The sequence below is a fragment of the Mytilus galloprovincialis genome, chromosome 2 (genome assembly GCF_965363235.1).
Source record: "Mytilus galloprovincialis chromosome 2, xbMytGall1.hap1.1, whole genome shotgun sequence".
NCBI lineage: Eukaryota > Metazoa > Mollusca > Bivalvia > Mytilida > Mytilidae > Mytilus > Mytilus galloprovincialis.
Genome location: NC_134839.1, coordinates 12,808,974 through 12,874,066, shown reverse-complemented (window position 1 = coordinate 12,874,066; position 65,093 = coordinate 12,808,974). Strand labels below are relative to the sequence as shown.

At 33.2% G+C, this 65,093-nt stretch overlaps 2 protein-coding genes across 14 annotated transcripts; both read left to right on the top strand.

The window, feature by feature from the left end:
* The first annotated feature begins 5,215 nt into the window (after positions 1-5,215).
* On the top strand, positions 5,216-33,156 carry LOC143062927 (ceramide synthase 2-like). Of its 9 annotated transcripts, XM_076234761.1 has the most exons (13): positions 5,366-5,501; positions 12,544-12,680; positions 13,458-13,555; positions 16,226-16,418; positions 17,372-17,501; positions 21,120-21,226; positions 21,876-21,933; positions 23,309-23,359; positions 24,067-24,159; positions 25,220-25,348; positions 26,766-26,872; positions 30,316-30,502; positions 31,025-33,156. In XM_076234761.1, the coding sequence occupies exons 4-13, from the start codon at positions 16,249-16,251 to the stop codon at positions 31,190-31,192; spliced, it is 1,200 nt and encodes a 399-aa protein (XP_076090876.1). In that variant the 5' UTR covers positions 5,366-5,501; positions 12,544-12,680; positions 13,458-13,555; positions 16,226-16,248; the 3' UTR covers positions 31,193-33,156. The 9 variants fall into 9 exon arrangements, with proteins under 9 accessions (XP_076090879.1, XP_076090875.1, XP_076090876.1 ...); XM_076234757.1 differs by lacking the exon at positions 13,458-13,555; XM_076234758.1 differs by lacking the exons at positions 5,366-5,501; positions 13,458-13,555 and adding an exon at positions 9,088-9,227.
* A 10,036-nt stretch (positions 33,157-43,192) lies between these two features.
* Positions 43,193-61,199, top strand: LOC143062926 (ceramide synthase 4-like). Of its 5 annotated transcripts, none has more exons than XM_076234751.1 (11): positions 43,193-43,305; positions 48,066-48,252; positions 48,605-48,734; positions 49,092-49,198; positions 49,825-49,882; positions 51,412-51,462; positions 52,475-52,567; positions 57,432-57,560; positions 58,020-58,126; positions 59,403-59,586; positions 60,869-61,199. In XM_076234751.1, exons 2-11 carry the CDS (start codon positions 48,074-48,076, stop codon positions 60,992-60,994), a joined length of 1,164 nt encoding a protein of 387 aa, XP_076090866.1. In that variant the 5' UTR covers positions 43,193-43,305; positions 48,066-48,073; the 3' UTR covers positions 60,995-61,199. The 5 variants fall into 5 exon arrangements, with proteins under 5 accessions (XP_076090866.1, XP_076090871.1, XP_076090869.1 ...); XM_076234756.1 differs by lacking the exon at positions 43,193-43,305 and adding an exon at positions 45,018-45,071; XM_076234754.1 differs by lacking the exon at positions 43,193-43,305 and adding an exon at positions 45,045-45,067.
* The last annotated feature ends 3,894 nt before the right edge of the window (positions 61,200-65,093 follow it).

Genomic DNA, 65,093 nt, shown 5'->3' with positions numbered 1-65,093 from the left:
AAAATTAGCCTTGACATAACATACGTATTCCATAATTTGACGGCAACCTGGGGATTTGTACCATTATAACCACGTCCCTAGTAACGCATATAGGAAGTTCTTGCCATTTGTACAGTCTTTCAACTATAAGATTTGAATTTTCACAATTTCTCTTTAAACATACCAAATTGGATGTGTGTCTTGAAGTTCTACTTCGTCGAGTTGACTATCATGCAGCTTTTAGTTTATCCACTGACCATTGCTTGTAATATACCATCCGAACAGGTTGGTCATCCTACGTGAATTGAACCAAAGTTTGCATCAATAGGTATATGTCTTTATACAATTAAGGTGACAAAATATTCTCTTGTCGAGCACCTTGGCACTTCATTAAAACGGTTTAAAAAAAGGTTGCTATGCTCTTTATAACTATTGAAGTAAGTTCTTTGTACTGATCATAAAAGTATTATCCAATCATTTATTTTATTCCTGGACCGTGTAATTTCTGTAGAAGCGAAGCATGCCATTCTACATCGAATGCTTTTGATGCATCACTAAAGACTGCATGAAATCGATATTTTTTATCGCTGGCTTCTGCTAACACTTGTTCGTTCGAGGCATATGTTTTGAGAACTTCATTATCGTCTATTATTGAATATCTATTTCAGATATGACGAGGAGCTCGATGTTGAAGGCCAGCCATGAAATCTTCAAATGTTTATGATCGTGCTAAGTTCAGTGTTGACAAAAATGACAGTGTATTAGGCATTGACACGAAACCCATACACTATGCAGGTATCTTTTAAAAATCCAGCTGGTTCAGATACCGAAACGTCTGTTGAAACAATTTGTCGCAAACTTTATGGCAGAGGCAAATTCAAAAGCAAACATGTCATGAGTGAGGTCTAAGTTGTCTAAAGTTGCTTACTTATTGGAACTAACTCCATATCTGGCATCGTTAACCAAGTATGTTTGATGATTGCTTATATGCAGACAATGCTGCGAATAAAACGAACACATTTGTTATGCACAACGTTGTGTTGTTCTCAGGGCAATAACGATTGAACTCCTCAAGTTGTGATAGAAGAATGCTAAGATTGGGATTTTGATTAGTACACATTAGTAAAATTCTCAATATTTCATAATTTCCCTGCCAGTGTTACCTCGACTTGACACTGTTAGGTTGGAGCTCTCTCTAAAATAAACCACCAAACAACTGCCAGTAGTCTCTGAACTTGACATGGTTGGTGTGTTTTCAAACCAACTCTTGGGTTTTATTTTGAATAGTGTACCTGTATTTCATACCATTGTATTAACACCTGTATAGTTTTATCTCAGCTTCTTTTTCATTTCAAATTGACGTGCACATTGATGGCCAAATAACTCATCAGATTCCAGATGTTACAGAAATGAGAACATATTCGATATTTTATCGATTTTTCGTGTGAAATATTTATTGCCAGCTCTATGAATGATCTTATATTGTATGTAAATACCACATTACCGATCTTTCCAATCGGTCCAAGTCTCGTGGCGTTTAAAAAACGGGGGGATACAATTTTTAATATTCAATTTCTTTTGATTTACATTAAATCTTCATACACAGTTTTGTATAGGATGTTCAGTTTACTCATGAAGTTTTGATTAAATACCCAATAATGAGCTTCGTCATTTTCAATATATTTTTGTCTAAGGTGTTACTATTACTGCTATTACTATGCCCGTTCCTCTTTATTCAAAAACTATTCTGAAAATGGCTATATATGTTGAATTGCCGAGTATTTTGGCATATCTTTATCTACGATTTAAACAACTACCGTGAATGAACAGACTTTACTCTAAGGAATTATATCTAATTTCAAAACAGACCAAAATCAGTCATGTGGAATGTCGTTCCATGCTATGTCAATGTCATTTACGCTACCTTTTATTTGTCACCATGCACTAGCTTCTATCTCTGTCTTCTATGTTGCCATATATCTTTATTGCTAACAAAACATCTTATGTCAGTTGACCTTCAGACTATTTAACTGACATGCTGAATCTCACAAGGGCACGTATTCAGCTTATAAATCGGGAAAGTTTGCAGTCAAACGGAATCCCAGGTATTCAATGACATATAGAGTGATATGGCAACAGCGAAGACTATCTGTAAATAATCATAGATTCGAAGAGAAGTGGTTGACTGTGCTATAATCTTCTCTTCTTCGATGGACATTTACTGCGTACATTTTTGAAAGGTATGCTTCTAAGATGAAGAAAATGTCGAGCATTGCTTAAGTATCCAATATGGATCACGAAGTAAATATACCAAAGGCGATGAAAAGCGATAAGCAGCAAGTGAATGATGCAAAATAATATGACAGATCGATTCGACATTGAAGCATGCACCAAATCAGTCACGTATTTACATTGTCACTGGTTTGCATACCAGTAAATTAGTCGAATATTCCCCCACTGAATTTTGTGGAACTAGAATCGTTAAAATCTTTGTGAATAGTTTTTTCAAAGAGAATGGAACTCGCGATTTTATTTCTTCAATTTTTAAATCTCCATTGAAGTTGTTGAAGATATGACAATGTCGTACAATCTAAAATTTCGATCTGCTTATATTGTAAAACCCATATAAATTCTGAGTTTGTCTTTCGCAGGGATTTAACCCTTGCAAATATACGAGTTGTGTAACCTTTGGAAAGGTTTTGGCGTACCCTTTGGTCGAATAAAAATCCATTTTCCATGACGATGGTTTGACGAGGAGCAGATTTAATTCAGTTATTGAAAAAAAGCCGTCTTTACCTCTTTCACTTTCCTCCATATGAAAAGAATCATCCAATCCCGACCAGAAAGCTCTCTGTATTGTATAAAGCCTTCATGTAACAAGGTACAACAGTTTTGGAGATTTGAACTAATCTATAACCATATATCTTGTTTTGAACATTTCAGTTGTGTCTTGGACGTGTTTCATCAATATGATATGGGACAGTTTTTTATTAATCAACAGATAGAATTAGGGTTATTTCAATGGTTGTAAGATTTTTTGTATGATTGAAGGTAGATGATCAATTCCAGATTGGGAGAAATTTCTATGTGCACCCGAAAACAAACAGACCTTTGTCAGAGTTTTAGGGGACTATGCACTCACACACTTCAACGAACCTAATTTGCAAGACCATGAAAAAATATTCATAGCTTGATCTATTCAAAATCGAATTTTGTGCCGTAACTGTAAATGACTGTTATCGGATTTTCAGTACACATAAACTGTAAGTGTTCTGCAGTCTCTGCTATAATGAAGTGAACAGACTAAAAAGTCATTCCAGTGGTTGCATTGTAATAAAATCATCAGACACTGCTGGTTTACTTATTTGTGTAAGGTGTTTTCCACAAATAACAAAAATTGGTGAACTGTAGTTACAGACTGGATTGATTTTCTCAACAGACGTACTAAGACAGTTTAGACCTGTTCACGACACATGATATGTTAGTGGATCCGCGATGATATCTGAAACATTACCAGCTGATCACACTCTTCAAGGATTCGACACGACGTCCTCTTTCGTCGGAATTGACAAAAAAAACCCCAGTTTATATGACGTTGAAACAAAACTCGTACCAATTTTTTTCAAACCTAGCTGGTTCTGATAATGACATATCTGTGTTTTGCAGTGGGAAGACATTTCGTCGCTAATCTGTATGACCCCAGAGACAATGCTCAATAAGCACATGTTGATTTCAATAAAATCAGAGTTAAGTAAGTGATATCTCAAGATGCTTCCTCAGTAAGGCTACCTCCCCCTTCAGAGGCATCATGTAGACAATACATTCTTCGAGTTTTGCTGCATGTGTACGTCTGAATGATTTCTCATATCGCCAAATCACCGCCCAGATCACCTTTTGAATATAGATGGGAAAAGGGGAATAACTCCATTGTTCCAGTATACTTTGAAACTTCAGTGTCGTCCGACTTTTTACATAATTTGCACATCCAAAAGCAACTACTTTTGTAGTAAATCTTACGTATGCAACGAATATAATACATGTATGTCGTGCTCAAGCATTTAATTGTTATTTTCAGCTGGGCAGTGATGATTGTAGAAACTAGGTTACTCATCGGATGGTTTCAGAACATTGTTAAGATGAGGATGATGGTTGATCTAACATAAAACCTACCAATGGCCGAAACGTCTTAAATAATGGTTTATTACTATAACAAAGATGCAAGATATTTTATTAGCCAATAATTGGGCCCATGCCATTATAAGTAATCATTTATGAAAAAATATATACATCAAATAAATTAAAAAAAATTAGCTTGATTTGTTTGAATGAATAGCTTCAATATTTGATATAGCTAACTGTTTTTGTTGATACATTTCTAACTCCCGTATATATAGATAATTTGTATATTTCAAATGTTTGAAGCGGGGTTATACGTCGCTAATCTCTCCGGAAATCAAGCGTAAATATGACAGGCTGAGTTTGTGCAACATTTCCAGAGCTTGATCCCATAGAAGATTTTCGCCGATATCATGGGAATCATAATTATCCCCGAAAAATTGCCTAAATGTACAAACAATGTGATATTTTTAAGTCTAGCCTTTTGACCTGTGACAACACTTTCAAAAATCTACATAACTTTGGCAATCTGCGACATGCCTTGACCAAAAGTTATATATAGGTTTCTTTAAAAAAAAAAAGAGACTAAAATTTACACGAAGTAGTTAGGTCCATTAGATAAATTGTCACCCTACTTTAACTCCTGTTGCCCATAATAAATATTCACACTGATGAATCTTATAATGGTGTATTTCCCATTTGGTAATTAATAGTGGTAAAAATTTAAATTGAAGTTTGAAACTTAATATCATAAATATTTGACTGAGACATATAGAGGAATCGAATTTACGTACACGAAGAGTAACTCTTTGGTCGATTGGTTATTTTTTAATAGTGAAACAACTTAATTAGATAATGCGTACAGCATCCCCCTTTATAAAATTTAACACAATGCTATGAAACACACTCAATGGAATTTCGGTTGAAGAGTTTTTCTGCTAGCAGGGGTAAATCTGTTAATATGTGATTTCTAGATCAGGTTAATATAAATTAATTGAATGGTTATGCTTTATGTCATTTTCAATCAAAGGCAGTTTCGCTTGAATCCTAGTTCGCAGGGGCGGATCCGCACAACTGACTGGAAGCTTAATTAAATGTACCGAGTCGGTACTTTCATTGATATATACACAAGTATAAAGTGGAGAAGATGTATACAGAAAGTGTTAATGTACATCTTCATTTGAAGTGAAAACAACAGACGTTTTTATCGTATGATGACACACTATTGATTGATAACGAGGTCTATGTATAAAGTTCATCAATTGAGCCTTATTTACGTTTTATCATATTATGGATTATAGCGAACATTATGTCTTTATATCTGTAAACTTAAACTTTGATCTTCAGAACAGAATCGTTTGAATATGTAATGATATGTAATGAAAACAAAGCTACCACGTGTTCAGGTCTGTAGATTTATGAATTATTTTACTTTTAAATATAGTTAATTATTTTAAAATTTCTTGAAAACTAACCTCATAACATTTCTTATATAGCGTATGTAGCTATATATATACTCGCTTTGTATACCATTAATCTGAGTATCAATTTCAAGTCACAAGTAGAAACGGAAATTTTATATTAATTAGTCTCGCGTTGTCTTTGTCTTTGTCACATTTAAGTGGTGTTAGGAACGTTTTAGCATTTATTTAGATCGTAATTTGGTTTGAAAATAAGTTCATAACACTTTATATTAGCGAAGTAGGCTCATGCATATTGATTGCTCTGTTTTAATGCTCTTTTGGATTTGATGAAGATATTTTGTTTAGGTTCCAAAGCGTTTACCCTCGACATTTGACGCCTCGACCATATGATTATTTTTTTTTATAAAAGATAGACCTACTAAAATTGACGTTTATTTGACGTTCCTGGTGATCATTTTATGTCACCAGTGTTTGGTTCAAGACGCCGCCGCTAAATTGTACTATTCAGGTTTGATAGCTGAAAAACTGACTATAGTCCGTCCATCTTACGATACTATGTGTAGTTTGTAACATACTATACATAGATAATGTGTAAAAGTATTTACCTTGGAGCTGTTATCGGGTGAATTATCATGTACACAGAGTGTATTAGATCAAATACATGTAAATGAATATTCTCATTAGTTCAAAATGTCAAAATTATAAGTCAGAATTCTATTCATGTATGGTAACATTTTTTTCTAAGGTTTCAATTAAATTTTATGATATTTGGTATTTATGATAAACTATTAGTGCTCATATAATACATCCCTAGAGACGTTATATGATGCTTGACTAGAATTTCGTTTTAGTTTAAACAATATTTTATTCAAATAAATTGAATTGGATTGGGCAACAGGCATAGCCTATGTAAGCCCTCTCCACAAAACAAGGTACAATATATTACATTCAAACAAAGCAACACATACACAAACATAATGACAAAACAGAATTATTTTTTCAAAAATACCTCTTAGCTGACTGGAATGATGTTTCAAATAGTTAACTCAGATCAACAGTATGACTATTTTTTAAATGCTTCAAATGTTAACTCACAAAAATAAGAAAAATAAATTATGAAAAAAGTTTAATATTCTAGGTGATAAGCTCCAGCATTGATTTAGAGGTCTCACATTAAATTAAATGGTCTCCAGTCAGCTATTTAAAATAATAAATTTAATAACTCATTTTTAAAACAACATGTTTGATATCATGTACTTATTTTTACTAAATTATTGCACCTGAAGAAAAACGACAGCGAGTAGTAACCATATTGATACATTAAAGAATTATAATAATATAAAAAGAATTTAGAATGTTAATAATAAGAACAGAGAGATAAAAAATAGATTTAAGAAATTAAAGATATACAAATTGAATATATGAATGATATAGAAATAAAGGTGCATTTATTAGCTTTTTAGCTTTAATAATATTAATTTCAATGTACTGTCATTTCATTATTAACTTTTGTTTCAGTTTTAATTATTTTTCAGCTGGTTCGGGTCTAGGAGCTTAAATATAATATAAAATACAGACATATAAAGTAAAAGTTAATTTGGTTTTGGACTATAAAATACATTTCATTTAAATACAAATCTCTCTGAATTTTTTTATATATTCACGAACAGCCTTAACTATCTGCACATTGTATTCAATACTCATAGATTGATCACCAAATAGTATCAACTTTAAATCAATATCAACTCCATAAGCAGACAGTTTATTAAGGAGTGTGATCTTGTAAAATGTGTATGGTGGACAATCAAAAAAATGATGTTGATTGTCTTCACATTTATATAAACATTTAGGACAGAAAGGTTCTTCTGTCAAAAATCATGAAACAAGAATTTCGTTTTCAATTGTATGCCTCAATGCTTCTCAAAATTGTAGTTTTATACTATTTTAAATTTGTTTTTTTTTTTAAAACAGTTTTTGATTCGAGCGAACTGAGTGACGTACAAAATTTTAAGCCTGGTATCTAAAATGAGGTTACATTATATACTATTTTACCCACCATCGTTTTATTTGTCTTGTGTCGTTTATTAATTGACGAAATACGTGCTGTTGGTGGCATAATTATCTTTCATATATTTTGTCTATTGCGTAGACTGTAATGTTGAATGTGAAAGGATAGTGTGACAGTCTTTTTTAAAAAATTATACTTCACGTTAAAATGCCAGGTTAAACAGTGGCAGATCCAGAAATTTTCATAAGTGGGGGCCCACTGACTGACCTAAGAGGGGGCCCGCTCCAGTCACGCTTCAGTGATTCCCTATATAAGCAACCAAATTTTTTCCCAAAAAGGGGGAGCCCGGGCCCCCTGCCCCCCCCCCCCCTAAATCCGCCTCTGGGTTTTAATCGACTAATACGAGGGAGATAATTCACTCTGTCCCATGGATCAGCGGGAGACACTTTTTGAATGTCACCCTCTCGTGCTGACCGAAACAAATCGATAATTTAAATCAATAGTTTTAAAAGGCAATGCTACAGTTCTAGGTTTTGACATCAGAACTGTTTCATAGACTATCAATATAAAATTACATCTTGCTTCACTTTTGCTGCTTTTATAATAACTGTAATGACGACATAGTTAAGTACTTTCAATTTAAAATTTAAAAGACAATAATAATTGAACATTCAGTATTATAATAAATTAAATATAACATAACTAAGAGGGTAATAGAGCAAAATTGACAACATTTCTCGGGGAAACAATCTGCTATTCGCTATTTATATATTTTTTCTATTGCTTAGGCTGTAATGTTGAATGGCAATTAACAAGGGACCGTGTGACAGTTTTTTGGTTTTAATTAGCTACCGGTAATATGAGGGAGATAATTCACTCTATCCCATGGATCAGCGGTAGACAATTTTTGAATGTCACCCTCTCGTGCTGATCAATACAAATCGATAATTCAAATCAATAGTTTTAAAGGCAATATGCTACAGTTCTACGTTTTGGCCTCATAATTTTTTTCATAGACTGTCAATATAAAAATATATCTTGCTTTAGTTTTCTCGGGGTAACAATCTGCTATATTACCCTCTCAGCTTTGTGTTATTTATATAGTGTGAATCTATTTTAATGCGCTTGATAGTAGCAAAGAGATATCATCAATAGATGTATATTTCGTCTGTCTCCTATCACCGGGATCAAATCTGGATAATCTTTATAATCAAATAAAATTGTAACTTTTCATGTAAAAACACACATAAGACTGACTTTTAAGCATATAAAATGGGAAATAACTATACATTCACATTAGTTCAGTAACAAGTAGTAGAATTATACTAATTAATATCATTGATCAGATCGTGGATCAGATAGTTAACAATCCCCATACTTGATATTACTGTGCGAGGCAGGACTTAACGAAATTGTTCTGCTCCTGTTTTTCTTTTGTCCTGAACTACATTTTACAGGTCCCTAGCTGCACTGATAGTGTACATCAAGCAATCAATACGTACACATTATCACTCTTGTTTATTTCACATGCTACACCACACACACAAGGTTTCTTTCTATGTCACACATTCCCAGGTATCCACAAATATCGCTGTCCATCTCCTTAGGGATCACATGATTTCATACGAAGTGTAACTTTAGAACAAAAATAATATCTGTTGGACCGTAAACTGTGATGGATGTATTCATCATTTCTTCTTGTAAGTGAATATTTTGCTTTATCTGTTATCCTGTTTATATGTAGCCATTGATTTTCAAGCATTTTTACAGGATTTTTTACATAATATAAATAAGTAACATGTGTCATACGTTAAGTGTTGTATAAAATAGTTATTTATATATAGATGACAAATATAGGCGTGTTGTGCAGATACTATACCGTAAAAAGTAAATGTTTGGTAGATTTTGGTGAGGATTTTGGCTACATTAAGCTTAAGTTCTTTTATTGGGGATGAAAACCTTGTACAATAAAAAATAATGGGGGTACAGACACGTGAGTACAGCATATAACAGTCGAACACAACATGTGTACAGTTATACTATGTATTGACTTGTAGGGATGAGGCGCTAGAGCACTTTTTCAAGCTTCATGTTAAATGTTACTGATGATGTGCTAAAATATAGAAATGTAAAGATATTATTTTGATATATGACACTGTTACTGATTAAAACATAAATATCTGAAATATAGTCAACCGTTGATTTTTTTCTTAGAACATGTAGAGAAGTTGAAAATCCAAACAATAGGATTGATGATGAAGAAAATCCGGCATTTAAATTACAAAACGACAGACAGAAAACTATACAAATATGTTGCGTTTAAAAAAAGTTAATATTTATAACAATACTCATTGTGCTAACATTCCTCCACTATAAAGTTATCATTTAAAAAATCTTGATATTTATTTATTTATTTTATTACATAAGTCATGAATCATACACAGCTAACATATATTGACATGCATCAGATGCTAGTTAAAAAAAAATTATTATTTAAATCTGAATTTGTTGAAATAGCGTGAGTTTGAAAGCATTCAGTTGATTTTTAGACAAAAAATATAGGATATGTATTTGTGTTTTCAAAATATATGAAAGGTTGTGGTATTAAAATTTTCAGCTAGCCTGCTAACACCGACTTCAAAAAGGTTGAAGTGCCCTTGGGATCGAAAAGGATAGAAGTGTCCCCTTTCCCATTAGGCAGCAACCATTTGATTTTCTGGGGGGGGGGGGGGTAGGGGCGCTATGGTTTTTTTTTCTGGACAATTTTTTTTTTCGCCTGCGGCGAAATACAATCTATTTTTTTCGCGACAAGTTGAAAACAATTTTTTTCTTTCAATTTTAGCATTACATATAGTGGCAGCTGAGGGTGAAACAAACAATTTTTTTTTTCAGAATCAAAAACAAATTATTTTTTTCTCCAAAAAATGGAAACAAACTTTTTTTTCCAAAAAAACCCATAGCCCCCGTACGTAGTCGAATACCTAAGTGTTAGAATTTAAAAGTACTTTTTTTATTTATTCAAGAAACCCTTAAATAGAATTCATTTGAGGAAATCAATATATATCTGCATTCTATGATTTTGTAAATCGATCTCTAACGCATGCAATAATTATTAATTCTCGCAACAGTCATGACAGTATAGGACCAGTAGTTTTGATAGTTTCAGCATTTATAGGAAATTGATGATACCAATATTATAAGATCTTATAATTGTACTTTTAAAAGAATAAAGCTGTTCAAATCAATTAAGATATAAACATTATAAACGTTCCACATCATTGTATACAGTAACACTAGTATTGTTTGGATCTTCAGGAATAGTTTTTTTAAGAAGTTTATAAACAGAATCATTGAGAATTGCAACAGCCAATACCCTTAATTCTTTTATGTCACACATCATTGTATTAAAATTTTGTGAAGTGATGATTCAGTTTGACAAGACCGAAAACATAAACTATAAGTATTTACAGACTTCAATATTTTTGGTCGTATAAAACTATTCATATACTGCTTTTGAGTCAATGTCAACATAATTATAATATGCTGTTTTTAATTTGTTGTATGTCGTGTGTTCCTTTTTGCCTTTTTTTCATTACAAATACTACATGTCTATTGTCTAATTTGCATTTATATGCATGTGCTGTTTTATAATATAATGATATTGTTTACACATGTTATATATGCTCTATGCCATCCTGGGGACCATATTTAGTGAATAAAGATAGTTTTCTATTCTATTTATAAACACATTGAAGGAAGCTGACAGTATTTAAGGTAACTAACTGGTACGAAATCATGTTTAATTTCTGCTGTTGGATTCATACTTTCACATTTAATCTCTATATTTGAAATTCAAATTTAGTTTATGTTAATATCCTAAAGTGATTAAATTCGATTTCCCGGACACAAAGCGTTTGATCTATCCATCAAATTCCAATTATCATGAGTATCAATTCCGGGTGTCACCCTTCAAAGAATTTTGACATGTAGATTCGTTCATTAAATGTTTTATTTTTGCATTCAAAATTTATCGACTATAAGTGAATATAACTTCTACATGTTTAAACCTTACTAATATTATATTTTATTGTTTGTTTTTCTTCTTCTTCAGAATTAATAAAATCTATTTAACTTACTAGTAGGCCATTTGATCTCCTTCTTCCTAACGCAAACGACGAAGTCACAAAAGTGGTATTTTATTGTTTCTTTAAATTTTTTTTTATCTTTTCCACTTCTGTCAATGATCTCCTTCTGACTACTCAATGGGTGACTGGGATATAGAAATATGGTCACGATGGTCTTCTATCGACAACCATTAAGACCCTTGTAGAGAGTGGGTGTGTCCATTTTGTAAAAAAAATCGCAGACACTACAGATCAGAATTGGGACGTTTAATCAGATGCCTATTGTTAAGGGATTAGAAGGCTCTTTGCACATAAAAAGTCATAACTACATTAACTCTGTGAATGGTCTATAGAATGACCCGTTGCAAGGCAAAATATCCGTCCCAACCCAACATGCCCTCATTTCCCAAAAACATTCCAGGTTTCACGCCTTTCGTCTTATTGTCGACTCCACTTATTGTATTTTGTTCTTGTCCTGAACATGCATGTAATATTTGCCACTGGAGTAGAGAAACAACCACCAGCAAATCAATCAATTTCTTCTGGAACTTTGAGCGTAAGACAAACTACGTCTAGCTTCTTGCCAAAAAAACTTCCCAGGTTAATTGGTTGTCTGTTTCGCAGAGAGTGCTGCGTTTCCTGAAACTTATTTAAAATTTATGTAGTTATTATTTTAAACTAGAGGTTTATATGCACTTTACGACAAGATAATATATGGGTAGTGTGATAGTACTAATACACATAGAATATTTATAACACAATCTAACAGATGATAGTATTTATAATTCGTATATATAGTCTATTCGTGTACTAAAGTATATCTTTTATCAGTTTTTTTTTAAAGATCTTTTAAGTGTTTCCTGATCTTTTAAAGTGTTTCCTGTTTTGATAGAAAGTCCGTGTAGAACTTATTATTTCCTGTGTGGTTGTGGATAGTAATTTATACATGTTAGTGTGGTTGATGAATTAGTCGTGACTAATAGGTTCAAGGCTGACCATTACATGTTACAGAAATCACACATAAATGATGTAAGTTTATGCCGACATTGCTTTGTTATAAACTTTTATTCGTATAACACATTATCTTACAGGACACTGCATGCATTCATTTTATGCATTTCACAGGACATTGCATTCATATTATGCAAGTAAACTACAGGTTTGCTAAGACATCGGTCATCTCTGGTTGCGTTGTTCTTTACATGATAAACTTTTCTATAAGAAACATTACAATTGACAAAAAATGGCGTTTAAGTCCCCGCTGTGTTGGACTGAATAACAATCTTATGGGTTAATTCAACGCGCTTGGTGTTCTTTATTAACGTTTAAAGTATTTTATTTTTTGTCGGCATTAGTAAGTGAAATGTATAATTAAGCTTTAACCTCGCGTTTCGGAAAAAAATGTTAAATTACTGTTCAGCTAAGTAGAAAAAAAATGTCTGTAAATGAAATCGAAAATGAAAAGAAATTCAGAGGACAAATTAAAATGAGTAGTAACGCATATATACATAGAATGGTTTTACCACGGTGGGTTTTACACTAGTCATTTTGGGGCCCTTCTTAGCTTGCTGTTCGGTGTGAGCCAAGGCTCAGTGTTGAAGAACCTACCGTGACTTGGATGGAGAGTTGTCTCATTGGCACTCATACCACATCTTCTTAAATCTATTTATAATACCAATACTGTATTAATGAGGAGTGGGATGGGGATATAATAATTATCCGTTTACGTTGACTAATGCTGATTTTGTTTTTACGAAAGTGTGACAAGATAACGTTCTTTATATCGAAATGTTATTCTAATTTTAGCCATTAGCTTGCAGTTTAAATAAAGGCAATCCAGATCGTTACCCTGAAATTCAATAAAAAAGAGAGACGAATCTGTTCTAAAAATTTACCACTTTCTTGTAAGTCCTTATAAAACTGATTAGGAAACGTATTATGATTGACAATGAGACAACTATCTAGTTCAAATGACGTGGATGTTATCCATTGTAGGTCGCCGTACGGCCTTCAACAATGAGAAAAACCCATACCATATAGTTGGCTATAAAAGCCCCCCCCCCCCCCCCCCCCCGACACGTAAAATGTGAATCCCGACCGTGCAAGGGCTGTATAGCCCGTCAAGGTAATTAAAAACTCCCATCGTTGTAATGTGAAACAAATGAAACGATAATGCTAATGTCCTATTATTGAATAAAAACAAACAAACATGAGAGACACGTTCAATGAAAACCAATGCATAAAAGGCTCATGGTTGAGGACAGGCGCAAAAAAATGACGAGACGATAGACGTTCAACCCTATCCTTAACTTGGGACAGTGGTGTAACCGCTCAACATGAACAAAATGTAACAATCAGTGGCAAATGTCTAAAAGTTGAGTAGTCTCTCAAATTTTTCGCAGTCAAATTGTAAAATTCTTAATAATTTAAACCCAAAACTGCAATATATCAAGCTCTTAATTGTCGATATAAAAAGATGAAAATAATTCAAGCAGAAACATTTAAAGATAACACAAAATTCCTGAATGACAAAGTTCGACGTTTTAAGATTTAGTGGTACTAGTATTTTTATATGTAGTAGATAATTTGAGCTATCAACGAAGACACAATGACAAAGGACAGATGATATATGCGAAATATTACCGATTTTTAATGTATTAATATAATGTTACGTAACAGGGCATTGATATTGAATAATATGCATTAAATACAATATTTTTTTGAAGTTTTTATGCCCCACCTACGATAGTAGAGGGGCATTATGTTTTCTGGTCTGTGCGTCCGTTCGTCCGCCCGTCCGTTCGTCCGTCCGTCCGTCCGTCCGTTCGTTCGTCCGTCCGTCCGTCCGTTCGTCCGTCCGTCCATCCGTTCGTCCGTTCGTTCGTCCGTCTGTCCCGCTTCAGGTTAAAGTTTTTGGTCAAGGTAGTTTTTGATGAAGTTGAAATCGACTTCAAACTTAGTATACATGTTCCCTATGATATGATTTTTTTAATTTTAATGCCAAATTAGAGGGTTTACCCCAATTTCACGGTCCACTGAACATAGAAAATGATAGTGCGAGTGGGGCATTCGTGTACTGGGGACACATTCTTGTTACTAAATGAATTACAACAAGTATTATGGTGTCATGATATGTTACTAAACACGTAAAGTTTGACATTTATGCTCAGCGGCCAACATTCAGCTCAAACTTGTACGACAAAGACACCCTTTTATACCAACATATATATAGTTCACATAGTATTTTTATTAATGAATTAAAACACTATTGTACGATTTCTGTTTCAAAATAGTCATGATGCATATTCATAAGCCAAGGGCGATGGCCGAGTGGTCTAAGTAGTTCATCCACTGTATCACTAGTCTGTCAACACTGAGGTTATGAGTTCGAACCCTGCATGTGGCTGGTGCGTACGGCTCGAAAATTGATTGACTAATACTGCCAGTTTTCTTGTTGAAAGTTGGCAGTTCTTTCCGCGCATTCCGGCTTTCTTAAATTAAGACTTGCTCAAAAGTGCTCAAAATGGCGTTATAAACATCTAATAATCAATGAATCTATCAATCATAATGAATTTCTTAATATAGTTAATTCGCGCGAAGGTCCGGTCTGAATGCGGACGTTAAATCCGATGCATCGTGTAAAAAAGAGAGTGTCATGCTCTTTGCACGTTAAGAAGCCTTGCAACAACTCTTTGATGGGTTCGTAGGTGGCCTGTTGCAAGGACAAATTTCTGTCCCTATCCAATATACCCTCATTTTCCAGTTACAGTCCAAATTTCCCCGACCATCAACCCGGATGGCTTCTATTTTTATCATATACTAGAACACACCCGCGAAATCGCGGGCATATACAGCTTGTCTCTATATATTAAAGTAGTTTCATCGTAGTTTACATGTAGATAAACGCGAAAAATAAACGTCCTCTATAAGGAGGTATAATAGTTGTGGTTCTTGCGATCTAAACACCATGATATGGAGAACGCTCTGATTGGCTTATTTATTCTTCATTTTTGTCATCTATCATACGATTGGTTGTATTTGTGCATCTTTAAAACCGGAAGTCTTATCTATGACTAAAAGTCAGTCCGATGACGGAATCATATCCGAACTCCTTTTTTGTCGTTTTTCTCCCAAAATAACTCAATCTGAATAATCATAAGAATGGATGACAAATGCGACTATGCATGTTACCTATAAGACACAGAGGCATGATGATTGATTTATTGTGGAAGGAAGAGAAGCGACACCCAAAATGAGGTCTTCTCGTTTAATAGTATAGATATCTCTTATAATATTGTCGAGTTTTCATTATGTTTGATCATGTTTGTTTTGTCAATGTATTTGCCATAACCAAAATTGGTTTTTGTCTGTTTTGCAAATAAAGTATTGAGTATTATTACAAGACCAGCCTATTGTATTTATTGTTAACTTGTTCTCGTCCTGAACATGCTTGAAATATTTGCCACTGGACGTTAAGCAACCAACAATCAATCAATTAATTTATTCATTATGTTAACCTTGAAATGTAATTTTCTGGCGATTGACTAAATGAAGAATTCATTTTCGTATTGCAGATCAGTGAAAACAAGGAAAAAAAATGTTTGAAACATTCAACAAACAGATAAACCGGTTGCAGCCCAGTATACTGAGACCAGAGGATGAAGCAGAACTGGCCCCTGGTAGCTATGTTCCGATTCTCTCTGATATAATACTTCCGTCCTTTGCAATGGCGATTTCTATGTTTGTACTACGAAAATTTTTTGACAGGTAAATATATAATTATATTAATAAATACATGTACTTGATTTTAATAATATATATAAAAAAAAAATAAAAGGTCGCAATATCAAAATGTTCGATAAAGGAGATTAAGCCCCTTATTTGGCCCAAAAATTACTGCAAATTTAAAAATTATTGCACATATCCTTAAATTACTGAAAACTTGACTAAGGTAGGCTACAAGGTATTCAGAAAAACAAAACAAATTTGTCATTGAACAAGATACCATGGCAACAAATCATGACTTAATTTGCATATTTTCTAAAATTTTGTAATTTTCCTCGTTTTTTATCAAATTTTAAGTATATTTTAGATTGAAAAAGTATGTGCGCACCCAAGAAACAACTTTATATTTGGTGAGATTATGTCAATAGTTATAATAAAGCTTCTGTTAAATCATTTTGTTGTTTCAAGGCTTGGCTGTATGCACTCGATGTTTCCATAATAGAAATAAAGATAGAAAACTGCATAAATTCTGTATTTTTCATGGTTTTTGTGAAAACAGTACATATTTTGACGTAATTGTGACGTCAAAAGATAAAAATCTTTATGTTTTTCATTCATATTTCTTGACCCTATGCATTTCTAAACATTATGTGCCAATTTGAAATAGTTATCAAACATTTTATTTTCTTGGGCGAAAACAAGGCCTTAATTAGTTCTTTATTGATTATAACAGCACAGAAAAATTCATTTGCGGATCTGAGATTTGGTGCAAGGAATTTGGATGGGTGTGTGTGGTGGAAGGGGGAGGGGGTTCTTTAGAATAAGAAGTTAGAGGATAATATTTCAATAAATTTTTTTTTAGCTGTGATTGTCACTATAGATTACTTTTTAAGGGGTGGGCGCCGGGTGCAACCCGGCTGAATAAGCGACTGACATTTTGATTTTGATTATATTGATCTGTTTTTGATAATTAAAATAATAATTATCATTAACAGGTTTATCGTGGTACCGTTTGGAGCTTATTTTGATATTAAAGAAACAGTCGCAAAGCAGCATTATATTCGTCAACCAGTGTTAGAGTCAGAATATATTAAAAACAAGTCTCCTAAAGATGACGTCATTTTGGTAAGTTAATTTAACAGAGAGAATTTTTTTAAAGATTCCTTTGAAAGAAATTGGTTTTTGATTTTACCAGACGGAGACGGTGGTTTAAACTTTTATTTTCTGAACGGACTATTAAAATATTCATCAGATCAAAGAAAAAGTGCATGAAGTTACTCGTCTCTTGTCGACTTTGTGGACTAAAAAGGAAATGGGGTACTGTAAACCAACTATTTTTGCGGGCGATTTATTTTCGCTAGTAGAAAATTAACGCTAATAAATAAAATTACAAAAAATAAATTTGGAAATTGCGAAATTTAATCGCCGCGAAGTAAAGCCCCAGTCCCACTAGACCACGATCGCACCACGCTCACCGCGATCTAACTTAAATTCAGATCGTGGTGAGATCGTGGTATGAGCGGTATGAAAATGTAAATTTTCGTTGCTTTCACGATGCTACTACGTCCTCATTACGCTTCTACAACGATCCCGCTACGATTATAACACGTTCTCACCGCGCTTATTCTGCGACCTTACTACGCTTATCAAGATCTTTCTACGCTCATCACGTTCTCACAACGACCATACCACGAGTTATCCGATTGCAACACGACCTTACCACGCTTCTGCTGCGATTATAGCACGTTCTTACCACGATTACACTACGTTCAAACGACGATCTTACTACGCTCTCAGCAATAACGTCAACATCGGGTTCCATATCAATACAGTATCATTCCTTCAGTTCTATTTCTAATTAATACGTAGATTTCTCGAAAAAAAACAAAAAACAATCAAGCCACCAAAATCTACTAGAACACGTGGGCGTGGTGTTAGGGTTGATGTAGAGGCAGATGGAGCTCTGATAGTAACGAATCTTGATCAAGTAGAGATGTCGGACCGACCAATCCGACCTAAATTACAACGTATTGCTGGTCCATAAAGCTGAAATGACGATATTTTAGTGAACGATAGCAGATATGAAACAGATGTGTCAATAGATATATATAGGAAGATGTGGCATGACGGTGCCAATTATGAGACAACTCTCAATCCAAGTAATAATCGGCCTTCAACACGGAGCCTTGGCTTACACCGAACAGCAAGATAAAAAAGGCCCCAAAAATTACTAGTGTAAAACCATTCAAACGGGAAAACCAACGGTCTAATCTATATGAAAACAAGAAGCATGGTTGAGCCGTTAGAGAAAATGGACAAGAAGTCCCAATTACATACAGACAAAAAAAACCTGTAGAGAATTAATATATTTTATGGGAAAATGACAATGAGAATAATGGTCGCAGTATGAACGTAGTCAGGTCGTGAGAAGAGCGTGATGAGGACGGCAAGGGCGTGCTAGAATCGTTCTATGGTCGTGAACAGCGTGGTATAGTCGTAGTGGAAGCGTAGTTTGGTCGCGGAGAGAACGTGATGATCGTAGTGAGGTCGTAATAACGTCGCAATGAGATCGTAGCGCAGTTTCTCCGAATAGAATCACGCTTTCGCTACGCTCTCACTACGATGGTACAGCGACCTTTGCGATCTTACTACGATCTTAATGCGCTCTCACTACGCTTCTACTACGATCTGATTTGGCCACGACCGCACCACGATTGTTTTGAACATGTTCAAAGTTGGCCACGCTCATCACGATCTTGAAGACCTCACCACGACCGTGATACGACCTTACTGCGATCTACACGATCATCAAAATTTGCATTTTTATCACAGATCGTAGTGCGATCGTGGCCTAGTGGGACTGGGGTATAAGCAAATAAAGGGCAAAACTTATTGTCTTCCACATTTAAATATGTATACGATATTTCTATAACGACAGAAAGAACAAAAATATGTTTCTATGAAGAAGTGACAAAGACGACTTATATTTAACGGTAAATTTGAGGTAGGGACAATTTGTCGGCAATTTGTTTCATTCGATAAGATAGGTAAATAATGTTTTAAATAGCCCGATAGATGCTATTTATAGTACATAAAAATACGTCACATCATTTATTTTCATACCTTGAACAGGTATTCCTACAAAAACAAGGCCATGACTATTGATTTTTTAATATTGATTTTATTTTATTATTAACATCCTTTATGCAAGGTGCCATACCATGTAACTTCTCAAGGAGCCAAATGATATCGAACTAATTCAAATCGTGATTTTCTCATTCTGAATATGTATATCTGTTACACAGTATTTGTCCTGGTCTTTTAAGGTTTTATCGTCTATAAGATTAGACAAGGAAATACATGTGCATGTATATATTTTAACCGCAGAACATTTTACATCAGTTGGTCATAGATCACCCTGTGTTACTACTTCATGTTGTATTGCCTTTTCTGTAATTTTAACAAATCGGCCCTTCGTTGTGATACAGATGCAACAGCTTCTTGATGTTTTACCTACAATCACGATATGTAGTGTAATTGATTTGTTCTGTTATGTTGTTTTATTTTTCTGATGAGTTATGTACCCGTGTATAGACGGTGGTAAAAATTTCAGTACTAGTATCTTTACAGTTTGTGATTTGGCGACAAAATTGTTGTTGACTGCATTTGTTACATATAATACCATGTTCAAAAAAGGTTTCGACGAAATGTGTTTTGTTGTTATGAAAATTGTATACAATGGCCTTCTTTTAAGTTATGTGTATATTACACCCGCAACATGTAGGCTTAATTTCTATAGAATTAATTCTCGTGTTATTGGTTATGTACAGGCACCTACATCAGTTTGACGGCAGTTGTCCCTTGGATATATGTAATAACGTAAACACATGAATAGAAAGTAATTCAAGAGTATGGACAGTCATAGGATTGCACACAATAAGCGATACATTGTTTTTTCTTTGATACACGTAAAATTATTTACTAGTACACTAACTGAATAGTCAAAATGAACCAAAATGACTCTATGAATCAAGCAAACAACCGAAAAAATATGATAGAAACTTTAAAATTTAATATAACAACACAAAAAAATGCAAAAGTTCTGAGCGAGGTTCGAACCCTTTCTTCAAAACCGTCATTTATTAGTAGTTCTGTGCTCTGCTGGTGGAGCTACGGCGATTCTTATCATTATGACTCTTATTTAGAAACTATATTGGTACAATTTATCGATGTTACAATTTTTTCTTTAAAAAGTTGTTTTTTTATGTAATAAGGACACACTAAACCAATTTCATTTTTGAAGTAAAAAGTAGTATGAATAACAACAGTCATAAAAAGCATAACTTGTCTTTGGTTTGAAATGTCCTTCTTTGGGGATTCCCTGTTTTTTCCACATAAAAACACCCGAAAATCCGGATATTGGACTTTCATCCTTTTTTAGGGTTAAATTAACTATTGATCACACATATCATACTATATGTAAATCGAGATATTGATCAAAAAGCATTTTTATTTTTGGTTTTTATAGGAAATTTTACTCTGTTGGCACTTTTTGAAATTGGCCCTTCTGTGAAAAAAATCCTCGGCATATTGGCCCTACCTCTTTGATTGGCCAAGTCAAATTTAGCATATGCAGGATAAATTTGATTAATTTCAAACATTTTTATTTTAAATTGACACTGTTTATGCTTTTTTAAATATTCCCAAATGTTGATTGAAGTAAAGTTTTTTTTACATCAACAGATGTTATGTAAAAAAACGGGTATGACAGAAAGACAAGTACAGGTTTGGTTCAGAAAAAGACGTAAAGATAGCCAGGCCTCAGATTTAAAAAGACTAAGTGATGCTGGGTATATAAAGGTTTATTACTTAAAAGTTAAAAATATATATGTTAAATTATGCTCTGTTGTACTTGTAAAGTGAAGAGTTTTTTTGCGTAAAAAATACGAGTAAGAGACAGTGAAAGACACTAAATGATTCAAATAAAAATAATAACTTGCATGTCACACCTCCAGCCGACTCCTGGAACTTTGATTTAATTCTATAACTTGCTTATCGTCCCCTTTGAATAAAAAGTAAGGGGATATAATTGTAAATGAGACGAGTAACCAATAGAAAACAAATGGCGTGGATTTTTTTAACAAACTGTAGATTAACATAAAATACAGCCTTCAACAATGAACAACTCCCTGAATTACTGGACCCTGGCTTTAGGTTTGCTCAAATATCGAATGTAGGGTAAAATACAGCCTTCAACAAGGAACAACACCCTGAATTACTGGACCCTGGCTTACGGTTTGCTCATTTATCGAATGTGCACGTCGAGATCTATTAATACGGTTAAACGGCTGATGTAAAATTGAGCAACAGTAACCAGCGAAAGAGTACAAATACATGTGAAATAAGGCCAATAGTATCTACCCCTCTAAATGCTTAAAAGTGTATTCGTTGCCACAAATTATGATAATCAACTATAGGTATGACATTTTTTTTTTTCAGATGGTCATTTATTTTTTATTCTTTGTTATCATGGTATGGACTTTATGTCTTGTGGGATGTAAGTATTTTTTACTAGGATTATATTAACATTTTATTTTATTCATTCATTTGACTTCAAGTCTGAGTATCGAGAAAAAAGACAAGATGATACAAGAATATTTGTAGATAATGTGTTTTTTTTTTAATTATCATAAACGATCACAAACGATCTAGTACCAGCTGATAGACCAGCTGATACAAATATATTTGTAGATAATGTTGTTTTTTTTTTTAATTTTCATAAACGATCTAGTACCAGAAGCTGATCATGTACTAGATATCTTAAAGATGATAATGTTTTTTTTTTAAATTTTCATAAACGATCTAGTATCAGCTTGTCTTTATGATGTAATGAAATGACAAGATAAAATAAGCCAATATCTAATTTAAAATTGGCTTTCAACTAGTCTTATTTGACCGTTCTCAATGAAGATAAATCTGGAACCATTAATGAACATTACAGCATTGGTTCGATACCACTGCTGGTGGACTACAAAATGTATCAGTCTCCGATGGTATCATCCGCTCAGTAGTCAGTACTGACATGATTTATAACAAACCTTTCTTAAATTTTCGTTTTAACTTAACACTTCTTTTCTTAAAAATTTCATTTCAAAATCATATACATTATCACTTAAATGTATATCAGCAATGAAAAATGCATCTTCTTTTCGTTGAAAATGTCATATCATGCGTATTATATTTGAGCAGTATAAAAGTACATGTTTCCTGTAATAAATGATATAATATCTACTTTACAATATCACGTGATATTTTTGTCTCATTTTTACATTTTTTATACTAGCCATTATTACAGATTCTTTTAATATATTTTAAAGGTGGCAAATATTTGATGAAAATTACTCAGTCAACTACGAAGTTGACTAGTATGTTTACAACTTGATTGCCCATGCTTCAACTGATTTGTCTTTTAATCTATCCACCGCTACTCGCTTACTCATCGAAGCATACATATAAAATCATTGTGTAATCACTGATCTAATTTAAATTGATTCTGTGACTTTTATATAATTAAAGCTAATGTCCCAATGCTTGTAGAGTAAAACTTTGATTGGCTTGCTTGCTTCTTTTGTACAAGCTTTGTAAGATTGACATCTTCTAACAATATATGACATGGACAAAGTTAAACAAGTATATATTAAATTTGAATTTAATTGGACGTTATTACAATTATAAGAGTACAATATACAAATAAAGCAACCAAGCTTTCCAAAGTCTTGCTCCACATGCATTAGAAAATTAACTCTAAAGGAGATTAGGGTTTATAATCATGACAACAACCAACCGACATAAAACCAAATTGCACCTATTCACCCTATATTTGTTTTTTTTTTTCTTTTGCTTAATGTCAAGATTATTATTTTTCATAACAGAAACCATGGTTGACAAATTCAATGGATTGTTGGATAGGTTGGCCTGCACAGGTATATACTTTTATATTTGATATGAGATAAATGATTCTGTTTAAGAGGGTCTGGATGCGGTTTAAAGAAAAGAGAAAAAAAATACAGTGTAAAGGACTAAAAATAAAGATTTGAGAAAAATAGAAAATACATAAGTATAAGGCTTAATATTTTGCTAAAACACAAAGAATAGAAAATAATAGGCAAAATAAGTAAAAAAAACAGAAAAATAGCTAAAAATAAAGATTACAGAATTGAAAAAAAAAAATTCAAGACCCTCCTCAAAGAGTATGTATTTTTTCCTATTTATATATCTATGATAATAGTATAATTTTTAAAGGATCCCTCTGCATGATTTATGATTATTTAATGCACTTCAAGTTTAAAAAAAGTATGATATTGAATAGGGATGTATTCCACGAAATCACAAACCCCAAAATAGTTTTAACTTTAAAATGAGGATTTGTGGTATTATTGCCAATGAGACAACTATTCACATAAGTTCAAATAAAGGGTATGTTAGCTTTAAAAGCAATTGTGTGGCCTTCTATAATGTGAAAACCCCTTACCGTATAGTCGGGCAGCTATAAAAAGCTTCAACACGAAAAATAGAAAACAAAAACGGGCGTTTTAAAATCAAATAGCTTTAATCTTGATGTCACACACACGATACAAATTTTAACTGTTTTTAATAATAAATATTACCAATCCATTCATCTTATTTTCAGGCAGTAACTAATGATGTATATTGGTATTACTTGGTAGAGCTTGGATTTTATATGTCATACCTATACATGATATTTACTGACCACAAAAGAAAGGTATTATCTGATGGAGCTTGAATTTTATATGTAGAATATAGACATGATATTTACTGACTATAAAAGATGATGTATTTCCTCTCCATTTCATAGAAAATATCTTTGTTTTTTAAAAGAGATGAATTTTTAAATTTATCTACATCACTGACATCAAACACCGGAAAGCAAGATTTTATAATAAGATCATGTATAGATTTCCTAGAAAAGTAAAAAAGGACTTAAATTGCTTCTAAACCACTTTACTTGCAGTGAAACAAAATAACAACATGAATGCACACACAATTCATTTTTATCCGTTATGGCCTTTTTTGCACATGTCTATCATCGTTCTTTAAAAAAAAGCTATGAAAATTACCTATGGCATCCAGTTTACTTTTAAATTTTTTAATTTATGCGGCGGTTCCGTTTGAGATCTTATAGCGCTACGACATGAACAGTGAAAAGTCAATGGTCAGGAATTTTCCATCATTGCAATACCTTGCTTTCGCAACAGAGTCCTCCGGATCGTGAAAGTTCCGGAAAGTTCGACAAAGTTCTTCTTACAGTTAGGTGCGACCCGTAACTTTTAAGAAACTCGGCCGGTTTTGTAGTGTCGGACTATGTTTTGACATATTTAGTCATATCGATCAAAATTGTAAAAATGTCATAAACTTGGATCCCGGTCCAATCTCAGAGTTGAGCCAGGATCGACGAGCTAAGCAATGTCATGTGTTGTCTGAACGGTTTCCTGTAGAACGGACATGATCCGAAAAAGATTTTCTTTGTCGATTTTTTTTGGATTGAAAACTAAATAAACAAAAACAAAATCGACTGGAAACGGCCGAATCGAGGAGCTTACTGATTAGGTAAATGATTCTAGAATCAATATGAATTTCTAGCCAAGAATCACAGGATATTGATCAGATTTTTGACAAATTTTAACCATTAGTATTCTTTTCAAGAACGGCGGCAAAAGTTCTGAATGTGTTTCTGAGGAATTATTTGATTAATTTTAAATTATTAATTCATGCATCTCTGTTCTTATTTTCTCAGTATTTCTACTTTTTTTTTCTTTTTTTAGGATTTTATGGAATTTTTAGTTCATCACAGTGTAACAGTAGCATTAATGATTTTATCATGGTCTATAAATTGTGTACGCATCGGAACATTAGTATTAGTAATTCACGACCAAGTGGATTATTTGTTAGCTGTAAGTAGTGTATTTTGAGGATTGGGTCCGCTCAAAATGAACATAATAATAAAAAAAAAGTTTGTATACGTCCGATAAACATGAATTGCTTAGAAATGCACAGAAGGCCGTTTTCTAGAACATATTGTTTTTCTAGTTTGGTTAAATACGACTGTTGTATATGTTAAAAGGAAAAAAAGAGGACTTAACTGCTTTTTAAATCACCCTCTGTATGATTCTTACAAAGCCAGGTACTTAACATTAACGGTCCAATAATATTAATTTAATTCTATTTTTTGGTATTGCACAATGTCATGCTTTTCTTAGACTTCCAAAAACGTTTTTACACAAAATCAGTTGGACGTGTACTTAAATACATGAGTTATGTAAATAAATCAGAATGGTTCTCTTGATGACTGTCGTTCATTGAATTATCTGCCTTATATCACACGCATTTGAACTAACTATATTGATCAATATGATGTGCATAGGAAATATGTTGAAATTTGACTTTGAATCGCTTTCAGTATGTCTTATACCCGTAGATCGGTAATTTGTATCTTTTGTCTTTTTGTTAGTTGTAATATTGCTTAGTACTTAGTGATGAGTCGAACTCTTTCCGATTGCTATTCATTTAAAAATGGTCACTTACCTCAAACGTTGTCTAGTTCGCCTTCAATAGTAAGAATGCAACGACTTATGGTTTATACGTCAATGCAAATAGCATCAAAAACAGAGGAAGACATCTAGGGGTCAGTAGACGATCTCCTAGACATCTAGGGGCCAGTAGACGATCTCCTACAACAATCAAGTATTTATAGAATATGTGTATATCAAACTGTCAATCGCACAATAACAAACTAGGAAAGTCGTGAATAAATTTCACAAATTATAAAAGACAAACCATCAACACTATTCAGTTGGGTTAAAGTTATTGTTGATCAAAATTAAAAAAGAAAAAAATATATAATTATAGTTAGACTGAATTTTCAAAGGTTCTTGAGAATAGATTATTGATTGGTGTTTAACGCCGCTGCTAGCACACTTGCGTTATTTCGTGGCCATCAGTTTGTATTGGTGGAGGAAGCTGTAGTAACTTTAAAGCCACCGATCTTCGATAAGAAACTGACAATCCTAGTTAATTCAGATTGGAATCGAAAACATCTGTCACGTGTCGGATATGAACTCACAACCTCAGTGTTGACAGGCTAGTGATATATAAGTACGACTCATTGGACCACTCGGCCTCCGAGGCGCCTTGGTTCTTTATGAATCTTGAACTGGGGGTTATACATTTTTAACAGCGACGTCATTTGTTCCCATTAAAACCACTCGCTTGTCGATAAAATCTCATTATCGAAAATCGGCAAATATAGTAAAACAATTAATGACGTGGAATATGTTTTTGAATGTATGATAAAATTTGCATATTTTTCAGTTGGCAAAAATAGCTGTTTATATTAAAATGCAAAAAATGGCGGACATCGTTTTTGCATTATTTCTTCCTATGTGGATAATAACAAGACTTATGGTTTATCCATATGTGTAAGTAGTTTACTTAGTGTTATTTATTTATTAATGTGGTATGGCGAATAGTGCACCAAATTTATAAACTTATGTATTAATACTTTAGCTATTTAAAAAAAAGGTGTTTACCTACAAATACCAGAAATCGCACTGTCACACTTCACTCTTATTGAAGAGTGACATAATAAATATATTTTCCGCAAATTTCAAAGACGAAACAAAACATTTAAGATGAATTTATCTTCATTTTGAAAATCAGTATCACAAAATCTACTACTCTGATCTGTCATGTGCTGAAGAGAAAATCAAAAGAAATCTAGCGAGACAGCATTTCATTCATAAATATTTTCACAATGCCTTTTACTCCAAATACTCAGATCAAATACAAATTTTGGTAGCTTCACATTAACAGTTCTTGAGTTGCGACCCTTTGTAACATTAAATGCTAGTAGGGGCATTATTTGTGTCCCATGAAGACATTCCTTATTTATTGATCGAAGCCTTTAATATAAAATCACTTGCATAACAGTTGCACTTATTCAAGTTAACTGTCTTATTTAAAAAAAAAAGATGTTGTATTTTTTTGCAAATGAACCAATGCTATCCAAAAGAGTTCAAAGGAGTAATATATATTAACAACTATAGGCCACCATGCATACGGTCGTCAACAATGGGAAAACTCATACCATTAGCTATAAAAAGGTCCTGATATGGAATATGTGGAACAATTCAAACAAGAAAACTAATGGGTTAATCAGTAACAGAACAATTTACTAAAAACAAATATGAAGGACCTAAATCAAATATTTTTTTTTACTAAAATCACAGGCCCTTTACATGGCATGGGTATAGAAAGAAATTAACAGCGCTTTCTGTGTATTTGATTTTTTAGATCTACAGTTTAAGGTAGCTATAGAAAATATCAAAATTTTATATGACAAACAAACGAAAAAAAAGTGATTTTTGAAAATTGCTGAAGAGACAATGGTTTAGTTAGACATCAAAGCTGTGATACTTGAAGTTTACACGTCCATAACCTATTTGAAATAATACACATCTTTAGTTGCAAACATCCCTGAGGTGCTATCCAGCACTTTGATTTTTATACGACCGCAAATTTTGAAAAAATTTTCGTCGTATATTGCTATCACGTTGGCGTCTGCGTCGTCGTCGTCGTCGTCGTCGTCGTCGTCGTCGTCGTCGTCGTCGTCCGGCGTCCGAATACTTTTAGTTTTCGCACTCTAACTTTAGTAAAAGTGAATAGAAATCTATGAAATTTTAACACAAGGTTTATGACCATAAAAGGAAGGTTGGTATTGATTTTGGGAGTTTTGGTCCCAACATTTTAGGAATAAGGGGCCAAAAAGGGCCCAAATAAGCATTTTCTTGGTTTTCGCACCATAACTTTAGTTTAAGTTAATAGAAATCTATGAAATTTTGACACAAGGTTTATGACCACAAAAGAAAGATTGGGATTGATTTTGGGAGTTTTGGTTTCAATAGTTTAGGAATAAGGGGCCAATAAAGGGCCCAAATAAGCATTTTTCTTGGTTTTTGCACAATAACCTTAGGTTAAGTAAATGGAAATCTATGAAATTTAAACACAATGTTTATGACCACAAAAGGAAGGTTGGTATTTATTTTGGGAGTTTAGGACCCAACAGATTAGGAATTAGGGGCCAAAAAGGGACCCAAATAAGCATTTTTCTTGGTTTTCGCACTATAATGTTAGTATAAGTAAATACAAATCTATGAAATTTAAACACAAGGCTTATGACCATAAAAGGAAGGTTGGTATTGATTTTGGGAGTTTTGGTCCCAACAGTTTAGGAAAAAGGGGCCCAAAGGGTCCAAAATTAAACTTTGTTTGATTTCATCAAAATTGAATAATTGGGGTTCTTTGATATGCCGAATCTAACTGTATATGTAGATTCTCAACTTTTGGTCCCGTTTTCAAATTGGTCTACATTAAGGTCCAAAGGGTCCAAAATTAAACTTAGTTTGATTTTGACAAAAAATGAATCGGTTGGGTTCTTTGATATGTTGAATCTAAAAATGTACTTAGATTCTTGATTATTGAAGTTTTTTTGGTCCAGTTTTCAAATTGGTCTACATTAAGGTCCAAAGGGTCCAAAATTAAACTTTGTTTGATTTCATCAAAAATTGAATCCTTGGGGTTCTTTGATATGCCAAATCTAACTGTGTATGTAGATTCTTCATTTTTGGTCCTGTTTTCAAATTTCAAATTCTACATTAAAGTCCAAAGGGTCCAAAATTAAACTAAGTTTGATTTTAACAAAAATTGAAATCTTGGGGCCTCTTTGATATGCTGAATCTAAACATGTACTTAGATTTTTGATTATGGGCCCAGTTTTCAAGTTGGTCCAAATCAGGATCTAAAATTATTATATTAAGTATTGTGCAATAGCAAGTCTTTTCAATTGCACAGTATTGTGCAATGGCAAGAAATATCTAATTGCACAATATTGTGAAATAGCAAATTTTTTTTTAATTAGAGTTATCTTTCTTTGTCCAGAATAGTAAGCAAGAAATATCCTATTTGTGCAATAGCAAGAATTTTTTTTAATTGGAGTTATCTTTCTTTGTCCAGAATCAACTTAAATCTTTGTTATATACAATATACAATGTATATACACTTTTTACTACCAACTGATAAATTTAAATAATCTTTACCATTCAGTGATAACAAGCAGTTTTTTTACATCTTAATATTTTATGATGTATTTAAATGAGTAGTTATTGTTGCAAACTCCATTAGAAATTTGAATTGATATCAGTTTTGAAAAAGGGAAACGGGGATGTGAAAAAAAAGGGGGGGGGGTTAAATTTTTCTCATTTCAGATTTCATAAATAAAAAGAAAATTTCTTCAAACATTTTTTTGAGAGGATTAATATTCAACAGCATAGTGATTTGCTCAAAGGCAAAAAAAACCTTTTAAGTTCATTAGACCACATTCATTCTGTGTCAGAAACCTATGCTGTGTCAACTATTTAATTTTAGATTTAAAAAGTTTGAAGAAGAAATCTTTAATTGATTTGTAAAATCTTGGCATTTGTTTTGTGTAAAAAAAACCCATGTAATGTCAAAAATTTGATCACAATCCAAATTCAGAGCTGTATCATGCTTGAATGTTTTGTCCATACTTGCCCCAACTGTTCAGGGTTCGACCTCTGCGGTCGTATAAAGCTGCGCCCTGCGGAGCACCTGGTTTAAAGTTCCTATTGGGTGAACCGGCTTACAAGGACACTTTTATAACTTACCTTTGTCCATTGTCGAAGGCCCTAAGTTGACCTGTTGTTAGATATATACTGTCAAGGATCAATGACAGGCAAGTGAACAAAACAAACAAAGTACACGTCTCTTTATATTATTATCTGTACATTGTGGTCTGTTGTTGAATCAAGTTGAACTAACAATGTGTCGTACTTCTCGTTTGCAGAATATTATATTCTATATATATAGACCTTCCAGCTTATGCTAATGAAAATCGGCCATATATACAAATGCATGATAGAAGTACCATTGGACAAGTTTTAAAATCTTTATTGGTAGTTTTACAAATACTCCATGTCATGTGGACGATAATTATTTTGAAGTCTGCAGCAACAAAATTCACAAAAGGAAAGGTAAGAAAATTAACAGAACACATTTTACTGCACCAGTTGGTAATTTAAAGTCTCTTCAGTGATGCTCGAAGCTAAACTGTTTGAAACATAACTTATTTGAAAAAGCATCAAGATCAGCAGGACAGTTGGAATATCGTGTAAAAAATTGAAAACAACATGTTTAATAATTTCTTGAGTCCGAAGCGATTTTCTGGATTTACCTTTATGAGGAACGCTCAAAGCCAAACATTTGAAATTCAAAGATGTATGAGTACCGAAACCGTGATATCTATTCATGCATGTTTTTTCTCTTTTTATTTTGAATCGTATTGAAGTGTGATTTTATAGTAATTAAAAAGTTGATATAAGTTGCAATCAAATAGAACATTCTAAGACATGCAGCTGTTGTTTTAAAAAAAAAAGACATGTATTATGCAATTACATCTGAGTAGCACGTGATTAAGACAATTGATTTGATTGGGAAACCCCATGATTACAAACCCTCAGTATATCATTCAATATATTTCCTTTATTTTCGTCTAGCTTCAAGACACGCGTAGTGATACGGAAGAGGAGGATGGAAACGAGGCTAACACTGAAACAATAGACAATAAAAGTAATTATAAAATATCAAACGGAAATTCTGTTATTGGTAAAGATGGTAATGTCATGGAACCAAATGGAAATAGGTATAGCAATGGGAGGACTTAAAATTAACTATAATTCTCCAAAGTAGAATAATCTGACATTGCAGTTCATTATTTATACAATTAACTGTAATTTTATGCCATGCAAATTTAGTATGATGTCAATGTCATATATAAACTACACAAAATACTTGTCTTTATCATGTTTGTTATAGAAATATTATTTTTTAGACTAAATGTAAATTTTTACTATTATTTTTTTTATTATCATTAAGCTTTTATGATTAAATCACACACATTCTTTAATTATTCCCATCAATAACTAATTGTTCAGTTGTTTAATATCTTTTCAAGTGGCATTAGATCCGAATACGATAAGCAAGAATATGATTCTTTTATTCAAACATTCATAAATGGGTGCTATTGAATATTATCATATACTTAGACTAAATAACATATGATTTTTACCGTATGATAATAGCATTAAATTAAAGTATTTTCCATAATCTTCGAATTTGTGCTTAGCGGGCTGATATGAAAAGTTTATCACATGCTTCGATTGTTATCACATGCCTTTCCGTAACGTTATCACATGGCATTCCGGTGGTACTCGGCAATTTCCGGAAAATACACCTCAATGCTACGTTTTCAGTGAAAAACATTACATAGTAGTGTACAAAATAATTATTTGAATACTGGAAAGTATATTGTGTAAAATAATTAAATTAAATTAAAAAAAATTTTTTTTTAATTATTAAATCAATGCATTTTTTAAAGTTTTTCTGAAACATGACTTAAAAAGTTACTTTAAAAAAGTTGACTTTTCCAAACAATGTTCATTATGTATATTGTTGAATTATTTTTCTGTCGATTGGCCCTTATAAAAAATAAATGTTTTTTTTTTCTCTATTGAGGCATATGATAGAAAGATTTCATATTGAATGTATCAAATTTTGGGTCCGACGTCCGTGAACTTTTTACTCTTTCAACTTCTTTTCGGGAACCACCTAGAAGGATCAATATATGAATCTGTTGTTTTTCTTTACTGTTGAAGCATATGATAAAAAGATCATAACATGTCATTTTTCATATCGCATGTATTATCAGCCCTTGGTCAATATCAGCCCTCGAGCCATGCGGCTCTTGGGCTGATATTGAACCTTAGGCTGATAATACATGCGATATGAAAAATGCCATGTAATAATCTGATAATATTTCGTTATTAGCAGTCAAAATTGTTGACATGTATTATTGGCTTATAAGTCAATAATTAAACCTCATATAGATCAGTATCCATGCAAAACTTTAATTTAACATTTAGTGGATCTTGGTTGTTTGACTCATCTGGCCCACAAAAAATCATTTTGATACAGATAATACGATGATAAACATGAATTTTTGATCTATAACATGAATTCAAACAGACCTCGTTATTTAACTGATTGTCTATTCATATTTTTTATTTATTCATACATCGGGATATGTGACCGTCGGCTATCTACAGAGGTCATATCGGTTTCTAGACTAATTTGAATATGCATGAAATACTAATGCATTCAAAATGGTTCTATCATCTATGCATTGTTATTTTTAACTGTTATTTTTAATTTTAATATACGTTTAAGTATGTTAACTTATACATATAATATTAGATTTTGAGTCAAATCGGTGATCACGAATTTACAGCTAATGCCCCTTTAACAATTTCATGCAAAAATCGTTTGAAACACATACGTTTTGGATTTTAAATAATGATATATAGTGATGTTTTACTTATTCTCTCAAAATTAGTATTATCGACTGGAATACAACTTCCACTAGGGAGTACCTTTAACACATGTTATTATGAGAATATGCGTGACTGCGGGAGCTAACATTAGATTCCAGTGTGACTGCAATGTATAAAAGAATTGTTTTATGATTTATATATATATGATTTTATTAATGGGTATTTGTAATTTGTTACTTTTTATGATGCATAACTTCCAATTGGCAGTTGGTTGGAAAATATAAAATACTGAAGAAATATTCTGTGTTCGGTTATCATTAATTTTTAATAGTCAGCAGCCTGCGAACATTTCCCCACAATGTAAGCACAGACCAACAACAAGATTGCATTGTGTCTTCATTACCATTTTGTGACGTTATGTTATACATTGTATTTTTAAAAGCGGGATACATTTATTTCCAGTGATTTAAACTTTCTTTTGAAGTCTTTGATTACCTGCATTTAGTAGGTCTGGTATCAATATAAAATTTCAATCCTGGTATCTACATGTATGATGAGTTTATTTACAACCACTGGGTCGATGCCACTGCTGGTGGAGATTTATTTCGCCGAGGGTATCACCAGCCCAGTAGTCAACACTTCTGTGTTGACTTGAGTTATAATTGATATATATTCATAATTATAATAAATTAACTGTTAACAAAACTTTGAAATACTAAGGTTTTTCTACCTCAGGAATAGATTACCTGGGCTGTATTTGGCAAAATTTTTAGAAATTTTTGGTCCTCAATTCTCTTCAACTTCGTACTTTATTTGGCCTTTTAAACATTTTTTGATTCGAGCGTCACTGGTGAGTCTTTTGTAGACGAAACGCGCGTCTGGCGTCAATATAGAATTTTAATCCTGGTATCTATAATGAGTTTATTTAGTCAGGTTTTCTCTGATGCCAGTCACGATTTGTTTCTGTTTTCTACAAGACATTATTGCATATATCTACATCTTTGATATGTACATTTACCAATTCTTGTATATATTTAAACAATATATTCTTTTTAGTAATCCATTAAATAATTTCCTCTGCAAAAACATTCAAATTTTGAAGTTACTCGAACTAACATTAAGAAGTAAAATCATACAAATGACTGAACTAGAAATTTCAAAAAGGAAAGTCCCTAAGAGTGCATGATCTTTGTCCTTTCCTGGAACTAAAAAGAGCGGAACTCTTGACACTTATATTGATGCCAAAATCATAAACTCCTCATAGATATCAGGATAAAATATTGTATTTACGTCAGATGCGCGTTTCATCTACAAAAGACTCATAAGTGACGCTCGAATTCAAAAAAGTTAAAAAGGCCAAATAAAGTATAAAGTTAAATAGCCATGAGGACCAAAATTCCAAACAGTTTTGCCAAATGCAGAGGGATTTTAAGGGCAAGAGTTCTAAATGATTATCTTACATCGTCATAACTATTTTCAATCCACCATTTTCTACACAAGAAAATACCTGTACCAAATCAGGAATATGACCGTTGTTATCCATTCATTTGATGTGTTTCAGCTTTTGATTTTGCCATTTGATTAAGGCTTTCCGTTTTGAATTTTTCTCTCGGAGTTCAGTATTTTTATAATTTTACTTTCTACTATACTTGAGTGAATATTTATGTGAATGAATGCCCTTTCTACTCATGCCTGTTTTGAGATGTTTGAAACATATAAGAATTTCAATATTCATAACCAAACTCTCATGGGGGAAATCCCCCATAAATCTTTAAAGTTGACAGGTCTGCAAATTATAAAACAAACGGAACGTTCTATCCTTCCCAATTGTCATGGTACTGTCCTATTGGTTTATCTAATGAAGTGTGATAAGACATCTTCACAAGGAACACGTAACTAATTGAACAATTTTGAATATAACCTATCAGAGTGCCATTATATCACAACAGTTCAATAAGATTTGATGCAAACTTGAACATGGTTCACTATCTGTGATTTCATTGAAGTCACACGCTTTCTAAATTTTTAGGATTCGCAAATTTGCTTTAAACGGACCATATGAAGTCAGAATATACTGTTGCTTTCCTACATTTTTTAAGAGTTTATCAAGATAATCATGCATTTTAAGCACACATTTAAGGGAAAATACTTTCAGGTTTTATTACTATACATTATACAACCTGTTTCGGGTTTGCTAGTGTATTAATTTGTAAGAAACCCTCTCAAGTTCTGGTGTTCAATAGGTCTATAGTTCTCCTTGTGTTCTATAGAATTTCCGTAAACCTGATGTTTATCTTTTGGTTATTGTTTTGTTGTTTTTGGTTATATTGGATATCAAACTATTGTGATCTGAGCGTCACTGATGAGTCTTCTGTAAACAAAACGTCTGACGTACCAAACGTTTAAGCCTTGTTCCTTTGATAACTATTTGAACGCTTTCGCGACGCATCCTATTTGATTGCTGACTTTCCATTTGGGACCCCCTCCAGTTACATAAACAGCCGCGTATACCTTAGTATTATAGTATAACCCTATCACCAAAAGATGTTCAACCCTGTATCCTATCGGACATTAACAAAGACAACACACGTTACAGTATGTGCTTGGTAGTACAAGGTGAGGTCAGTGATAAAATTCTAGTAGATATGATAATGGGAAATTTAAATAGCTACAACCATATAAAGATAGTTTCTAACAGGAATTTAGACGGAAAATCGGTAATTGATTCGGGGATGTACGGCAAGACGGCGGGCGGGCTGGTGTCTGCAAATCAGTGTCCGTTCATTAACAATTCATTTGTGTCCCAAACCTAAGCTGTGTAAAATATTAAATCACAATCCAAATTCAGAGCTGTTTTAAGGCTGAATGCAGTGTTCTGACATACTTACTCAACTGTTCAGAGTTCCATCTCTGCAGGAAATCCGGTTTCGTGTCACTCTGACAGCCTCTTGTTAATGTATTAAAATTATCAATATAGAAAAAAGAAATATTTCTCACCACCTTCTGTTAAAAAACCTGCTAACTTAAGAGACCAGCAGGGTGAAAATGTGAAAATTATTACCAATAAACCAGATTTACTGTAAGGATCATACAGTTGAGAACAGTTTACTCTTGACGAAAGTGGGGATTTTATATATACTGATGACAAAATCTTTTCCAACAATGTAAGCAAAGACCAACACCAAGATTGCATTGAGTCATCGTAACCACGTTGTAACCGTTTGTTCTATTTTTAATAGCGGTATACACTTATTTCCAATGATTTAACTGTTTTTAAGACTTGGTTAACCTGCATACAGTCAGTTTTCTCTGTTGCCAGTTACGATATTTTTCTGTTTTCTACAAGACATTATTGCATGTATCTACATGCTAGTATTTGATATGTATATTTTCCAATTCCTGCAGATATTTTAACAACATTTTCTTTTCGTAATCCATATTTTTCCTCTGCGAAGCATTCAAATTTTGAAGTTACTCAAATTAACTATAAGAAGTAAAATCACAAAAATACTGAACTCCGAGGAAAATTCAAAAAGTAAAGTCCCTTAGAATGCATGGTCTTTTTCCTTTCCTAGAACTAAAAAAGCTGAACTCTTAACATTTACATTGATGCCAACATCATGCCTGTCCACTTTAAAAAAAATAATTCTGGAGGGATTTTAAGGGCAAGAGGACTAAATGCTTCTCTTTTATCGTCATAATCAATCCACCATTTTCTACACAAGAAAATGCCTGTAAAAATTCAGGAATATGACAGGTGTCATCCATTCGTTTAAAGTGTTTAAGTTTTTTTTACTATATATAGACACAAACGTATTACCAGTTTTGTTTTAAGAAGCCGAGTTCACCTGGTGTTCTATATGTATATAGTTCTTGTTTTCTATATAATTTCTATGTCTGAATTTTTATCTTTTAGTAATCAGTTTGAACGCTTTCGCAACCGTGACATTAATTCGAACGTTAATCTGCAGTTTTGAAAATCTTTGAATAAAACAGCCGCGTATACCTGTTAAATCGTTATAACCCTATCACCAGAATATTTTCAAAAGTAGGGGCGAAAGATACCAGAGGGACACTCCAACTCGTAGATCGAAAAAAAAAAAACAACCTGACAACACCATGGCTAAAAAACAAAGACAAACAAATAATAGTACTCAAGCATGTATCCTATCGGACATTGACAAAGACAACGATCGTTATAGTAGGTGATTGGTATTAAGGTCAGGTCAGTGATAACATTTTAGTAAATATGATAATGGGAAGTTTAAAAAGTAATAACCATATGCAATTGGTTTATAATGTATTGTTATAAAAAAAAGTTCATTTCCCAACGCCTTCTTCTAAAAACATGTTAACTAAAAAAACAAGTAGGGGGAAAATTTGAAAATCAATACCAAGAAAACAGATTTACTGTAACTATCATTACAGTTGGAAACAGGTTACTCTTCACAAAAGTGAAGAGAAAAAAATTTCTCGTTTAAGATTTGAAAAAAAAAATCACCGAGAAAACAAAGAACAAATAAATTTTAAATGTTTTGGACTCATATGTTGTTCTCTACTTTTTTCGGTTCACACCACACAATATCTGTATATCAATATGGAAGGCCCCTACAGTACAACCCGAACCTTCACGTAGAAGGTTTAGCTTAGGGCCAACACCCCTAACTTGTAAAAAATATTACGTTACAGAAACGACTACAGAAGAAAACCCTGGTACTAGTCAACGGCTTGAGATAGAGGTAAACACAAAATCAAAACCACGAGGACAACATATGACGCGAAGACCAATGAAGTTGTTCTCACCTAAGTATCCAACTAAAATTGGGACTTGAAATGTACGAACACTGTATCAAAGTTGAAAGAGTTTGCAGACATCCAAAGAAATGGACAGATACGGTATTGAAATGTTAGGACTCAGTGAAGTAAGATGGAATACATCTGGCATGAAAACGTTAAAAACCTGGTCATGCGATCATCTACTCTGGTAACACAAATGCCACTGACACTCATGATAAAGGTGTTGGATTCATGCTTACTAAAAAGGCAAAACAGTCTATCTTAGAATGGAATCATGTGTCATCTAGAATAATGACTGCCAGGTTTGACACAAAATTTAAAAAAACAACCAACAAATAATGCAGATGAAGAAGAGAAAGATGACTTTCACAACTCTCTGCAAACCACTGTAAATTCTGTGCCAAAACGAGACATCCTCATGATAAAAGGAGACATCAATGCAAAAGTGGGTAAGGACAGGACAGGGAGAGAAAGAGAATTGAGACTAGACCAAATGGAATCGGTGAAATGAATGAGAACGGTGAAATCTTTGCTGATTTCTGTGTTGTAAACAGTCTAGTTATAGGTGGTACACTCTTCCCCCATAAAACTGCCACAAAGTTACTTGGGTTTCGCAAAATGAAGTGACAGAAAATCAGATAGACTATATTGATATATCCCAAAGATGGAGGTCATCTCTACAAGATGTGCGAAACAAGAGAGAAGCCGATATAGCATCAAATCACCACATAATCATTGCAAAGATACAACTAAAACTACTTTCAACAAAAAAAGCAAAAACAAGAAGAAAGAAATTTAACGTTGATCTATTCAAAGACCTTGAAGTTGTTCAAGACTACCACATTCTGCTACAAAACAAATTTAGTGTACTTGAAAATCTACATGATGACGAAACTAGCATCAACACACCATGGGAAATTACCAGAAATTCTATTGTTCAAGCATGTGAAGAAACTGTCGGCTATCTCCAACAAAACCGCAAGCAATGGATATCAGAAAATACCTGGAACATTGTCAACGAAAGACGACAAGTTTTAACTGCTAACTAGACAGCAGAAAAAACAGACACAAGATCAGTATAGCAATGAAGATAAAGAGGTGAAGAAAAGCTGCAAACAAGATAAAAGGAACTTCGTAGAACAACTAACCAAAGAAACCGAAGCCGCCTGTAGCAAGGGAGACACCAAAACCCTATACAACATTACAAAGCAATTAAGCGGTAAACCACCAACCCAAAATACACCAATTAAAGATAAAGACAACAATACCCTCACTAAACTGGAAGATCAGCTTGAAAGGTGGAAAGAACATTTCGAGCAGGTTCTTAACCGCCCCCACCTACAGATCCACCTGAATAACAAAATGGTCCAATATTAAACATCAAAACCAGCAAAATAAGAAAAAACTGAAGTTACCAAAGCTATCAAAAGTCTAAAAAATGGAAAAGCAGGCGGCATTGATAACATACCACCATAAGCTATAAAAGTCTTGGATGATACATCTGTCCATAGCCTGTTACAACTTCTGAATAAGATCTGGGAAGAAGAAGACATACCAGATGATTGGAGTTGTGGCAATATTGGAATTAAGAGTTATTTTGTTAGCTCCCTTGTTAGCTTGAACGTATTTACATTGTTTATATTAATTACAATTGTTTACATGAAAACTTTCACCTGTGTGTATGTACACAATAAATTGACTCCTTTTATAATTAGTTATCAAAGGTACCAGGATTATAAACCAGTTATTCATAGTTAAAGGTAAGACTGTGTTGGAAATTGATTTAATGGCAAATCTTATTTCAAAAAAGTACCATTTGTTAAGTAATTTTGTTATTAATTATATATTGAACTCACATTGTATACATTGTCCAGCCGACCGTGCAAGGGCTGTATAGCCAGTCAAGGTAATTAAAAACTTCCAATTGTTGGTTCATTGTCCAGAATTCACAGTTTCCTCGAATGTAATTATCAGTATACATTACAGCCATGCTGTTTACCAATACTGTTCTGGACCAATTCTTCTCATAAATGTATAGGCATTATTTAGGGTTCAAACGCTAGGACTTTGGTAAAAAATGGTTTAAATGATACAGTTTAAAAGCCCCTACTTAAAGTAAGACATTTCCCCGCTTTATTTAACTTCTGTATTGTTGTAAAACTTACTGTCTTAATATTAGAATATTTATTGTGTATTTTGGTATGAAATAAATATGATGATTTAGGTATTATTTTTTCAAAACTTCCCTTCCTAGAATGCTGACTTATACTTGTCCAAATTACTGTCCGGTCAAGTATTAACTTTGTACTCCCAGAGAATTGTCCGTTATGTCGGTTGCTGTAGACACTTATCCCCTAGTGTGAAAAGGTGTCCAGGGCAGAACTAGTATTCATAGTTTATGTGATATAGATACAATGGATAAGCGTTAATTCTTGAAAAAGAAACCATGAGCCCGTAGACACACAAAGAACACAATTGAATATAATTTGGTGAGTCCATTTCAGCGACGGATTTAGGAAGCGTTGATTCTAGAAAAAGAATCCACGGTAAATGAACAGGTTGACGTCACCACAATGGTTTAAGTAAAGTACATAGAACCTGGGTTAATTTGGTTATTTCGTGGCTGCGCTAGCATTAAGTAAAAAGGTATCTGGTAAGCGTTACTTTTACTTGAATGTTAGATCAGTCCGTTCACAGAGTAAAGGACTTTTAGTTAAAATCCCCCCAAAAGGTAACAAGTCGCTTTTCAACAACTGGAGAGGTATCATTTTATTGTCCATACCTAGCAAACTGCTCTGTAACACCATCCTTAGCAGAATGAAAAATGAAATCGACAAGATATTTAGAGATGAACAAGCTGACTTTAGACAAGAAAGATCATGTGTAGACCAAATAGCCACATTGAGAATTATCATCGAACAGACAATAGAATGGCAGACGACCCTCTATCTTAATTTTGTGGATTTCCAGAGAGCTTTTGATAGCATTGACCATCAGGTCCCCTGGGACATTCTGGGACACTATGGAATTCCACAAAAGATCATCAAAATGATAAAACTGCTATATGACCTGTCAATTTTCCTGTCAAGTTATACACGGTGGAACTATGACCGAATCATTCCCTGTTACAACTGGGGTGCGTCAAGGTTGTCTTCTCTATCCTCTCCTTTTCCTAATAGTAGTTGACTGGGTTAGTAAATCAGCCTACAAAGATCCGAAAGGCATTGAATGGAATCTCACAACACGTCTTGAAGATCTTGAATTTGCTGATGACATTTGTGCACTATCCCATCGCTTTCAAGATGCACAACATCAGACCAAAAGTTTTGAAACAGTAGCAAAACAAACAGGCCTATACATCAGCGCACAGAAAAACTAAATCAATGAGGCTAAATACAAACCAGCAAGATTGTCTTAATATCGACGAATCTAGTGTTGAAGATGTACAACAGTGCACCTACCTTGGAAGTATTGTCAGTACACCAGGAGGCACTACTCTTGTGGCCGGAATAAACTTGTCAAACGTTGATGTAAAGCGAAGGCAGCGCTCCTCCCTTTGCGATAGTTTTTTTGTGGTCTACGAGATATCAACCTATACAGTGCAATTTCAATTTATCGATATCTGTTCGTTAGTCTCTAAACTGTTGAGTTATGCACATTAAATCGAGCCACACGTCAGCAACACTCTTTGTGCCGTCAACCATTCTCTCATTCTCTCTCGTCTACTTTCTCACCGTTTATTCTTTCGCGCTCATTACACTAGTGTTGTAGCTCACTGTCTGTCACACTGTCTCGTACTGTCGCTGACACTCGCTCCCTCTCTCAATCATGTGTTCGCCCCCCCCCCCCCCCCCCCCCCACTCACCACCTCATCCACTCGTGGACTCTCTCTCACTCGTCTCTTCATTGTCTTTCGACACTTTTTCTAACATACTATTAGTATTTCATTCATAATGATAAAACTATGTATAATCCACTTCCTATCTCTCGCACAGTCACTCGTTCTCGTCAGCTCACATTCTTTCCCACTCTATATCGTCCTGTTGCTCGTTCACACATTCGCTGACAAATTCTTGCTAACAGTTTTGTTCTCTTACACTTTTCGCCCACTTTCGCTTTCATTCAATTTAATTCTCTTGTTCGCGGTTTCTCTCGCTGGCCCTCATTAACCAACTCATGTATTCATCTTTCTTCTCTCCCAGTGCATCGTGCAGATGTTCTCAATTACTTAGTAAACAAAGAGGATCCAATTGGCTTTGGCACTGGATGAGTTCTACTCCTTCATTCTTACTCCTTCAGGACAATGGATGACACAGTCTATCAGGGAGCCTACCGGTATCTACCAATACCTGGGAAAGATAGGTACGGATACCTTCAGTTTGCTTCTTAAGTCGATGTTTTAGTGTAGGATTTAATAATGTCCCCCATGAAAAAATGACCACTGGAGTGGACACATTTTCATAGTAAAAACTGTCAATGGACAATATTTACTTATTTAAATGTGTCACAATTTCCTATGAAAATATGTCCTCATTTATGAAAAAGTGTCCATGAACATGGACATTTAATCCACTACCATAATATTGTCCAGGGGGACATTTTTTCACAGGACATTGTGTCTGCCAGGGCATTTTTTTATATGATTAAATGATATCCATTGCCTTGTTATTACTGGCCGCATTTTAACTTTACAATTGCGAATTTTAATTAATTGTTACATTGACATAGAGTTGTCTCATTGGCACTCATACCATCCTTATCTTCATATTTACAAAAATGTATAATTATATACTCAAACTTAATTAATTAGTAACAGATGCTGTACAGTATTATTTTCCTTAAAGGACACAATTTAATGACATTTACTACAAAAATGTGTTCTGTAGATGGACCATATTTCATAACTGTTGCTGTAAAATGCTGTCCACTTAGGATACAATATTTCATGGCAATGACATTATTTATTTTGAATTGCCTTCTTCTAGGCTGAATAATAAATATAGTTAAGTCCTTCAGATTTAATTTTACACTTCCTTCTTATTGTTATTCTTTCATTGTCATTACCATTAATTGGCTGGAAATTTCTTAGAACTTAAATTTCTCTATATTTACTTCCATCCATTATTTGTTGGTTTACATTTGTATATCAATCAATTTCGCATCAATCCTTCATATTTTAATTAAAATTCAAGTATAATAAAACTTTTTAATGACCTTAGTTATACTTCCCTTGGAAGATGCACAATTTAATAGCAACTACTATGAAAATTTGTCCTGTGGGTGGACACTAATTTATATATTTTGCAGTAAAATCTGTCCGTTTGAGAGACACTATTCCATGGCAATGGACATTATCAAATACCAAAATTCTATGAAAAACTGTCCTCATGGACACTTTTTCACAGGACACTATTATGTCTGACATTAGCCCAATATAAAGTAGATATTTTGTGGTATTCTAACAATTTATATTTAACAATTTCACCTGGACTAAAGAACCTATTTTTTTTATTCCATTGCTGTTTTTCTTGTTGAGTATCTAGAATTGAAAACAGTTCACGTGTAATCAGTGAAGCGTTAGAAAATAAACATAACCTGAGGAGACACTATCAAACGGAAAAGACTTCTGTTTGGACCTCCCTCAAAACGGGGTAAGTTAATTGTGTATCTTATATATATCTATAAACAATCGCTGCTAGTAATGAACATCACCTCAATCTACATAAGAGCTCAACAGCAAGCAGCAACCTATGCAACAAACAAAACTATAAAAAACAATCTATCTAGACTCTGTATGGCCCTTCTTCATGGTTACCAGGGGCGGATCCAGCCATTTTAAAAAGGGGGGTTCCTAACCCAGGACAAAGGGGGGTTCCAATTACATGTCCCCATTCAAATGCATTGATCGTCCAAAATAAAAGGGGGGTTCCAACCCCCGGAACCCCCCCTCTGGATCCGCGCCTGGTTACTATTTTTGGCAAGATTTTTTGGTTTTGACTTACATGCACATAGGTCATTTGTAGCTTGTTACCTTATAGCTCATCTTTATCCACACCATTCTCAAAAATAGTATAAAAGATATATACTTTATATTCATCCAACTATATATATACATCAAGATTGCTTCTAAAAAAGTAACTGTATAAAAAGTTTCAAAATGATAAAAGTGAAACAACTCAAAAGAATACCTGGGAAAACACGAGTTCCTAGAGTGTCGGTGTTGCTCAGTTCTGAATATTTTGATCAGTGCTTTTTGTTGACTGGTGGAAATTGTCTCTTCGTCTTTTTGTTTGTCCATCTTTCTTCGACCAATTAATTTTGATTCACCCTCTTCTCTGTATAGCATCCCTACCGGTTAAAGGTACACCGAAGCGGAGGAAAATACAAATGTGAAGTCCGGTAGGGAGCAACCATTTGACTTTAAAGGGGGTATGGTTTTGCAAGGTGCGAATTTTATTTATTTTTTCAACGCTATCAACCAGATTATTTTTTTCCAAATTTAACACTATAAGATTTGAGGGATAACTGGTTTAAGAATATTTTTATTTGTCATATGCTTGACCAGAATATTTTTTTTTTATCAAACTGGGGTTCAGAATATATTTTAAACCACCATACCCCTCTAATTTTCGAAGTTAAATGGTTATTCTCTAAGATAAAATTATCTTTACTATTTGGGGGATATCTGGATTAAGACTATTTTTATTTGTCATATGCTTGACCAGAATATTTTTTCATCAAACTGGGGTTCAGAATATATTTTAAACCACCATACCCCTTTATTTTTCGAAGTTAAATGGTTATTCTCTAAGATAAAATTATCTTTACTATACAGCATCAGATTTGGGGGATATCTGGATTAAGAATATTTTTATTTGTCATATGCTTGACCAGAATATTTTTTCATCAAACTGGGGTTCAGAATATATTTTAAACCACCATACCCCCCCTATTTTTCGAAGTTAAATGGTTATTCTCTAAGATAAAATTATCTTTACTATAGAGCATCAACACCGGATAAAGATACACCTTAAGCGGGACTTCATACATTCAAATATTGAATTCGGTTCCTTACCTGAAAGAAGAAGAAGTTTAAGAAGCGATGAAAAAACATAAATTTAAGTCGGGGCTCATTACGATTTCGGCTTTCAATCAAAATCGTCAGAATATGATAGGGCGCACATGTTACACGAGTTAAATCTGGTTATTAAAAAATTATCCTTCAACTATTCATTTTACGTTTTCGTAGAACAAAGATACATGTGTGTGCTCGAGTGTGTGTGTCATATCTAAGCTTGTAAAACACAGTATTTCGAAATAAACTATTGTTTACACAGATAAATGCATGTCAATAAAGTGGATAAAGTGTTCGGCTAATAGCGTCGAATAGTTGTTTGCTGTACGGGGATTTTAGTAGGTACTTTTTGTTTTTAACGCTAGCCTATTAATCAATTTTTTTTCTTCTTCTGAATTTAACACTATAAGGTATGGGAAAATCTGGTTTCAGATTTATTTTTTTGTGTCATCTACTTATTTTTTTTTCTCATCAAATTTGGGATCAGTGTATTATTCAGCTATTCAGGAAAAAACATACCCCTCCCCCTTTTTAAAAGTTAAATGGTCGTTTCATAAGTGTAACTACATAAAAATTATTCTTATAATCATAGCGTAATTACATTGAGGTATCAAAATAGGCTAGATAGCCAACATTACATCTAATTTTGATAAATTTGTCCGAAGTAAAATCAATAGACGTGGCTGTTTACATTACAATACACTAACTCGTACAATATTTACCTGGACGGATACAGCTACACCCGTAGACATTCTGTACTACAAAGGTATGTCTCTTTTGCATCAAAATTTATTTGTATTTGTGTGTGTGTGTGTGTGTGTGTGTTTACGCCAAGAAAAACAAGCTCTATATACATTTAAAAAATGTATGCCAGCGACAACATCATTGTCTGTCCTTTAATACGCGAAATTATCAGGAAATACATTTAAAGATGATAGAATCGATCTTTTCTTAATCAAAAGTGTGCTGCCTTCTTTATATTAAACGGTTAACGAGGAATCGTTATGGCAACCTTATAATAATAAACAAAATAGTTAGAAATACAAACTGTTAATGGAAATTATATTGTTATAAATGGCAATAAAAATGATGTAAAAATATGATAATGTGATTTTATAAATATACGTGTTTAAGAAAGACTATGTGTTATGATAATGAAGATAGATTTTTTATCAGTTCTAAATTTGGAAAATCCAATATCTAAATTGCATTGGAGAGATAACTCGACATTTATATGACCTAAGATATTATATTTCTTATTTTTATTTCCATTATCTCTATATCAGTGCCTATATATATCTTCTAACGAAATCGAACGTTTACATCATGCATATTCATGATGAAATGCAGCAATCAATAAACACACTTCAGTGAATAAAGTAGTTAGTGTTATCTTGCGATTTTCCTTTCTTCAGTCACGTACGAGGAAATTTGTACATTTTTTTCTGGTGTTAATTTGTTTTTCTTCAAGGTAAGTAACGTGTATATATATAAAAAATAAGAAGGTGTGTGGGTATGAATGCCAGTGAGACAATTCTCTACAAGAGACCACTATGACACAGAAATTAACAGCTATAGGTCACCGTATACCTATATATGTCACATATGGACTGCATGAATGGGTACCCAGGAGAAAAAGGAAAGATGCTAAAACTAAAAGGCGTTCAAGATAGACGATAGAAGTTAAGATTTGATTTCCCCGTTTCAACTGGTATGCATAAGCTGTTAAGAGCGAATTAAAACTTATGAATGAAAAAGTAGAGCAAGTTTAATATGTGATACTCGGGGAGCAGAGGATGGGGGAGGGGATGGGAGGGGAGAGTAAGTTGCTTGGACATTTGGTACCCCCACCCTTTTAATATATTTTGAATTTCAGAAATACGAACCCTATCATATATTTTTGACCTATTGCTATCATGCTATTTCACGGAGCAATAAATAGATTTGGCATTTATGACTGCGGTTTTAATCGCATTTGTTTGATAACCGATATATAACTTACGATTCAATATTGACTTTTACCATTAGCCCTAGACAAAATAAATAATATACATGTATGAAGCTTCTATGTGTTGTGTCTAATTTATATTCTGTCGTGGAGGTATTATATTTTACTTGATTCTATCAATCAATCAAGTATAATTCAGTGGCGGATTTAAGGAGGAAGGGGGGTCAGGGTTGGAACCCCTTTTTTTAGATGATCAATGCATTTGAATGGGGACATTTAGTATGAAGCCCCCTTTTATCCTGGCTTGGGACCCCCTTTTTAAAAAGGACTGGATCCGCCGCTGTTATTTCTTTCATCGGTATTGTTCTAATAAGGTCATTGTTAAAATCTTCTGTCTCCCCTTTGCAATTTGGGAAAAAGTATATTTTCTTATTTTCTATGTTTCACCTTATTCCCTCGACCTTATCACTTGTCATGAAGGTGGAGAATAGTTATCTACCCCAGCGCCTCATTACACATTACATGTAAGTGAAATCGAGATGTGATAACAGAAAAATATCTGAATGGGTTACGATGTTGCCATGGAACATAAAACTAATACCGAATTGAAGCGGTATACTTTAAAATCCCAAGGGTTGACTCATGCATAGAAATATGATTATCTTTTGGTCTTCTCCAAACCGACAGTTAAGCTCTTGCCAAAAAAAAAGGGGGGGGTCGTCCGTTTGGTTGTGAGGCAGTCAAGCTTAAATATAGATATTTCCCACTGGATGGGAAAAAAAGCAACAATCAATCAACCACAAGATACAAGATAAAGTTTACGCAGTTCAGTTGGCATTTAGTGCGACTGTGAACAGGTTCCAAAAGAGTTATTCATACAGATATGTTGATAAAATTATTGTTGATATTTCGTCAACCGTTTTCATGTCTTCTTATCTCATTTTTTCAAAACTAGGGAATTCTTTTCTAGTGCCTTTTTCTTTTTCTTCGTCTGTCCTCAGTACAAAACTGTATATTGATGTTAAAACTTCTGATTTTCTTTGTATGTTCTTCGTTTTTGTACCACTCCAGTCTTCCTTGAATTCTATATTTCTAAAAGCTACCTCTGACACTATTTACCATTAATCAATAACAAAAATAGATATACTACAATCATTACAGTAAAACATATTGAAAAGTCTTCATTTTCTAGATAGAAATTTTCAACTATAAATCATCTGTATTGATTGTGTAATCCCTAGAATGTCAACCCAATGAGATCGTTAGCATACACGCAACCTGATTTTATTTTTCTTCTCCTTTTACAGCAAAATGCTTTGAGTGTGTAGGTAAAGGTAATTTGTTTGGTTAGCTTGCTTGTTAACTATATGTATCATTTTTATCAACAGATTAGTATATGAGAATGATTACCTGGCTGAATCATAAGATAGACCAGCTTCTACAACCAGAACTCCTGAGACCAGAAAACCTAGGACAATTACATCCTGGTGATTATGTGCCAATTCCATCTGATATTGTTCTTCCGTCAATAATTACAGCATTTGCGTTTGTTTTGATACGTCACATATTTGATAGGTAATTACCACTGTGATAAGAAATTCTTATATAAATTTCATAAGTATATATATAATCTTATAATTAAATGATTTCAATAAAAGATAGTTTGGGTTTCCATTATTATATTAAGCGAGCTACAAAAAAAAATCCTACCACATATATTTGTTTCTGTGACTGTCAATAATAATGTGTTCAGAACTTACAAGGTATGAAAACGTAACCAGTTTTATGAAACTTATTGTTTTGATGTTTATCTTCTTAAATATATACAAGTATGCATTTCCTCATTCAAATCAAACAACCACACGTTTAAATGCATCACTACATATTTTACTATTGGCTTTACAACAAACATGTCCCTTTTGCATAGACTTGTGGTATATCCAATTGGAACCTACTTTGGACTTAAGGACAGCATTCCTAGGAAGAATACTTTTGACCATCCAGTTTTGGAACAAGAATACAAGAATAGTAAAAGTCCAACTTCTGATGTTATACTGGTAAGAGACGTAGAACAGTAGATTGTTTGGCTTTTTATGTCAATAGATAAAACACAATGGGCATTTATAATACATTGTATTTCCTGTATAGTGTAAATTCTTTTCTGTCCTTATCGAGAATTTTTTGTACATATCTAAAATACAATTTCGCTTGATTGATAATTCGGTATTCAGCTCCAAAATCTTAAATTTTATCTATCAAAGTGGTTTCATTTCACATAAATCTGGTACAACTGTATGAGTCTGCTACTTTAATACAAGTACAATGCTATTGATCAGGGAGTAGTAGATTCAAATTAAATTCAATCCTTTTCATAATTTAAAGATACTTATAGAATTTGTTTTACACTTTTTCAGGTTTTATCTAAGAAAACAGGTATATCTGAAAGAACCATACAGTTTTGGTTCAAAAAAAGGAAAAAGCAGGACAAGGTTTCCGGAATCAAACGATTGAGTGACAGCAGGTCTGTTGTAAACACGTAGTTTTTTTTTATTTAATGAATTTGTGACAGATTATTCAAACATTTTTAATCAGAAACTATGTACAGGAAAAAGGAAAAGAAAACGGAGATAAACAAAGTAAGATGTATAACGTTTCAGCTAAGAATTACAGACTTTTGTATACGTTTCCTTTTGATTTATTGTTGATTTATTCAACCTTGTTTCATCAACTTTACAAACCATGTCTTTGGTTTCATTGTTACATGCTCACCAGTTTGGTCAAACCAAAACCGGTCAAACCAAAGGCGGCATTTTACATGATAAATCTAGACAAGCATGCCGAATTTCTTGAAATAAAAGCAACGACTGATCGGCTTTAGAAGTCGGAATGAAATGGATGACGGTAGTTTGAAAATGTCTTCGTATCATCTGCTTGTTACCAAGTGAGCTAGCACGTAAATAAATATTCAATGTATCGTCCTGAATATTGAGCAACGATAATAAAGTTCAATTAATGAATTTTCCATAAGTATCAGACAATGATTGCGAATTAAAAGTTACACATCTTTCGATCAACTCGTTAATACACGTGCAACAATTGTTAAATCTGGCATGTATTGCAATTGTTTATAAATTCTTACTTTTTCAGTTGGTCATTTGCTTTTTACTTTGTGTTATCTTGGTATGGAATCTATGTTTTATCCAATGTAAGTATACAGTTATGATGTTCAATATTTATAATTTACATTTTTGCGTTATTAGTATCGGTTAAAGATACTGGAAAACTGCTAGAGCCCCAAAAATATACAAAAAATCCTAAAAGTGATAACAAAAGATACTGTAGATGATACTTAGTCTCGCAGAGTTTAAACGTTCCCAACTCTCATATGCAAGAAGAAGAAGATACCGATGTTTTTAACCATGATATCTTGATAGAGAATTTGGAGATTTTAGTTTTCAATATACGGATATTATAAATATAACAAATGACAAAATGAACCCCATCCACAACAAAACAAACAAACAAAACGGAGGGAAAAGCAGTATGATAAAAATTCAAACTAGTGATAAAGGATACAACAGATACTGTTAAGTCTGCCTCATATCTTGACTTACATCTAGAAATTGACAATGATGGTCGGTTGAAAACAAAACTTAATGACAAAAGAGATGATTTCAGCTTTCTAATCGTGAACATTCCATTTCTATGTAGCAGCAACGCCTGCATACGGAGTATATATCTTCCTATTGATACGATTTTCCCGGCTTGTATTAACTATCATGATTTTCTTGATAGAGGGTTGTTGCTAACAAGAAAGCTATTAATCTATAAGTTCCAAATGGTGAAGTTGAAATCATCCCATCGTAAATTTTACTAACGCCATCACGAGTTGGTTGACCATTATGGAATGACCGTTTTACAGATGATATCGGACATGTTCCTTATGTCGTAACTACAATCCCCTTCCCTTTCACGAATGAGACCTATGGAATTAGACTATTTACCAGATTTGTAATAACAAGAGCAAAACGATAGGTGCCACATGTGGAGCAGGATCTCCTTACCCTTCCGGAGCACCTGAGATCACCCACAGTTTTTGGTGGGATTCGTGTTGCTTAGTCTTTAGTTTTCTATGTTGTTTCCTGTGTACAATTATTTGTCTGTTTGTCTTTTTCTTTTTTAGATATGGCTTTGTCAGTTTATTTTCGATCTATGAGTTTGATTGTACCTCTGATATCTTTCGACCCTCTTTTCAAACCCATTAGAAGAGAACAAACAACAAATAACAAGTACAAATAAAAAACCCAATTAGAATTGAAACAGCGGTATACATTTGTCAATTCATAACATAGAACACCAAAGACTGAAACAGTACGAACCTCACCAAAAACTAGGGGTGTAACAAACGTTTTCATCGAAACATCATATCAAGCGATGAGAAATTTCTATCAATGCGCTACATTTATCATTATCGCTTTTTTTGGAATTTTTCCTTTGATCTTTTTTTGTAAAGATTTTTCATATCATGCTACTCGCTTAAAATGGAAAATTATCGCTAGAAACTAAGGAGGCACGTGGCGTTGCTAATGAAATTGACATGAAATTAACAACGTCGTCTTAGGTTAATTTTTTCGCTTTTGCTGTCATGAGGTGTCCAAAGACTTTAAAAAAAGTAAGAAGGACATTATCACATACCATTCAGAAGTGATCAGTATTTGGTTTATAATATTGTAGAAACAATGGAGTACAAAAACAGAAGACTGTTGGAAAGGTTGGCCATTATTGGTAAGGGTTAGTTATTAAAATAATATATAAGACTAGTAAGGCTTACTTATGAAAATAATATGTAAAACTAACTATGACACACTAAGTAGGAAGATCAAATAGACCTTTTATGAAATACTTGTACATAGTGTGTCTGCATCTTATGTTTTGTTTTGTATTTTTGTTATTTGTTATTTGTGAATGATTTAATTTTTTGGGAAAAGTTGGTATATATATATAGTAAATGATCATGACACAACAGTTAAAAAGACCCATGAAATAAATGATATATTAAATTTGTTTTAAGATGCACGATACACTTTCCCCTGCTGACTTAATTGAACATTAACATAAAAAACACATTTATTCACCAAAAGGATAAAAACTTTCAAACGGATCAAAGGTCACTGACATACACTTCTGAAAAAATCTGAACATATTTTGTTTATTCATGTAAATGTATTACATGCTTGAGGGCACATCATCTTACACACATGTTGATTTCAATTAAACATACGTTCTGGATCACCAACTTTCACACACAAATATTCTGCCATTTTTTTATATGAACTAATGAATTTTAGATTCAATCTAAAATGTTGCTCACTATAAAAAAAAAAATGTTGTACGTTAGCCAATGAGACAACTAATATAGAATTTATTGTAAACACCAGTATTTGTCTTCAAAAATGAACACATACTCAAAGAAAGCTATAATTGACGCCGACATGAAAAAAAAATTAAAGCTAAAAACGAACAAACGGAAAACAAATATGTCAAACAGCGACCAGATACAACCACTGGCTCTTTATAGTATGTGGTGAAGTTTAATGTTTGATCACTCAACCGTTCTTATAAATTGGATTTGACGTTGCAAACTACAAAAAGGGTTTGCTAACATAAATACAAATTCACGGAATCTTAAAGTACTGAAAGCCAGTTCAAAGCCAATTACAACTAATGAATGAATGGTGCTCTCAAGAACTCTCAGTTTTATTTTCAATTTTGAATATTTATTTTGTTTGTTTTTCAGACAGTGTCTAACGATATGTATTACTACTACCTCTTAGAATTAGGCTATTATATTTCATATATTTATATGCTGTTCACAGACCATAAAAGAAAAGTAAGTGGCTTCAATTATGGTGTCTTTATAATTCAAGGTTGAATAAATTAGTCATTTTTTTGTCCCCAAAAAAAATGTGATTATGTCAAATAAATATATGAATAAGCTGAAAACTTAAATATATATCCTAGCGGACATTGGTGGCCGTGGGGTCGAAGTAGTCGAACTGTTAACCCGTCAACACCGATGCTGTACTAGGATCATCAGTTTTCCTACCGATGGTTCTCTCCGCGCACTCCGGTTTCCTCCACTAACAAAAGCTGAACGCCACAAAAAAAAAAAACCACAATAGTGCTGAAAGCGGCGTTAAACGTAAAAAAAACCTCAACAAATATCTTCCACAGGTGTCATGGATTATGTGTTTTGTTGTTAAAAGAGCACTCATTAAAGATATATAAAAACAAGAATGTGTCCAAAGTACACGGATGCCTTATCATTTTCTATGTTTAGTGGACCGTGAAATTAGGGTAAACACTTTAATTTGGCATTAAAATTAGAAAGATCATTTCATTGGGAACATGTGTATTAAGTTGCAAGTTGATTGGACTTCAACTTCTTAAAAAACTACCTTGACCAAAAAACTTTAACCTGAAGCGGGACGGAAGAACGAACGGACCCACAGACCAGAAAACATAATGCCCCTCTTCTATCGTAGGTGGGGCATAACAATATGATTTTTGTGTTTTATAATCATTATTGTTGAATAGTGAAATAATAATTCGCTTTAGAAAACCAATTTGGTTCATTTTGTCAAAAGAAGCTAAGAAACATTGCTGATGAATTGTACCCTTGCAAGTGAATAATTCGACCTCATTGAAGCCGTATTCCTGTGACCTTCAATTTGACCCCTTAGCTAGAGATAGGTTGCGCATGAATTATGCGTGTTCAGTTATTGAAAGGAAAAGAATTTCAACAAGGTGAAACAAGGGTAAATTATTTATTTGACTGATGGGATCATTCAAAACTCATTCTATACAGGTAAAAATGATTATGAACATATATTTTAAAACTATGATATGTTATCAAACAGACCTAGAAATGCCAAATTGTACGAGTTCGCTATCGATTTTTATCTATATTTATGATTATGACGGGTTAGATGACCATTGACAGTCACCGGAGGTCAACTCCATGATTAATTAGAAGGCACCAAAACTAAGATATACACGAAAGTTTTATACATATTTTTGATCCCATGCGATGTAACTTGTTTATTTTAGACTTTTGATAATTTTGAAATACGTTTTAGTATGTTATAAAACAGAGATTAGAATGTAAGTAAAATCGATGAACCTGAATTTGTTTGTTTTAAAGTGATTAAGATTATAACACACTGTTGCTGACTGTATTCCTATTTTTATACGACCGCACAAATTTTGTGGTCGTATATTGGTATCACATCGTCGTTGTCGTCTTCGTCGTCAACGTCGTCAACGTCGTCCGAAGACGGATAGTTTCCGGATAATAACTTTAGTACAAGTAAATAGAAATCAATAAAATTTTAACACAATGTTTATAACCACAAAAGGAAGCTTGGGATTGATTTTGGGGGTTATGGACCCTAAGGTTTAGGAGTAAGGGGCCCATAGGGCCCAAATCAAGCATTTATCTAGTGTCAGGACAATAAGTTGTGAATAAGTATTGTTCTGAAATTGTACCACAATGTTTAATACCATAAGTAGAAGGTTGGGATATATTTTAAGGGTCATGGGGCAAACAGTCTAGGAATAAAGGGCCAAAAAGGGGTCAAAAACAAGCATTTTTGTAGTTTCAAGACAATAAATTGGAGTTATCTTTCTTTGTCCAGAATGGTTGTTGAATCACCAAAAACCAATTCTTTATGAAATATTCTTTGAAAATTGGAGTTATCTTACTTTGTCCAGAATAGTAGTTGAATCAACTTAAATCAATGCTATATACAATATACAATGCAATATTCACTTTTACTACCAACTGATAAATTAAAACAAACTTTACCATTCAGTGATAACAAGCACTTTGATTACCATTCTAGGGTTATGCCCCTTTCCAAGTGGAAAAATTGAAGAACTTTTTCGTTTCTGTTCTCTTAACATAGGTTTGTCTCAACTAAATTTAATGAAATGTGTATATAATATAAAAAAAGAAGATGTGGTATGATTGCCAATGAGACAACTATCCACAAAAGACCAAAATGACACAGGCATTAACAACTATAGGTCACCGTTCGGCATTCAACAATGAGCAAAGCCCATACCGCATAGTCGGCTATAATAGGCCCCGATAAGACAATGTAAAACAATTCAAACGAGAAAACTAACGGCCTCATTTATGTAAAAAAATGAACGAAAAACAAATATGTAACACATAAACAAACGACAACCACTGAATTACAGGCTCCTGACTTAGGACAGGCACATGCATAGATAATGTGGCGGGGTTAAACATGTTAGCGGGATCCAAACCCTCCCCCTAACCTGGGACAGTGGTATAACAGTACAACATAATAACGAACTATAAAAATCAGTTGAAAAAGGCTTAACTCATCATATGGACAAAAATACAAGTGGACGTGGCCGGGTACTTATACATCCCGACACAAAAAGACACAATGAACAGATCTGAGAGTGCTTGCAGTTATCTGACAGCTAGTTCAAAGCCACTAATAAAAAAAACCATGCATCTAAGACCAAACGATCAATCCGTACACATCAAACATCCAATGGATTAAGTGTAAAGACGTCATAAACAGCCAAAGAAAAACATGACCTTGTGCAATGTCAAGTTACAGGTATCGACAATGCTTATTACCCCTAAACTCAGTTCAAGTTCAATTTTTGGCAGCTTCACTTTTACAGTTCTTGAGTTATGTCCCTTTATAACGTTAAATGCTAGCGGGGGCATCATCTGTGTCTCTTTGGACACATCCCCCATTTTTTTTTAGAAGTTACTATTAATTAATATTAATTATTACCATGACTGTATAACATTTTATATTTCAATATTTTATGATGTATTTAAATGAGTAGTTATTGTTGCAAACTCCATTAGAAATTTAAATTGATATCATTTTGAAATAAGGGAACGGGGGAGGTGAAAAAAAAATTGGGGGGGAGGGGGATTCAATTTTTCTTATTTTAGATTTCAGAAATAAAAAGAAATTTCTTCAAACATTATTTTTGAGAGGATTAACATTCAACAGCATAGTGAATTGCTCAAAAGCAAAAAACATATTTTAAGTTCATTTGACCACATTCATTATGTGTCAGAAACCAATTTAATCACAATCCAAATTCAGAGCTGAATCCAGCTTGAATGTTGTGTCCATACTTGCCCCTACCGTTCAGGGTTCGACTTCTGCGGTAGTATAAAGCTACGCCCTGCGGAGCATCTTGTTGACATTTTTACCTATTATGTCTGTTTGTTTTGTTCACACATCATTGCCAATATGATGAAATTTGATGCGACTGTCACACAAGTGAGAGGTTTAGCTAGCTTTAAAACCAGGCGTATTCCACAATTTTCTACAGAATAAAATGCCTGTACCAAGTCAAGAATATGACAGTTGTTATCCATTTGATGAGTTTTAAGCTATTGGTTTTGCCATTTGATTAGAGACTTTCCTTTTTGAATTTTCCTCGGAGTTCAGTATTTTTGTGATTTAACTTTTTACCAGTCCGTCAATTCCTAGTCTCAATTTTTGGTGTAACGCTTCAAACGCTTCAAATGATTAATTAGATAGTTTGTATAAAGCTTTATCATAAGAAATTAAACGTCGAGCATTTTTTTTGCGGAGTTTTGACACATATGTTTACTTACAACATTCGCTTTCCGCAATAATTTCTCTGTAATGACCGAATGATTGATAAGATATTTGGAATAATAAGTTACATATACAGTACGAGATTCGTTCCCGTATTAATTAATGTTAGATTAGAAGTCAGCACTTCGGTGTTGGCATGAATATCAATTATGTGGCCATTTTTATAAATTTCCTGTTACAAAACGTTGAATATTTCGAAAAACTAAGGATGTTTTATCCCAGGAATAGATTACCTTATCCGTATTTGGCACATCTTTTTGGAATTTTGGGTCCTTAATGCTCTTCAACTTTGTACTTGTTTTGCTTTATAACTATTTTGATCTGAGCGTCGTTGATGAGTCTTATGTAGACGAAACGTGCGTCTGACGTATTATATTATAATCGTGGTACCTTTGATAACTATTTAAGGAAGTTGTGGTCATGGACCAGATAAAATTACTTGAAAATGCCTGTTTTCACACTTTGTTATGTAATGCATTTCTCATGTGATAAGATATTAGAAATACAGTCATATTTTTGGGGGCACTTCATAGCTTGCTGTTCGGTGTGAGCCATGGCTCCGTGTTGAATACCGTACTTTGACCTATAATGGTTTACTTTTATAAATGGTGACTTGGATGGAGAGTTGTCTCATTGGCACTCATACCACATCTTCTTATATCTATATCATAGGAAATTCCAATGTATTATGGTTGGGCGATTTTTGCAGGATTTGTGGTCCCTAGACAAAGAAAGATATAAAATTGCTTTAAATTAAGCTATTTGAAAAAGAAATATAACATTTTCCTTCATTTGTCGTAGTCCTAAAATTCTTTTGACCCTATAAATGACATGATGGAAATTCCAAACTACACTAGTGACAACGTATGGTAGTACCATATAAATGTAAACTCATCATAACAGCCGAGCGTTTTTGTTTTTTTGTTCATCTTTTTTTGGGGTGGGGTGGGGGTGAAGCATTGAATACGGAAAACGGAATCCCCTCAGAATGAATGTTTACCGCTTTTTCTTGTAGGATATGTTCTCTTCGTTTACCGGTAACTGTTTTTTTTTCTTTTTCAGGATTTCTTAGAATTTTTGATTCATCATAATGTGACGGTTATTCTTTTGATTTTATCATGGTCTGTCAATGTTGTACGTATTGGTGCACTGGTTCTATGTATACACGATCCGGTGGATTATCTTCTAACGGTAAGTCATATTCAAACCAGTCTGATTAAAACCAGCCCCCACTATACATTTGAGTTTGTCTTTCTTTTTCAAATCTACAAACGCAAGTGGATAGTGGGTGCCGGTTTTAATCAGACTATAGTAAGCTATAAAAGATTCTGGGGTGATAACATTTATGAATTTTCAGGTTATATCAAAGGAATAGTCACAGTCATTAGATGATAACAAACTGAAAACCCCATGGCAAAAACAAAGACTAAAAGACAATATACAAATAACACTCTACACTATAAAGACTGGGCTACGCGAACCCTACCAAAAGTAAGGGAGGATCTGAGGTGCAGGGGAGGGTTAGCAAATCATGCCCCACATGTGACACCTTGAAAATGATTTTTGCAAATGGTCCCGATTTTCTGAGAAGTATCGATGTATTCATATTCAGTTATTATGTATTATGATTTAAAACATTTTTCTTTTCAGTTTGCTAAATCAGCTGTTTACTGCAAGAAGCACCGAGTAGCAGACATTTGCTTTGTTGTATTTTTGTTTTTGTGGATTTTAACAAGACTTATCGTTTACCCATACGTGTAAGATTAAAATAAGCATCATATTGGAAAAAGAAAATACAAATGACTAAATTTTAGTGATTTTTATTGAAATATTGGTAAAACAAAATAAGCAATAAAGCACATCCCTACACGTAGACTCCTTTTCTAAAGGCTGAATATTTTGATTGATTGCTTGATTGGGTTTTACGCCACTTGCAATACTATTGTGCTTTTTCATGGTGGTCATTTTTATTGGAGGAGGAAGCCGGAGTACCCATGCCGGCCTATTTATACTCACAACCTTAGTGTTGACAGGCTAAAATTTGTTATTATTCACAAATGCTCAAATTTCTCAACACTGGCTAAATTTCAAAATTGAAACTTGCGTTCCATGTTAAAGGGGAACTAGCTGTCAAATTCATGTTCACCGATTTGACTCAAATTCTCATATTTATCTATATTATAACAATGTAAAATAAATCGTTTTAAATAAACAGTTTACAGGGCATTAGCTCAATAATATGTAGCTTCTTTTTGTGTGTATTTTAGTCTAGACGCCATCTAATTAACTATATAGTTTTAGTCCTGGAATCTATGATGAGTTTATTTACCTACAAAAACCTCTGATGACCATATAAGCGATATAAACATAAACATAGATATAGATAGAGTAAGAAGCTCGTGCAATTAGATTTTTCTAGGTCTGTTTAATTTCATATTGTTGTTTAAAAATTAATATAACTTTACACGGACAATTCATGCGTTATCAATCTCTAGCTAAAGGGTTAAATTGAACCTGACATGAATAAGGATTCAATGAGGTCGAATTATTACCGTACACGTGCATAATTCATCAACAATGTTTCTTAGCTTATTTTTACAAAATTGAACTTTACTGACTGCTTAAAGCGAAACAGTATTTCATTATTTCACTTTCATAAGTGATTGAACACATAAAAAATCATATTTTAGATTTTTTATAAATCTCGTACCTAGTGCCCCTTTAAATGATAAAAATTCTTGCCATGATAAAAAAACCCTGTTAAATCTTTTAATAGGCTGAATGTTATTTGTATGGCAAATTAAGAGTTAAGATTTACAGTATTAATACTGAGTTCTGACTAGAAGACATAAAAGTATAAAACACACATCATAAAGACCAACGTTTACACTGTAAGTAAATCAGTTTTTTGGAATAAATCTCAGGCTTTTTAGAAATGTATAAAAATTGCTCCCCCTTACTCAGTTTTAATACTGTTAAATTTTAATACTATACCATGAGACGTATATGAATTGCGATATTTTTCTTCTTCAGAGTCTTGTATTCGGTGTATATAGAACTCCCAACACTAGCAGAGAATGACATTAATATAAAAACGTTGGACAGCAGCCTTGTTATACAGTTTTTGAAGGCATTACTAGTTGTTTTACAAGTGCTTCATGTTCTGTGGACGATTTTAATTTTTAAGTCTGCAGCAACAAAATTTACACGTGGAGAGGTAAGCGTATTGCAAAAAAAGTAAAATCACAAAAATACTCAACTCCGAGGAAAATTCAAAACGTAAAGTTCCTAATCAAATGGCAAAATCAAAAGCTCAAACACATCAAATATTGGATAACAACTGTCATATTCCTGACTTCGTACATACGTAGAAAATGGTAGATCAAACCTGGTTTTATAGCTTAACCTCTCACTTGTATGACTGTCGCATCAAATTCCATTATATCGACAACAATGCGTGAACAAAACAAACAGACACAATAGGTAATAATGTCAAAAATAGGGGTACAGCAGTCAACATTGTGTTATTATTGTTTCATTCACCTGTTTTTTCATACCATTTTGTTCTCTCTTTGTAATTTGTAAATCATAATTAGATTAACTGCACAAGACTAGCGAGTTATCGGAATTAATGTGCAAATCCTATCTCTTGAACAATATTTGAAATATATTCAGTCAACTTAGTCTTTTCGGTGTAGTATCTTCAAAAGTATTGTCTATATTTCTTGAAAAATGACACAGGATGGATGAAGATTTCAAACAGTAAAAATAAAAATACATATGTTTCGAAATCCGTACTTTTGACTGTCAGACTGAAAGAAATCGTGACCATTCAAATTGTATTTCTCAACCTAGAAATGAAAAAAAGGAAGTTATAGAAATATACCCAGATACGGAAGATTATGTAAATTTGTAATAACTTGACAACGAATACCATTTTTTTCTAGAATGTAAACTGCACTAAAATTTAAGAGATCAGCTATTTTAAAAATCAATACTTTTAAACCTAAAACAACTTTTAAATTCTGAATCTAAACTTTTGACAGTTGTTGGTCACTTTATGCTTTGCACATGTGTAAATAGTCCTGAGTGAGATGTTACTTAGTTGCCTGATTGAAGTTGAAGTATAAGGCAATCTTTAAAATCGCTGAAATGAAGTCCATCAAAAGTTACATTGTTACATTTGCTTGACCCATATTGATGTAATTTGCAAAAACAAGATATAACAACTTCACGACAATGTTTAGGAAAACAAAAGAAATTTTCCTATACATCGTACTTTCATGGTTGTAGCATAGAAATTTAATAGTTTTGACTGGGTTGTAAAAGCGTTGATTGCAATCGCATTTTCATTATAAAGCTATTCCATGCTTCATACAAAATGTGCTTCGGTCAACGCTTTTACACAATAAAACGAAACATCGAAAACGAGAGTATAGTTTATAATGTGTGTATTATTTCTATTTCGTACATGTATACATTACAAATGTTCACTTCAGCTTCAAGATGCTAGAAGTGACTCAGAAGATGACGAAAAGGATGATGATGATGATGATGTACTTAATGATGAAAACTTCAAAGAAATGTTCAACAATAATACAGGAAACAATGGCATTGGTCACTAAAATGTGCAGTTATTCCTCAAAAGGCAGCCTTTACAAAACATGATTTTGTTCTACTAAATATATATTTTGTGTTGTGAAAGTAAACTTAATACAATCGTCAGATTTATGATACATGTTTTATATGTTTTATATGCTTTATATGCTTTATATGCTACAAATATGCTTCCTATTAAAATGTATGTAAAATAAATGTTTTTAAAGTGTTTATCATCTTTTGTTGTTGCTACATGTACTTGCATAACAATGAACGGACAATGGCATCCACGACTCTTCCTTTGTATTCTTAAGATTCCATCTGCATGATATCTCAAAATAATCTTTATTTTTATCTATATAGGACGCTCTCTCAAACACATCTTGTAAACATATTGTTTACAATTGACATCTTTGTCTTTCTGGAAAAGTTGTTTTCTTCAGAAACCAACATCTGTAACAAACATAAACTTTTAGCTACCGCTTTACAAGCAGAACCAAATACAATGAAAGTCCCAACTATGTATTGGCTTCCTAAGCTACACAAAACACCTTACAAATATAGATTTATTTCGTCTTCAAGCCATTGTTTCACTAATAAATTGTCTATTCTCCTACCAGTTCACTTAGTACAATCAAAAACCTGATAATGATTTGTTCAAATAAGGCCTTCGAAAATAGTGGAATTAATTTCTTTTGAAGTGTCAAGAACTCGTTGGAAGTACTTGATGAATTGCATGCTTATATTGGTGATTTTGAATCTGTTCAAAGTTTTGATTTCTCTACCCTTTATATCACATTGCCTCACAGTCACATTATGAAAAAATTCACACACCTAATAAAATGGGCATTTAAAAAGTCAGAATGTGAATATATATGTTCAAACTCTTTTAGGTCACTTTTTTTGTAGCAATAATTAAAAAAACTATGTCAATTGGACATGCTTTGATACTATATATGCCCTTGAAATTTTATTAGATAACATTTTTGTTCGCTTTGGAGATTCCGTATATCGTCAGGTTATCGGAATTCCAATTGGGACTAACTGTGCACCACTTATTGCGGACCTGTTTTTGTATTGCTATGAGTTACAATAGATGACAAAAATCAGCAAAGACCCATCGAAACAACATCTGATAGACAAATTTAATAATACTTTTAGATATTAGGATGATATTTTTGCTCTCAATAATGACGACTTCAGTATGTATACTAAAGAAATTTATCCTGTTGAACTTACTTTAAATAAAGCTAATACTAACAATGAACACTGCCCTTTCCTCGATCTTGATATCTATATCATTAACGGAAAGCTTAATACTAAAAGTTATGATAAACGAGATGATTTTTCATTTCCTATCGTTAATTATCCCACGGGGGGTCAACTTCCTATTATTGGGTATACGGGGATGTGCCAAAAATATGGGTCATAATTTTGCGAGATTTTATATAAAAATGACCCTCCTTTTTAATGACATCCTATATTAAAATGCATTTACGTTTGATAACTATATATTGATTCGGGGTATGATCTACACATCAAATATAAATATGCTATTGAGAATCATACATTATTAATGGTCAAATATTATATGAAATTAAATCAATTCCTTTGAAAGTTCACCTTTCAAACAAAGTGCTTTCAAACAAGTTCCCAACTGAACCCCGGTGAGTTAGTGCTTTTATAAGCAGTGCTTATATAAGCATGGGTCATATTTTAACTTGATATTGTATATAAGTATAGGTCATTCTTTCTTAAATATTTATATAACTATAGGTACTGAATTTCAGTGAATGTTATATTAAAATGGGTACATTTTTTGAGGCAAAAATGGCACACCCCTACCAAGAAAATATCGAAGTTACCCCCCCCCCCCCCCCCCGTGAATTATCCATTCTTAGATGGTGACGTTCCCTTGTCACCTTCTTACGGTGTTTTTATATCTCAACTTGTACGATTCGCTCGTGTATGTAACAATGTTTTAGATTTTAACGAGATAAATTTATGTATTACTGAAAAATTATTACACCAGGGTTTTCGATATCAAAAACTAGTCAAAACATTTACTAAATTTTATCATCGGTATAAGACCATCATTCGTAAATATAGCTCAACATGAAGACTTTTTATACGTTCAGGTATTTCACATCCATTTTTAGCTCACCTGTCCCGAAGGGACAAGTGAGCTTATGCCATCACTTGGCGTCCGTCGTCGTCCGTCGTCTGTCGTCTGTCGTCGTCTGTCGTCGTAAACTATTTCAAGAATCTTCTCCTCTGAAACTACTGGGCCAAATACTTTCAAACTTTAACTGAATGTTCCTTAGGGTATCTAATTTATAAATTGTATCCGAAGTTTTGATCTATCAACAAACATGGTCGCCATTGCTAAAAATAGAACATAGGGGTCAAATGCAGTTTTTGGCTTATAACTCAAAAACCAAAGCATTTAGAGCAAATCTGACATGGAGTAATATGTTTATCAGGTCAAGATCTATCTGCCCTGAAATTTTCAGATGAATCAGACAACCCGTTGTTGGGTTGCAGCCCCTGAATTGGTAATTTTAAAGAAATTTTGCTGTTTTTGGTTATTATCTTGAATATTATTATAGATAGAGATAAACTGTAAACAGGAATAATGTTCAGCAAAGGAAGATTTACAAATAAGTCAACATGACGGAAATGGTCAGTTGACCCCTTTAGGAGTTATTGCCCTTTATAGTCAATTTTTAACCATTTTTCATAAATCTTAGTAATCTTTTACAAAAATCTTCTCCTCTGAAACTACTGGGCCAAATACTTCCAAACTTTAATTGAATGTTCCTTAGGGTATCTAGTTTGTAAATTGTATCCGAAGTTGTGATCTATCAACAAACATGGTCGCCATTGCTAAAAATAGAACATATGGGTCAAATGCAGTTTTTGGCTTATAACTCAAAAACCAAAGCATAAGGGCAAATCTGACGTGGGTAATATTGTTTATCAGGTCAAGATCTATCTGCCCTGAAATTTTCAGTTGAATCAGACAACCTGTTGTTGGGTTGCTGCCCCTGAATTGATAATTTTAAGGAAATTTTGCTGTTTTTGTTTATTATCTTGAATATAATTATAGATAGAAATAAACTGTAAACAGCAATAATGTTCAGCAAAGTAAGATCTTCAATTAAGTCAATTTGACCAAAATTGTCAATTGACCCCTTAAGGAGTTATTGCCCTTTAAAGACTTTTTTCACAATTTGTTCATCATGTTGACTTACTTTAAAAAAATCTTCTCCTTTGAAACTGCTGTATCAATTTCAGCCAAACTTAGGCTAAATGAGTTTCAGAGTATCTAGTATAAATTTTATATTTTATTTCCTTGTATGTCAAGAAACATAGCTCCTATGGTTAAAATAGAACATAGGAGAAAATGATTATTTTTTTTGGCTTTTGAAGAAAATAGGACGATCCAAAAAACATTTAAATAAATTGAAAAGCCAAAATAATCATTGATGAGAGATTTAACCAAAAGAATTAAGGTGAGCGATTCAGGCTCTTGAGAGCCTCTTGTTTTATGGAAATATTCTTTATAAAGCACAAAAATGTCAGTATTCACCTCAGAAGCTAACAAAACCTTTAAATATACTTATTAAGAAGAGATATAGTTACGATACTGTTGTCAGGTCATTAAAGATTGCATATTTTGGCGTTAATATTGATTCACTTATAGGGTCTTTGCATCGGAACTAAACACTTTCATTTAAAAACCAGTTGTTGGCATGACACGGGTTATGTTCTTCTCATATATGTTATGATGGTATGATACTAAACCCCTAACGATAAGGATTGTACCTGATATTCATTTGATGAAGACATAATCTTTCAATCAGTTTAATTGAAGTCTGGAGCTGGCATGTCAGTTAACTGCTAGTAGTCTGTTGTTATTTATGTATTATTGTCATTTTGTTTATTTTCTTTGGTTATACCTTCTGACATCAGACTCGGACTTCTCTTGAACTGAATTTTAATGTGCGTATTGTTATGCGTTTACTTTTCTACATTGGCTAGAGGTATAGAGGGAGGGTTGAGATCTCATAAACATGTATAACCCCGCCGCATTTTTGCGCCTATCCCAGGTCAGGAGCCTCT

Bases quoted from the DNA above. Each gene is read 5' to 3' on its own strand.
- LOC143062927 (XM_076234764.1), top strand. From the start codon at position 16,249: ATGTTTGAAACATTCAACAAACAGATAAACCGGTTGCAGCCCAGTATA. The intron at 16,419-17,371 runs GTAAATATATAA...TATCATTAACAG, and splicing joins CTACGAAAATTTTTTGACAG to GTTTATCGTGGTACCGTTTG. The intron at 17,502-21,119 runs GTAAGTTAATTT...TTACATCAACAG, and splicing joins CTAAAGATGACGTCATTTTG to ATGTTATGTAAAAAAACGGG.
- LOC143062926 (XM_076234751.1), top strand. From the start codon at position 48,074: ATGAGAATGATTACCTGGCTGAATCATAAGATAGACCAGCTTCTACAA. The intron at 49,883-51,411 runs GTAAGTATACAG...ATAATATTGTAG, and splicing joins GAATCTATGTTTTATCCAAT to AAACAATGGAGTACAAAAAC. The intron at 58,127-59,402 runs GTAAGATTAAAA...TTTCTTCTTCAG, and splicing joins CTTATCGTTTACCCATACGT to AGTCTTGTATTCGGTGTATA.